Source organism: Ursus maritimus, unplaced genomic scaffold, assembly GCF_017311325.1.
Source record: "Ursus maritimus isolate PB19 unplaced genomic scaffold, ASM1731132v1 scaffold_23, whole genome shotgun sequence".
NCBI lineage: Eukaryota > Metazoa > Chordata > Mammalia > Carnivora > Ursidae > Ursus > Ursus maritimus.
Window position 1 is genome coordinate 33,618,630 of NW_024424786.1, and position 71,651 is coordinate 33,690,280.

At 38.9% G+C, this 71,651-nt stretch overlaps 7 protein-coding genes across 7 annotated transcripts; 2 read left to right on the forward strand and 5 right to left on the reverse strand.

The window, feature by feature from the left end:
• Window positions 1-4,907: 4,907 nt before the first annotated feature.
• LOC103666233 (olfactory receptor 5M11-like) lies at window positions 4,908-5,891 on the forward strand. The gene has a single exon (XM_008694251.2). It carries the CDS (start codon window positions 4,908-4,910, stop codon window positions 5,889-5,891), a length of 984 nt encoding a protein of 327 aa, XP_008692473.2.
• A 3,309-nt stretch (window positions 5,892-9,200) lies between these two features.
• LOC103666094 (olfactory receptor 5M10) lies at window positions 9,201-10,136 on the reverse strand. The gene has a single exon (XM_008694120.2). The coding sequence runs from the start codon at window positions 10,134-10,136 to the stop codon at window positions 9,201-9,203; it is 936 nt and encodes a 311-aa protein (XP_008692342.2).
• Window positions 10,137-16,261: 6,125 nt separating this feature from the next.
• Window positions 16,262-17,230, reverse strand: LOC103666234 (olfactory receptor 5M10-like). The gene has a single exon (XM_008694252.1). It carries the CDS (start codon window positions 17,228-17,230, stop codon window positions 16,262-16,264), a length of 969 nt encoding a protein of 322 aa, XP_008692474.1.
• Window positions 17,231-24,829: 7,599 nt separating this feature from the next.
• LOC103666235 (olfactory receptor 1020-like) lies at window positions 24,830-26,757 on the reverse strand. Its single transcript, XM_008694253.1, has one exon. The coding sequence runs from the start codon at window positions 25,766-25,768 to the stop codon at window positions 24,830-24,832; it is 939 nt and encodes a 312-aa protein (XP_008692475.1). The 5' UTR covers window positions 25,769-26,757.
• A 4,977-nt stretch (window positions 26,758-31,734) lies between these two features.
• On the reverse strand, window positions 31,735-32,688 carry LOC103666237 (olfactory receptor 5AP2). Its single transcript, XM_008694254.1, has one exon. The coding sequence runs from the start codon at window positions 32,686-32,688 to the stop codon at window positions 31,735-31,737; it is 954 nt and encodes a 317-aa protein (XP_008692476.1).
• An 11,613-nt stretch (window positions 32,689-44,301) lies between these two features.
• Window positions 44,302-45,237, forward strand: LOC103666238 (olfactory receptor 1019). The gene has a single exon (XM_008694255.1). It carries the CDS (start codon window positions 44,302-44,304, stop codon window positions 45,235-45,237), a length of 936 nt encoding a protein of 311 aa, XP_008692477.1.
• An 8,539-nt stretch (window positions 45,238-53,776) lies between these two features.
• On the reverse strand, window positions 53,777-54,709 carry LOC103666095 (olfactory receptor 2G3-like). The gene has a single exon (XM_008694121.1). It carries the CDS (start codon window positions 54,707-54,709, stop codon window positions 53,777-53,779), a length of 933 nt encoding a protein of 310 aa, XP_008692343.1.
• Between the last annotated feature and the right edge of the window lie 16,942 nt (window positions 54,710-71,651).

The window sequence follows — 71,651 nt, forward strand, 5'->3', positions numbered from 1 at the left end:
AAATCTTCTTTTCTATGTCAAGCATTAATGGTAGACTTCAGAGGAGGAAGACCAGTTCAATCATAGGAAAGATATAATACTTTTTTTTTTTTTTGCTATTCGTAATGGTATTATTATGAACCTGGTCCAGAAGTACTAAGACTTCACTCCGATTTCCAATTCTAATATAGATAAGATCCAAAGAGGAAATACTTTATGAGTTAATGTGTATCAGGAATCATAAACTAAACATATTGTAAAAGTGGTCCATGCTAACAAGTTTACTTGAACTAGTTTCATTCAAACTAACCTTTCAATGAGATCTGAGAGTCTAAAAACCTATTCCCTGCAACTTGCAATTTAATTCACAGGAAGAAACGATCATAGGTTATTAATGAAAATGAGAGAAGCTTCTGTTTACATGGAAGACCACTAAGTCACAACCCTCTGCCTAACATTACTGTTTGGGTATTCATCAGTAACTCTTCACGAAACATCAGCTGTGCACCCAAAATGTTGTACAGATCTCTTCAGGAGAAGTCAAGTGAAATTGACATTAATTCTGTCCTCAGAGCACTGACTGTCTTGTAAAAGAAATATAAGAAAGGAGGCAAGTACCACAGTAGAGACAGAGAAAACCACCAGTGCTATTCACAAGGGGAAAACTATTCCCGCTGAGGATTTGATGAGCAGTCATGGCAAAGACCTCTTCGTTATAAGGAATGCAGTACCTTTTTTGTACCCTAGACTGAATCTCAGTATCAAAATCGGTACTCCATGTTTTTGCATTTAATGAAAGATACTGCATGCATCTAAAGATTAACCCATAAATTAGGATCCCATCCATTAAGAACTGTCTTTTGTCTTTTGTAAACATCCCTGGAGGGAGTTCCAAGGATGTCCCTGTAGGTGATGTCCTGATGAATGTTTCAGGGATGAATCACCCAGAGTTAATCATTCAGGTATAAATCCTTCTACTTTGGGGACCTTCCAGAAGCCTAGGAAATCACTATCCCTCCACAGGTAAGTCTGGCGGTTCTGAAAATCAAGAACTTCTAATAAAAATTGATTTCTTACTATCTTCTCTTTTGAACATAAAATGGAATTAGTAGTGATTATAAGAATTGCCACATTAAGACAAAACCATAGGCAGACAGACAAAGACAGCGTACGTGTTTGTACCCTAGACTGAATCTCAGTATCAAAATCGGTACTCCATGTTTTTGCATTTAATGAAAGATACTGCATGCATCTAAAGATTAACCCATAAATTAGGATCCCATCCGTTAAGAACTGACTTTTGTCTTTTGTAAACATCCCTGGAGGGAGTTCTAAGGATGTCCCTGTAGATGATGTCCTGATGAATGTTTCAGGGATGAATCACCCAGAGTTAATCATTCAGGTATAAATCCTTCTACTTTGGGGCCCGTCCAGAATGCTAGGAAATCACTATCCCTCCACAGGTAAGTCTGGCAGTTCTGAAAATCAAGAACTTCTAATAAAAATTGATTTCTTACTATCTTCTCTTTTGAACATAAAATGGAATTAGTAGTGATTATAAGAATTGCCACATTAAGACAAAACCATAGGCAGACAGACAAAGACAGCAGGTGACTGGTAGTGTGTTAGAAGGTCAGACCTTGCAACCATCCCGAACTTAGTTACAGATCCATTTCACAACACCGCTAAGATTTAGAATAAGCTTATGTGTTGAGCTTTAGCCAGTCCTCGGATTTCAAAAAGTCCGTGCATCTAACTTCCCTTTTAACTTTTCCACCTCTAAGCCTAGAGCCTTAGAATTTGGCACAAGAAAATATACTCCCATTCCATATGCTTTTATTGATTTCAAACACTTTTTATTAAGAGAAACATTTAAAGGGATTTGGGTAAATGAGTGTAAGGTTAAAGGTGAGAAAGAAAAAAATAAACGTGAACACCTCCCCTTCCTCATTTGAAGGAGCTTCTCGTAGACTTTCCCAATTCAAGTTTGCCTTAATTTGATGACATTGCTAGAACCAGGACGATCAAAACAGGTTTACATTGTTTTATTCAAGGGGAATACACTTTTCTTTACTGATTCTTTTTTTTTAATATACATATATTTTTATTAAGTAAACTCTATTCCCAGTGTGGGACTAGAACTCACAACCCTGAGACCAAGAGTGACATGCTCTACCCACTGAGCCAGCCAAGTGCTCCTTCTTTACTGTGTCCCTTCCCAACATTGCAATAGATTTTATTGACTTTTCAACTGAAGCATCCCATTTAGATAAAGTTCTCAGAAAAGATTCCTTAAGGCTTGATTTCTTTTGTTTTTGGTTTTGTTTTTGGTTTTCTTCCCCCTGCATTGCTCATGGACCTTTGATTCTTACCTACACTAAGCATAGTTGTGATTCTTTTCAGTAATTCTGTCTTTTGAACTGTAATGATTTATACATTTAACCATTATCTTCTTTTGGATTATCCTCATTCCTCTCATTTTCTCACTAATCTTTCTCTTGGAATAAAAGAAACACTGAATGACTAGGAGGGAGGGTCTCTTAACAGCTTGGATGCACCCAGCTGGTGGAGGCCCATGGCATGGTGGGCTATGCTGTGCAATGTATGATTGAAACAAATTTTGATGCCATTCAACGTGACCTGTGCTGGCATTTCCAAAATACTGAACACTTTAGTGAAAGTAAGAACACATGAGTTCTTCTCTCCCACTCCTTCACTTCAGCTCATAATCTGAAATATAAAACTATAGCAAATTTACTTCTGCAAGAAGTGTTTCTCCATGTGTCACCCAGAAAGAAAACCCTGGCCTGTGTGTAGTAAGTAATAAAATGGTGTGATCATTAATAAGAAAGTTTCTTTCTTTTTCCTTCTATTTCTGAATGCAAGAAAACGTAAGTTAGGGTCACGGAGACTCTCAGAAAGATTCTCTTTTTTCAAACTTCCAAAACCCAACAGAATGCTATCAAGGTTAAAGTCAGAGGATGGGGTCTTTCCTTCTTCACACTGATGGGGAAATATTTTGTGTGTGAATTGATGAAGGCAAGTTCTATGCTTAAGCAAACTCTGTGGTAATACCTCAGGATCCTCTGTAAGGGGAAGGTGGAAGCTCAGAGGGTAAAACCCTGTGATAAACCTCTTTTATTTACTTTAGACAGATCGTATCAACTGTCTCTTTCAGGACTTCAACCCTGACTGTGCGTTAAAGTCATGTGGAAAACTTGTTCAAAAATACACCACCTGAGCTGAGCTGTGACCCAAGTATTGGTGTTCTCAAAACCTCCACATTGGAAGCCAGTGTCAAGCCAGAGTTGAGAACCACTGATCCAAGTGTTATATTTGTGACTATTATTTTAACAAGCAATAGTTATTCTTTAAAAGGTCTGAACTTTTAATATCCTCCTGGCCTTACAAAATTAAAGGTAACTCACTTTTTCGGTCCTGAGTCAACTTCCATCTGTTTCCAGTAGTCCAACCTGCAAATTTTCATTGCCAATTTTCAAGGTTTTAGGTCAGTACCATTATCACTAGCTCATGTTATCAAGACAAACCTGTACTTGTGCTTGGTCCTGTACATTGTTTCCATGGCAGCTCTAATTTTTGTAGTAACTCAGTCTCCACTGGTACATCAGGGAGGTAAGACATCTAGACATCATGAAAAATCACCTGATATGAGTTGGCAAAGTTACCTCTTTGATTCAGCCATTTGTTCAACTAATGGTTATACTGTCTCCACTGGTTCAGGCACTGGCCCAGGTTCTAGGGATAGGGCACACATAAAGTTCTTGCCCTCCTGGGGTTAACACTTTAATGGAGGATAGACAAGAATATATGTAAACAAAAACGATTTATCTAAATAAACAATAATTTCAAAAGTGATAAATGAGCAAAAATAGATCATGGGCCATGATTAAAGAGCTATTTGGAATGGAGCTTAACTTGAGACATCTAAATGAAGTGATGAATTGTGTCACTCAAAGGCCTGGTAGAAGAACTTTCAAGGCAGAGGGATCAATATATGCAAAGGCCCTGAGGTAGGATTGTGTTCAACATGTTCAAAAAAATGCTAGAAGGACAATGTGGAATGAGAAAAAGGACTGGAGGGAGACTTTTGTCTTAGACCTAAGTGGTAGCAGAGGAACTGCTGACAAGCTGTTCTAAGATTCAATGTGTAATCTTTTGAAGGTAGAGCAGACAAGACTTCCTGATTAGATATCCGGTGTGAAGTCAAGGCTATGAGATAAAACGAAATATGAATATGACATATATAATATGAAATAAATTGGATACTGTGAGAGAAAAAGAGACCATGAGATTGAAGGGGATATTACATGAAAAACAACCGAGACCATCAGCAACTGGTTTGGAACATAGGAGATAAGATGGACAGATCACCAAAGAGCGAGGAGAGGTACATTGCTATTGGAGGACTAGGAAGGAATTAGGAAGAAACTGAACACCAACAAAGACAACAGGCTCTCAAGAGTATATGTTACTCCAATTGTTGGCCCTTGCAGACAACAACACAACCAGTCTGTAGAGAGTCACTCCTTCTCCCCATTCCCTGATGAAGCATATAGGTCATGACCAGACTACGGCAGTAGTCATGTTTGCGTGCCAAAGGTTCTGATCCTAAAGCCTAATTAGGGACACCGATGAGCTAAGTCAAATTCCATATGTGCTAGGTGAGAGAAGGGAGAGCGGCAAACAGCCAGCATGGCAGGTGCATGGGCTTCAAATATATTGTCCCCTTCAGCAGCACCAACCACCTGTCGGCAAGTACTGACACTCTTCATCTGGGGGAAGTAACAACCTATTTAAACCTCTCTTTTCAAAGCCGGTTTGTGTTAGTGCCCATTTACTTTGTTCTTGAAATGCCTGCAATTTATTTCTGTTTTCATATCTGAAAAATTGTTCCCTTATTAGAGAATATGAAGATGGCCGTACTTCCCCCACACAATGACACTGAGGCAACTGAGTTCGTCCTGCTGGGACTGACCAGCCAACGAGAGCTGCAGCCCCTCCTTTTTGTGCTGTTTCTCCTGATTTACCTCCTCACCCTGACAGGGAACTTTGGATCGATTGCATTAATCAGACTCACTCCCCGGCTGCAAACACCCATGTACTTTTTCCTCACCCACTTAGCATGCGTGGATATTTTTTATTCTACTAACGTCTCTCCGCAGATGCTTGTTAATCTCCTCTCTGAGAAGAAAACCATTTCCTACACGGGGTGTCTGGCCCAGTGTTTTGTTTTCGTAACTCTGCTCCTTACTGAGTATTACATGCTCGGTGCCATGGCCTATGACAGGTACGTGGCTATCTGCCATCCCCTGCATTATAACAGCAGAATGTCCAGGCCACTTTGCACCTGCCTTGTCACTTTTCCCTACTTCTGGGGTTCTGTGGTGGGCACAATGCAGGTAATATTGACCTCTCGCTTGTCCTTTTGCGGACCCAACGTCATCAACCATTTCTACTGTGCTGACCCACCCCTCCTCATGCTGACATGTTCTGACACTTACATAAAGCAGACTGCCCTGTTTGTGTCTGCAGGGATTAACCTCACTGGTTCCCTACTCATCATCCTCATCTCCTATGTTTTCATTTTTATCACCATTATGAGGATCCGTTCCAGTGAAGGACAGTGCAAAGCCTTCTCCACCTGTGGCTCTCACCTGACCGCTGTCACCATGTTCTATGGGTCCCTATTCTGCATGTATCTGAGACCAGCAAATGAGCAGTCTGTTGAACAAGGGAAAATCGTTGCCGTGGTTTGTATCTTTGTGAATCCCATGTTGAATCCATTTATCTACAGTCTCAGGAACAAAGATGTGAAACAGGCTTTGAGAACAGTGTTTATGAGAAACCTTGGTACAATGGAGAAAAGGTCTATTTTGACAGTCTCTCAATGAAAAAAATCTCAAAAGCAATTTAAAAGAAACCCGTGTTGGTTGTATCTGAAGGCAATTTTCCGGAGTAACAGTAATATTTTTGTATGTATGCATAGCCTGGGACCAAGTGATAATCTGAATGGAAATAATAAATGGACCATTGTATGGAAGTAATGACTGTTGGGAAACACATCACCAGAAGTCAGCTGTTTACAATTAAGCAGGGCCTGTGTTCAGTCTCACTCAAGAACTCACTTCCACTTGGTTAGTAGGCAGAGAAGTTCTTCCTTTCAGTTCATCGGTCAACAATATTGACCATCACTGAGTTATTCTTACCAGCAAAGTGAGGTGCTTTGCATTGTGCCTCCTGAATATGAAAATGATTTACATCCAAATGACATATTGCATAATTTCCTGTAATGAAAGCTGATTATCTTCTCAAAAAACCTCGAAGTTCTAATTTCAGATGTTTGTTCTCAATACACTTTTGGTGCATTGTTATGTTGACTAAGTCTGAATTGAAAACTATCTGTGTTTTATTATTTTCACAAATAACCAATTTTTTTACATTTTAATTACCCAAATGATTTGTTTCCCCTAATCAGAACAGATACCTATATGAGTGGGAGATACCCATTCTTACATAAGAGGTTTTTATGATTTTGTTCCTACAATATTGACAGTTACTTGCTCTATAACTCTACTTTTTACCCTTCAGTTCTTGTCTACCCACAAACTATTTTAAAGAACAGCTGCTCTAGGGATACCTGGGTGACTCAGTCAGTTAAGTGTCTGACCCTTCATTTCAGCTTATGTCATGATCTCAGGGACGTGAGATCAAGTCCTGCATTGGGTTCTGTGTTCAGCATGGAGTCTGCTTAAAATTCTCTCTCTCCCTCTGCTCCCCCCCACCGCTCAGACTCTCTCTCTCGAATAAATAAATCAAAAAATAAAATAAAATATATTTCTTTCCTAAGAGTCTCAGCTGATACAACAAATAAGCAAACAATCTTAAATGATATGTCCTAATATTAATAAAGGTGCAGTGAAATGGAACGGTCACTCTCAAACACAACCAGCCCTAAGTGTAAATGGTTGATACTTCCTGCAGAAAATTTACCCGGAGAAAAATTTAACCAAAGCTTTAAAATTGTTCAGAGCATTTAATTCAACAATTCCCCATCCTAAAGAAATAATTAGGTATGTTCACAGAAGTATGAGTCAATCATAACAATAATAGGATACAGCAATATGATGGAAGAATGGTTTGTAATACAAAGTATGTAAAAATACAGTGCACCAAATGCATTTTTAATAAGAGATTACAAGTAACTTTTGCTTTTATTCCAAAACTGAAACATCTTTTAGCATATTGCAATTTGCTTTTCTATAATTGATATGCAATATTTTTGTAACTAAGTACAAGTATGATTTAATTTTGTGTATAATACTACTTTAAAAGTGATGTTCACTAAAAATAGTCTGCGTGAAAATACAAACACTATACTATCAAGAGAAAACCAATGTTTATTTTTTTTTAAGATTTTATTTATTTATTTGACAGAGAGAGAGACAGCCAGCGAGAGAGGGAACACAAGCAGGGGGAGTGGGAGAGGAAGAAGCAGGCTCCTAGCGGAGAAGCCTGATGTGGGGCTCGATCCCATAACGCCAGGATCACGCCCTGAGCCGAAGGCAGACGCTTAATGACTGTGCCACCCAGGCACCCCGAAAACCAATGTTTAAACTTGTAAATGGCAAATGATTCCAATTTTGTTTCATGAATTATAAGAATATGCATACATATCAATTCATTGAGAAACATATAACAAAATATAGACAGAAGTTTCCCATTGGTTTAGGACATATCACCAAAAATGTCACTCCCTCACATCTGTTTGTATTTTTATGTATGTATAGTAAACATGTTTGACAGAATCAGCCTTATTCAATCGAGTAAGACATAAGAATGGAGCCTAATTGCAGGTCCTTTAGGGGATGTTCTAGAAAATCATATGAATACATTACAGTACATATAGGAATTGATTTCATATAAGTGTTTAGTGCTGTGGTCTTAGTTAAAATACGAGCATACAGTATTAGGGGTGGCTGGGTGGCTCAGCTGGTTAAGCATCTGCCTTCCTCTCAGGTCATGATCCCAGGGTCCTGGGATTGACCCCCGCACTGGGCACCCTGCTCAGTGGGAAGCCTGCTTCTCCATCTCCTCCCTGCTCCTGTTCTCTCTTGCTCTCTCTCTCTCTCTCTCCAATAAATAAATTTAAAAAATTTAAAAAAAAAGAGCACACAGTATTAGAATACCAAACCTTTAAGTCAATTTAAACAAAGTTTAATATATATTTCAATATGCAGCTATCCCCTTGACTGATAATGCATAGCTTAATGTGTTAATGTGGATGAATTATGCATCTCTTCATATGATCTTGTTTACTATAATTTGCACAATAGAAATTTGAGAACTACCGTAAAAACCTTATCTACAAAATAATGAGTCATAGACACTTTCATGAACCAAAGTAAACATTGGATGTTCTCCTCCAGAAAGATATGGATGCACCTCTCATTTGCATACTGTTTCAGGGCATTCAGTCTACAGAGCCAACTGATAGACTCTATTGACTCTGAATAAATTAGATCTGAGTCAGAACTACTACCTGAAAAATATACCCAGATTGCTATTATACTAAACTGATAAGCAGGTGTTAACAGTTTATTTTCAAAATTGAGGAGCATAAATAGTATTTATAATAAGACAAAAACTTTCTGAGGATGTCTATAATATTGGTAGGGAAAAATTTATAGAATGCTTAAACCTAGGCAGGATTCATATATTTAAATTTCCCTAAGGTGATTCCAATGATTACTCAGGGCCCAGAACCATTATTATTTATCATTCATTGAAGAATAGATTACATAATTTTTTTAATTTTTAAATTTTTTAAAGTATAAAATTAATCACTCCATTTTGAAACTATAGACCACATAATTCAGAAAGATGGAATTCCAATGTTCTTATCAGACTGAATTAATTCTAATACTTACTCCAAAGTAAGTAAAGACACTGAATATTTTATGGAGTTATTGGATACCACCCAATTCATATTCTGAGATTTTTTGCTACGGCAAATATTGTTTAACTTCAATGATACAGTTTTTATTAAAACAATTTGTCTTGAAGCTATTAATTTTGAGAGGAATTTGCTAATGTCATTATGAGTCTATGAAGAGACTATAGACTGACTATAGACTGGTAGGTTTGTGAAGGGATTCACAAACACATAGTAATTGCAGCGAACAGATGCCTACAATGCAGTTTTATAAAAAGAGATTTCCCTGAATGATTTGCTTCATAGCATGGATCACATCCTTGTTCCTTAGACTATAAATCAATGGGTTCAACATGGGGCTCAAAAAAGTATAAAAGACTGCAAATACTTTGGACTCCTCTACAGACTTCTCAGATGGACTTCTTAAGTACATGCAGAAGAGGGTCCCGTAGAATAGGGTGACTGTTGTCAAGTGCGAACCACAAGTAGAAAAGGCTTTGCTCCTGCCTTCAGCGGAACGGATCCTCAAGATGGCTGCAATAATGAAAAGGTAGGATAGGACAATGATGAAGAGAGAGCTTGACAGAGTCAAACCAGCAACTACCAGCATCGCCATCTTCTTGACGGAGGTGTCGGAGCAGGCCAACAGTAGAAGAGGTGGGTCTGCACAGTAGAAATGGTTGATTTCAAGGGAGCCACAGAAGGACAAGTGGAAAGTCAGCAGTGTCTGGGAGAGTCCATTAAGGTAACCACAGGTATAAGACACCGTGACTAGAGAGAGGCAAATGTTCTTGGACATCCTGGTACTGTAATGTAAAGGGCTACAGATGGCTACGTAGCGATCCAATGCCATTGAAGCAAGGATATAAAACTCAGTGATCACCAGGGCAATGAAGACAAGACACTGTGTGAAGCATCCAGCATAGGAGATGGTCTTCTGGCCTGAGAGGAAATTGTGCAGCATATTGGGAGTGGTATTGGAGGAATAGCAGATGTCTACAAGGGAGAGGTGGCTCAGGAAGAAGTACATGGGCGTTTGGAGGTGGGAGTTGGTCCTGATCAGCACAATCATGCACACATTCCCTGCCAACGTGACCAGGTAGATCACCAGAAACACCCCACACAGGATCTTCTCTAGTACTGGGTCATCGGTGAGTCCCAAGAGAATGAATTCTGTCACTGTGGTGTGGTTTGGGGAAGTCATTTTCTTATACCTTGAAAACTGAGAGTGGCGGAGAAAGTGAGGAATCCTGTCTGATCCAGATTCTGCATTTCTTCCACCCATTTTATCATTTACTCATTGATATACTCAGCTAATGGGACATTTCCCTATTCAGAAAACATATCAGAATATCTACATAAATATTTGTATTCTGTGTCTCTGCATTGTTTCTTTCTTTATATCTCAAACACACGCATACACAAACATACTCTCTCACACTTGTGTGTGTGTATATATATTCATATATATGCATATGGTATATTAATTAAGTATAATAATGTAATAATATTACATATTTTATGTATATACATATTCATACATTTCTACCTTTCTTCTTGAGGAAATCCATATTTAATATTTTAGTCACACTTTAAGGGAAAAAAAAAGCCAAAGGAACAGAATCCAGATATAAAAGCCACTAGTAATTGGCATCATTCAAGTGGACAAAAAAGGAAATTGGTTATCTAGGGTCCCACCAACTATGATATGCTGCTGTTTCAGATGTTTTATAATAGATAAATCTTCACTATAGCCATTTCACTCGAAAGCCATAGCTATCTGGCTTAATTTCAGAAACATTTACTTAGTGAAATTTATCTCTTGATATTTAACTAAGAGGTTAGTTAGAATAAAGAATTCTTTCTGTTTTGTAGATTCACACATTCATTTATTCATTTACACTGTAAAGACTGATTTTTTTCTACTCTAGGTTCTGTGGTTACAGCAGTGAAAAAACTACCAATCTCGTGGAACATGTCTAGTAGGAGAAGGAACAGATTTAAACACGTAGACAAAGAAATATATCATTATGTAAGTTACCCTTGCAAGTGCTGTGAAGAGGGGATGCATGTACATGCATTTTTTTCCACATTGTTGGGATACTAATGTCCACACAAAAGTACAGAACATAAAGAGAGAGAGAGAGAGAGAGAGAGAGAACATAACATATTTTTGGTGAACAAATGTAGAAAGTGACCTACCTGTAAAAAGCTGATTTACCATGTTTTGTAAAGACAAAGTGGGCAGATTTATAATGTATTTCTTAAGCATATTCCATAGAGTATTTTAAAAATAATTGTAAAAAAAAAAACCAATTAAAATGTCTTTGTTCCTTGCAGGCATAACCTTAATTTGATGCTCTGGGAACTGGATTCTCCTGTGAGTCCAATACCCCTACCTATCCTATACTTACAGTACTTAATTCTGTCTGTGAAATCTTTAGCATGATTAAAAAATTGAGCCATCAGCTTTAGTACTATGGAAGGAGGAAAATAAGGGTACATAAGTTTTGCTTTTTTAATATAGTAAGGTGGGAATTCCGATTAGAAAGCCTGTTTTTTCCCTGTGAACACCGAGGCGGCATGATGTAATGAGAGCGCAGAAGAGAAAGGTACAGCAGGTGACAAACTTGAGGAGCACAAAGACCAGGCAAACCACAGACTAGGAAAAATATTCACATCAAGAAATTCTGACAAAGGAACTCCATTCAGAATACGTGCACATCCTCCACAACTCAGGGATGAAAATATAACAAGCCCAATTAAAGGAACAAATCCAAAGCGAACAGACACTTCATAAAAGACGTATGAGCAGTCAATAATGACAGGAAAAGAATGTCAACATCTGTAATTGTCAAGGAAATGCAAATTACAACTACAGCTGGATTCCACTTCACACCACCTCAGTGGTAGGAATTAAAAAGACCAGCAGTGAGGGGGCGCCTGGGTGGCACAGCGGTTAAGCGTCTGCCTTCGGCTCAGGACGTGATCCGGGTGTTATGGGATCGAGTCTCACATCAGGCTCTTCCATTGTGAGCCTGCTTCTTCCTCTCCCACTCCCCCTGCTTGTGTTCCCTCTCTCGCTGGCCGTCTCTCTGTCAAATAAATAAAATCTTTAAAAAAAAAAAAAAAACCAGCAGTGACTTCCTGGGAAAACGGTGCATAGGAGGACCCTAGGCTCTCCTCAACCCGGGGATACACCTAGACTACAGCCTCATCAGTGTCAGTAACTCAGAAAATGACCTGAAGACTGGCAGAATAGACTCTCCACACCTAAATTTAGAGAAGAGGCCACAATGAGGTGAAAAATGCAGTCGAGAGCCAAACGGGCCTGTTGAACTGGCCACAGGACAGGCATCATTTGCCCTGTCCTTCACTGGTAACGTCTTCATTTTAAAATATGCAGAACATGCTAATTTAAGAATCAGTCATATGATATTCAAACTTTCCTTTTTGACCTCAGCCAACACCCCCTTATAGGCTCTGTTAAGGTCAGCTCCTGCTCAGGGAGGAGCACCTGCTCATTCCTAACTGTTAACAAAACACAGGCAGCGGTGATAACTGAGATCCAAGCAAAGCCGGACACATTTGAATTCAGCGCAACTTTCGGTGAACACAGTACCGTGCAAAGTGAGGGCAGCCCATATTTCATAGACCACTCATTTCTTTTTTCTCAATTATAAAACAAACACTGCAATGAAAATCTTCACCCAAGTGTTTTATTATGCCTTTGGCACATTCTTAAAATTGGACTAGCTGACTAAAATTATACAAACATTTTTTAAGACTCCTGAAAACATAATGTTAAGTTGATTTCCAGAAAAACTATATATTATTGTCTTCTTGACGTCCATGATGTAGAATGTGCCAGTCTTTTTGAACTATTACTAATAGTCTTACTCATCAATTTTAACATTTTTGTACTTTCATCAATTTTCTACACATAGCCTTCAACATTTATGTGCATGATGGTGTTTAGTACTTTGAATCATATCTTCATGAGTTTACCACTTTATCTTATCTGGGGCAAATACTTCTCAAAATACAATATGCCTCTTAATTTTAGATAGTTTTATGGTCACATTCAAGTAACTCTACCGTTGTTAATTTCTCTACTCCAATCGACCACAGAAATATTTCTTCTGATTATTTAAAAGCTTAATATTTATTTTAATTCAAATAGACATAGGCTTGGGTTTTTTTTTTCTTTCAGTGTTTGAAAGGATGCACAATTGAGGAGTATCTGTGGGCACATCAGTCTTTTGGGGGACAGTTTCTGGCAAAGGACAACTCAGTTGGAAATAAGATTCTGTACTTTGATATCACTGCTGAAAAATAATGCTGCATTATGGACACTGGTATGGTGCAAAAATAAATGTTTGTGTAAAAATATTAACCAATATACAACATTAATATGAGTTCAGTGTTTCACTCTTGATTTATCAGCTGCAGCATCTCTGTGCTTTTCTGACAAAAAAACCTTGACTCACGCATAGCCTTTCATCCGGGAAACAGGCCTCTCTATGGCCAAGATTCCATACACCTCCCCATCAGATGTGGGGACCGAGCTATAACAATACTAAGACTAAAGTATTTTTCCATATTTTTCAAATAATTTCCAAGGAGTATGTATTATAAATACAGCCACATGACAGAATTTATCTACCAGAAATTAGCACTTTTGAAAGTCTATATTTATTATGTGACTTTGGTTTATATTGGTCAAAGGAATAGAATCGGCCAGAAATAGATTTACTTAGTGTACAATAAAGATGATGTCACAAACCAATAGATAAACAAAGAGTTGCTTATTAACTAGTAGGAAAAAATGGTTTAAAAATGTGAGGAAAAGAGTTACATACAATATTACAAAATATGACAGACTTCTATCTAAAATAATTCAAGATACTCCTATAAAATATGGTAATGAAAAACATAATATAGATACCTCCTTATTTAAATTTAAGGTGGAGAACAGCTACAAAACCAAAAAAATAAATAAATTTTTTCCAAATAAAAATATAAATATTCTTCATGAGAGGAATCATCAGAAATGAAAGACAATCAGCAAATTGTTATATTCTCTTTACTTGTTAAGTATATATTTCAAATATTCCTCTGTCAAAATAAAACAGACTCCTTTCCAAAGAATTTCCATTGAGAGACAAAGAAGCACATACCCTTAAAGGATATTTCCTACTCTTACTAACAATATAGTGACATATTTACTCTCAAACATGACTAGTCATAAATGTAAACAGCTGATGCTTTCTGGAGAAAAATTATCCATAGAAAAATTTAGCGAGAGCTTTAAAAGTGTTCAAAACATGTAATTCAACAATTACACTTCTAAGACTGATGCTAAAGAAACAGAGAAATATGTACATAGAGATATGAATCAATCTTAAAAATAATAGGATGAATAGATATGATGAAATAATGGTTTGCAAGATAAACCAAATGAAAGAAAATACACCAAAATGTTGAAAGCAGTTGTCTTTAGATAAAAGATCATAGGGAAATTTTGCTTTTTTTCCATAGGTATTTCAGTATTTCTCTTTTACTTATTAATTTATTTTAGAGAAAGGGGGGGAGAAAGAGGAGCACAAGCAGGAGGAGCAGAAGGAGAGGGAGAGAGGGAGAATCTCAAGCAGACTCCCCACTGAGCGCAGAGCCTAACACAGGGCTCAAGGTCAGGACCCTGAGATCGTGACCTGAGCCTAAACCATGAGTTGTACGCTTAAGTGACTGTGCCACCCAGGCGCCCCAGATATTTCAGTATTTTTCAATTTGCTTTTCTATACTCAACATGTTACTTTTATAATTAAGTTCAAGGATAATTTAATTATAAAGTATTAAACTACATTAAAAACAGTGTTCACTAAAAGTATTTAGTCTGTATTAAATATAAACATTACATTATCAAGTGAAAATCAACATTCAGATTTGTATTTGGATATGATCCCAATTTTGTTTAATGAATTATCATAATATACATGCATGTAAAATCACTGAGAAGAAATATGGAAAAACATAAACATAAATTGTCCATTGGTTAAGACATCCCTGATTCAAGCTATTTCTTCACATCTGTCTGCATTTTCTAGTTATTCATAATGAATATGTGTGCTTTTTACAATAAGGAGAATGGATTCATAAAACACGGTCTAAATAGATCTACCATATATCAAAATCGTCTGCTTTACATGAAACAGTGAGAAATTCTACTTTGATCGCATACAAACTATCATGTTTACCTGAAATGTCAGAGGAATTCCACAGTAGCTATTACACCTTCATCACAATCACCAAGATTTCATGTGGAGCAGTAACCTCATCCCTTCATTATCCCCCACACTACCTCCCAGCACAGCAGCATGCTGAGTTTCACCACCGTGAGATGGAAAAGGAGAATTTGGAATCAAGAGATTTGCCTTCTTGCTACTTAGTAGCTGAATGACTGTAAAGTCATTTGATCTCTCTGTGCCTAAGACTCCAAATGTGATAAATGAAGATAATAATTTTCACACAAATTCATTTATGAGGATTAAAGTAAATAGTGATAGGGTACCTGCGTGGCTCAGTCGGTTAAGTGCCCGACTCTTGATTTTGGTTCAAGTCATGATGATCTCAGGGTCGTGGGACAGAGCCCCACATCAGGCTCCATGGTGAGCGTGGAGCCTAATTCTCTCTCTCCTTCTCTGTCTGTTCCTCCCCCCACTAATGCTCTCTCTCTCTAAAAAAAAAAAAATTAAATAAATAAACAAATAATGATATAAAAGTGAGCATTCACTATAATTGAGTGACACTTATGGTTATTTTTGCACATGTCAATTTTTGTTGTATCCCATACCTAAAGAATTTCTGAGGTGGCCTTCACCTGAAGAGTTATACAATGGAAAAAATTAAATCACAAATAGAAGCAAATAAAAAGAATATAAAGAAAGACTACAAAGAGGTGAGCCCTTTGGTTTAAGAGACTTGCCAAATTAAGTTTAAAGACTGGTTCCTGAAAACCACAGTGGTTCTCAGAGCTAGAAAGTAAAAGGATGCATACAATTATTTAGACAAAATATACAGTACTTTTCTAATGATTCGCAAATACATTTTTCAATTAGGATTCTAAATCTTGATATGAGCACATTTTGATTGCTAGAAATGGGAACACAACTCCTCGCTTCACAAAAATGAAAGTTTATTATAAGTTAAGGGAATGACCCCCAGACTAGATGATGATGATCCTCAAAAAGAAATTGGAACAGGGACTCGACCACTGGTAGCACCTCTCTGTTATTTATTTCTAATCACCATGTTACCATTGACAATTGGTCACTTCAAATGAACAGAAATCCAAATTTCAATTTTATGAAAGAGATTTCCCTTAATCATTTGCTTCAAAGCATGGATCACATCCTTGTTCCTTAGACTATAAATCAATGGGTTCAACATGGGGCTCAAAAACGTATAAAAGACTGCAAATACTTTGGACTCCTCTACAGACTTCTCAGATGGACTCCTTAGGTACATACAGAAGAGGGTTCCATAAAATAGGGTGACTATTGTCAAGTGGGAACCACAAGTAGAAAAGGCTTTGCTCCTGCCTTCAGCGGAACGGATCCTCAAGATGGCTGCAATAATGAAAAGGTAGGATAGCACAATGATGAAGAGAGAGCTTGACAGAGTCAAACCAGCAACTACCAGCATCGCCATCTTCTTGACGGAGGTGTCGGAGCAGGCCAACAGTAGAAGAGGTGGGTCTGCACAGTAGAAATGGTTGATTTCAAGGGAGCCACAGAAGGACAAGTGGAAAGTCAGCAGTGTCTGGGAGAGTCCATTAAGGTAACCACAGGTATAAGACACCGTGACTAGAGAGAAGCAAATGTTCTTGGACATCCTGGTACTGTAATGTAAAGGGCTACAGATGGCTACATAGCGATCCAATGCCATTGAAGCAAGGATATAAAACTCAGTGATCACCAGGGCAATGAAGACAAGACACTGTGTGAAGCATCCAGCATAGGAGATGGTCTTCTGGCCTGAGAGGAAATTGTGCAGCATATTGGGAGTGGTATTGGAGGAATAGCAGATGTCTACAAGGGAGAGGTGGCTCAGGAAGAAGTACATGGGCGTTTGGAGGTGGGAGTTGGTCCTGATCAGCACAATCATGCACACATTCCCTGCCAACGTGACCAGGTAGATCACCAGAAACACCCCACACAGGATCTTCTCTAGTACTGGGTCATCGGTGAGTCCCAAGAGAATGAATTCTGTCACTGTGGTGTGGTTTGGGGAAGTCATTTTCTTATACCTTGAAAACTGAGAGTGGCGGAGAAAGTGAGGAATCCTGTCTGATCCAGATTCTGCATTTCTTCCACCCATTTTATCATTTACTCATTGATATATTATTAGGAAATTTCTCTTGTCTCTTAACAAATACTTCAGAACATCTACATATTTTTGTCCTGCATCTCTCCGTAACCTCTTTCTCTTTATCTCTCTCTCTTTCTTGCTCTTGCTTTCACGTGTGTGTGTGTGTGTGTGTGTGGTGTATAAAATCACATTGATACTTGACTTCTTGGAGAACTCCCTATTCAGTACTTTTTTTTCAAATTTTGTAAAAAGGAAAGTATAGGAATTAAAAGCAGGGGGTCATTGGTATCGTTCAAATGGAAAAATAAAGGACGTTGGATTTCTAGAGTCCCTCCAGATCTGATACCCTATACTGCAGATACAAAATAGAAGAAATAATTATTACAGAATTTTCACCTGAAACCCACAGTAGTATGTCTTAGTGTTAGTCAGAAGACATTGAATTAGTGAATTTATCTCTTGATATATGACTAAGAAGGTACTGAATGGAGTGTCAATCTCTCTGCTTTGTGAATTTATCACTCATTTACACACACATGTACATGGACACTGAAAATATTTTTTTTCTGTTGTAAGTTCTGGGTTTATAGCATCAAACAAATTCCCCATCCTCAGGAATCATATGTTGTAGGAGAAGTAACAGATATTACCACACAGACAAAGCTATAGAATGTGGTGTCAGAAGCAAGTAATATGAAGAAAAGTGAAGGTAGGATGCTTTTAGATAAACATTCAGAGAAGGCTCTTCTAAGAAAGAATAATTTAAACAGTAAATAAATAAAGAATCCAACTCTCTGGAGAAGAATGTGGAGATTTTTGTTTCCATTTTTTGAACAACTAACACATATATGAACATATTTGTTTTGAAAAGCACAGATGATGTTTAAATGTGGTCTTAGCTTTCAGCTGGAGCCACTCTCTCAATGCTTTATGAAAATAAAGCATGACTGGAAAACAATGTGCCTCAAAAGCTGTGCCTAAAGCTATTTTTACTTAGTTTTCACATATACATCAGAAGGGCTTGCATATAATAATTGGTTTTTCAGAGATGCTATAAAATATTAACATATGAATAGAAAAATCAAGTACAATTGATGAAATTAATTTTGTCCATATTGGAGGGATATTCACCTTCATACAGAAGAACAAACATAGTCTTAGTGAAGAAATGTAGAAAATGACCTACCTGTAAAAGTTGACTTACTGTATTTTATAAAAACATGGTGGAAACATTTATAATGTATTTCTCAGGTGCATTCTCTAGAGTATTTTAGAAATCATTCTGAAAAACTAATCAAAACAGTCTTTGTTCCTCAAGGGCACAACCTTAATTTGGTGCCTTGAGATCCTAGATTCTCCTTTGAGCCCCAAATTTCAACCTATTATCTATGTACCCTGCTTGGTACTGAGTGCATGAGATCTTTAGCACACGTAGTGAAACTAGCCAACACCTTTAATCACCATGGAAGAAGGAAAATATGAATATATAAGTTTTGTATTTTTTGTGTAGTAAAGATGAGAGAATTCTCATCAGGAGATGTCAGTGTTTCTCTTTAGGTACTGAGTTTAGGTCATCTAATGAGAGTGAGGGGAAGAGAGGTGGAGTCAGTGAGAGATTTGAGGAGCAGAAGGAATGTATGAAGGAGAAAAGTAACATCACCAAAACTCCAGTATTAATGTGTGTGGATCACAGGACTAAATGTAACACTAAATCTACAAGTCCTCTAGGGACAAAAATAAAAGAATGTCTTCATGATTTTAAGGTAACCAAAGTAGGAAGGACAGAAAAATCATTCATCGTGAAACAAATACATAAATTTTATGACACCAAATTTCAAAACACGCCCTCTTCAAAAATAATGTGATGAAAATAGAAAGGTGAGCCACAGACTTGAGAAAATAATCATATGGAGTAATTCTGACAAAGACTTTATCCAGAATACATAAAGATCCTCCATAACTCACTGATGAAAATGAAACAACAACAAAATGTAACAGACAATTCATAAAAGAAGACACGTGAATGGTCAAAAACTACATGAAAATAATTTCAATATCTATAATTGTCAAAGACATGTAAATTATAGCTACAACGAGATAACACTTCACACCCAACCTCCACGGCAAGAATTGAATCGACCGTAACAAAAGGAAGCAACTCGAACTCTCATAAAGTTGCAGGATTGCAGAATTCTTCTCTCACAGTTTTGAAGAATGAATCTCGGGGAAACAAAAGGGTGAAGTAAAGTGAAAGTTTATTAAGTGAAGATGAGAGCAGAAAGGAAAGAAAAAGCACTGTGTAGAATGAGAGGGGTCCCAATGGGTTACCATTGAGGGTTTCTAGGGCTGGTCTTGTATTGAGAGCTTGACCAGGGAGCTCATGGCCTTGAGATTCTTGTGCCATCTTGGTTTGAGCAAGGACTATTGACAGCACCCTTAAGGACTTACTTCTCCGAGGGCTGGTCATTTTCTGTGATTACACCGTAGTGTAACCCCTAACAGCTGGGGCCAGGTGGTCTGGTCTGTTTCCTTATCTCTTGTTCACTCTTAGGGCTTTTGTCTTCCAGGAATAGTTTCAGAACCTAGTCAGGGGGCCCCCTACCTCTCCCTGCCTTACCTTAATCTTTTCCTTACTCAGTAATATACCACTTGATGGAATGTAAAATAATTTTTAACTACTTTAGAAAACTGGTTATTTCTTATAAAATTTCTTAGAAAGTTACACCTTCTTACAAAACTATGACCCAGCAATTCTACTCTTAAGTATGTATCCAAGACAAAAGAAGATACATGCCCTCAAAGAAACTCAAATGTATACTGGCAGATGCATGGATAAACAGACTGTGGTATGTCCATATAACGGAACACTGCGCAGAAATAAAAATGAACATACTACTCATGCACCTGAACGAATCTCAGAAACATTAGTGAGAGGGGGTCAACTTCCTAAATGGTAAAGTAATAACCTCCCCAAACCTGCTCTGGCATAAAAGAAACAAGAACACTGGCAAAAAGTATCTGAAGCAACTTTTTCGGAACTCTGGGAATTAATCAAAGCCTTGCAGCGATCCTAGGAGTGTTTATTCCAGAAACATGGCAGGGAATCCTGCTAAGAAGGGTGAGCTTTGCGGCAGTTCCTCTTGCTCTATTCCCACACCCTCTCCCCAGTTACATAGGAGCCTTGAAAACAGGAATTAGGATTACCTGGCTGTACACACTGGTCAGACTGCATTGAGCTTTACATTTAAAACTTCTACATTTTATGGGGAGTAAATTTACCTTCATAAATATGACTTAATGATAAATTTTGCTTTCTTCAGAGTCCAGCAGATCTAATTATTTACTGTTAATTCTGGGGTACAATGTTATAAGGGCTCTTTTATACTATGGATTATATGCTATAGATTAACACACAGAGCAAAAAGTTTAAGCACTGAGAGAGGTTTTCCTCAAACCCATTCTTTACTAGAAAATTCTTAAACAGTTACATCAAGGGTGGAACCCAGAATGCTATCTGGCTTATCCGTTAGTTCTTCTCTTGTCTTTATTTCTATTGTCACTGAAGCCTGGAAGGAAAAGGGGTGTGGGGGATGAAAAGGAGAGAAGGGGGAGGAGTAGTTAAATGAAGAATTCTCAGTAGTGAATAGGGGTTGTCAAGGCAACTACTTCTGGGCTTTCTTTGTGTGATAGGGGCCCAAAGAGTTTTTGCCCAGCCTGCAGGACCATTTACATTTCGAAATCCTATCATCACAAATTGCATATTCTTAGAGAATCAAGTACACTGAATGATCGGTATAATAAAACATGATATTTACATGTTAAACAATCTGACAAACGGAGAAAAGGGAAAACACATGAAACCCTGAAATCTAGGAACTATAGAAAAACCAAAGGAGCAAGAGCTGCATATGACAAGTTTTAGCCTAAAGGTCATGCTTCTGTGCTGCCTTGTGGCCTGATTTTTTTCCCGATCCTGTCCCCATGAGGAGAGCCTGACTGCTAGTCTAATCCAAACATTTGTGTGTAACTATCACTAACATACTAAGAAGTTTCTGACTTCCGGGGTTTGTTTTTAAATATATTAGAATAAGTAGGCAGTCAGTAGGCTAAATAAGCCAAAATATAGTGACTTTAATACTGTTAGTTGAGGGGACCCTGATCACTTCCTCATGTGAAAAGTAAGCTCAAATCAATCACTTTCAATATAATAATATTGTTCATTATTGCAACCCAGCGCTTTTAAAAACACTGCACATACATGTATTTTTCTATAGGCAGAATTCCATGCGCTGTGATAGGCAGGGTTGAAAATATGTAAGAATCCACAAATTGCATCACGTGGGAAAACATCTAAACCCTCTCCTAATAAAGTTAACACTGGTTTTAACATTCCTGTTGAGGTGAAAACAGCATAAAGTGAAATCCTAAACTAGGAGTCTGTAAATGAGCAGTGAATAGGCAAAGAATTTAATTTTGCGGAGTAAACGTACAGTGGACTGCAGTAGCTATTATAAAGCAAGATTTCTTCTGATATTTCATGACTCCACCCTTACCGCCAACATACACACACGTATGCAAATACATACATACCCTGCCTGCATACACATGATGAATATCTGAGCCATTTCAGGCAACGCTGTCCTTTCTGCAGAGATGCAGTCTTGCTTGTAATGCAATTGTCCTAAAAGTATGGAAAATTGAGGCCACGATGTGAGAAGTCTATGAAAGACAATAAGTGAAGTCAGAGTATGAGAGAGGAAACAAGAGACAGACAGAGGGAGAGAAAGAAAAAGAGACAGAGACCTCATGGCACTAAGAACTCCGGGCTGTGTTAGTTCAAATTAGCTTTGTGTTCCTTCATTGAAAAAAGTCCTGAATACTCAATTGCTGTATTGAAATCGCATCTACTTTATGTAATAGGAAATATGTAGGATACTGAAATATCATGTTTATTAAAATGTTTAATTTCAAAGAAGACAAGACAAGTTGTTTCAAAAAGAAATAAGACATTATCCAGCAGACCATCCAACCAGCTACCAGAGGACTTTTCTTTTCTTTTTTTAAAGATTTTATTTATTTGTTTGACAGAGATAGAGACAGCCAGCGAGAGAGGGAACACAAGCAGGGGAGTGGGAGAGGAAGAAGCAGGCTCATAGCGGAGGAGCCTGATGTGGGGCTCGATCCCATAACACCGGGACCATGCCCTGAGCCGAAGGCAGACGTTTAACCACTGTGCCACCCAGGCACCCCAGAACTTTTCTTTTCTAACACTGACTTTCTGAAATAGTGCTTCTTGATGACTTTTAGTTCCAGATGCCAGAAGCAACATTTTGTCTTCCATCGCCCAGTGTCTTCAGTCGGACTGATTTCTTTCTTAATTTTAAAGCTTTTACTGATAGCCTGTTTATAAAGGCAGGGAGATGTTGATATAAGGAGGTTTCGCTTCTTAAGGACCTCTTAGTCTATGTTTTTTTTTTTTTTTTAAGATTTATTTGTTTATTGGAGAGTGAGAGCAAGCGGAAGGAGGGGCAAAGGGAGAGAGAGAGAGAGAGAATCCTAAGGCAGATTCCCCACTGAGCACGCAGCCTGATGCGGGGCTCCACCCCAGACCCCGAGATCATGACCTGAGCCCAAACCAAGAGTCAGCCACTTAACCTACTGAGCCACCCAGGTGCCCCTAGTCTATATGTATATTACACTGTATTTTTACAATTTGTTTCTCTAACCAAGAGCTTGATTAGAGCTGCAAAATCTACAAAATCACAGGAATGGGCTTGTGTAAGTGTCTACCTTAGGAAGGATGATGGAGGGTCAAGGCAATTATAAAGGAGGTAATATTTGAGCTGTGTCTTGAAAGAAGAAGAGCTCTCCAGGAAAAGAATGATGAGATAGGAAGAGACCATTGAATAAGCAAGAAAAATGTGTTTTTGATATGCAATGCCTGAAATGAAGAATAAAGGAAGATAAAATGATAATATTTGGATTCAATGTCTTATCAAAAACTCTAAGCTATAATGAAAGCAAAATTATTTCTTAGTCTCCCTTAAGTGGCTACTTTTTTATTACGATGATAGTCTTTCCATGGCAAAATAATATACTAGAGTCACACTTAGTATATTTTACCCAGTTCCAACCAGTTTAAAACACTTTTTGCTTACATGTCAGTGGTCATTATAAAGAAAATCCAGTTCTACTGGGGAGATGTCCCAATTAAGAAAATACCAGTCAAACCAACTCAAAGTTTTAAACTTGTCCCAATGAGGGGCGCCTGGGCGGCTCAGTCGTTAGGCGTCTGCCTTCGACTCAAGCCGTGATCCCAGAGTTCTGGGATCGAGCCCCACCTCGGGCTCCTCCGCTGGGAGCCTGCTTCTTCCTCTCCCACTCCCCCTGCTTGTGTTCCCTCTCTCACTGGCTGTCTCTCTCTCTGTTAATAAATAAATAAAATCTTTAATAAATAAATAAATAAATAAATAAATAAATAAATAAATAAATAAATAAACTTGTCCCAATGAAATTGCAGTCAGTGGTAAAACAGATATCTACAGTTATTTGCTAAGGCATTAGGCAAAGCCTATGTATCCTGCCCTAGCTCTTTAAGCTTGAACTGCTTACCCATTCAGAGATCAAACGACATGACACTTTCCCTACAGGAATTATAAAGAATACTTCTTTCCTAAGTTCAGAAACCTCTGCTCTACAGATCCTTGGTGTTCTTGTTCTGTGATTCCCGCTTATATTTACCTTATGATTTGTTCCCATCATTCCCTCAGTGATCCAGTTTACTTTTCCAGGTCAGAAATGCTTGACTTTTGGGGGCTCCTGGGTGGCTCAGTCGGTTAAGTGTCCAACTCTTGGTTTCAACTCAGGTCATGATCTCTGTGTCATGAGATCCACCCCCATGTCGGCTCCATGCTCAATGTGGAGTCTGCCTGAGGTTCTCTCTCCCTCTCCCCCTGGCCCTCTAGCTCATGCTGTCTCTCTCTCTCACTTTCTAAAAATAAATAAATAAATCTTTAAAAAGAAGAAATGCTTAACTTCAGCACCTCTGTCAGGATTAAGTTCTAATATTTTTTTCTGGTTCACTGGGGATAAGAAGCAGTCTCTACGCCCTATTTGGGTCCTCTAGACAAGTCTGGATCAGCCTAGTCCTTATCACCTGTCCTTTGCATTTTACATACACCACCTTTCAGTCATGGAGCCATCAACTGGGGAAAAAGATGGCGTTATCCCTCCTGCTATTTCAGTCTTTCTCTATCTCACCAATTTTTCTACTGTGTTTTATGCCTCTGAACAGGGAGACGTAATGTGATATTTGATTATTTTCAAGCACATAGGTTTCTGTGGAATTAGTGGGATTTATACAGAGTCGCCATATTCCCCAGGATGCCAGGACATTTGGTCCATCTCCACTATCAAAAATGACAACAGTAAAACTCATGACACAATAAAATGGAGCGAGGGTGAATAGAAGTGGATTTTGTCATTTCTATGCTCCTCAGAGTCCTAAAATCCCATACTTTGCTGATTCTAAATACAGAAGTAAAAAGAGGTTGTTTTAAAAATTTTACCTAAGGAAGCTTTGACCTCCTTGTTTCTCAGACTGTAGATGAGAGGATTTAACATGGGGATAACCACTGTATAAAACACAGATACCACTTTGTCTTGGTCCATTGAGTAGCTGGAGCTGGGGCGCAGATACATGAACAGAATTGTGCCAAAGAAGATAGTGACCACCATCCAGTGGGAAGCGCAGGTGGAGAAGGCTTTGTGCCTCCCTTGGGCAGAATGGATCCTCAAGATGGCAACAAGGATGTACAGATATGAAATGAGAATAATCAGGAGGCAGCTCAGTTCATTGAAACTGGCAAAAGCAAAAATGACAACTTCATTGACACGTGTATCAGAACAAGAGAGTTTCAGGAGGGGCGGAGTGTCACAGAAAAAGTGGTTGATGACATTTGAGTGGCAGAAAGACAGCTGAAAGGTGAAGCCAGTGTGAATAGCAGCATTCAGAAAACCTGCAAGATACGTGGCCAACACCAGAAGGACATTAAGATGCGGGGACATAGTAACTGTGTAAAGAAGAGGCTTGCAGATGGCCACATAACGGTCATAGGCCATCACGGCCAACAAGAAACCCTCAATGCCAGCAAAGCAACCAAAAAAGAAAAATTGAGTGGCACATCCATGAAATGAAATGACTGGGTTCTGCACCCAGAAATTCACTAGCATATTAGGGGCAATGACAGAAGAATAACAGAAGTCAACAAGGGACAAGTTACTGAGGAAAAAGTACATTGGAGTGTGGAGACGTGGGTCAGTCTTGATTAACAGGATCATGCCGAGATTTCCAAACACAGTGATCGTATAGATGACTAGAAACACCATAAAAAGAAGGCACTGTAGTCCTGGATGATTCCTGAATCCCACGAGAATAAATTCAGTCACTGTTGTATGGTTGCTCATATGTTTGTCTCAGAATGATGTTTCATTTGCTGTACAACAAGAAAGAAGCCAAGGGAATAAATTGTACAAAGAAAAAAAAAATAACCAAAAAAATAAAATAGTTCATTCTCTGTTGTATGTATGATTAACTCTAAGAATGCCCTGAGAACATGTGTATTAAAGCTCTTTATTTTCTTATGGCGGTGAAAAGAAATTCCTTAAGTAAATTCAGTAACCCATCTTATTTAAAATTAATATGTGTGTGTGTATATATATGTATATGGGTGTGAAGTCTTTGACAATCGACCCTGTTTGTCCATATCCTACCTTACCTCCCAACTTTTCTCTCCTCCTCCCTTGGTCCTACTGCCTTCACTTCCTATGATCCAATTCCTTGCATTTATCTTGGCAATTAAACATACAATATAGTTGAATATCCTTGCTGTATGCAATTCTGCTCTTCCTCTTTCCTCTCAAGCCTACTCTTACCAGGCTTGTGCCCTATTATTCCATGAAATATCTCTTGTCTAAGGCATCAGGAGTCTTTATGTTGCCAAATCCCGTGGTCAATTCTCATTCCTCATCTTTTTTATCTATCAATAACATTTGACAGAGCTGATTTCTTAATACTCCTTGAAAGACTTTCTTCTCTTATGTTCCAGAATACCAGACCCTGAATTTTCCTCCTACCATGTGGGTTGCTCCTTTTCAGTCTCTGCTTACTCCTCCTCTTCTCTCTGACCACTAAGGTTGAGGTAGCTCAGTCCTTAACCTTTCTCCCTTTCCTATTTAGACTCGACCTTGGTGATGATTTGATTTTGTAAATTTAATTACCACCTATATACCTTAAACTCCTGTATTTATATCTCCAGCCCTGACTTTTTTCCAAATTTCAGACTTATAATTCAACTGCTTACTCACATCTCCACATTAATATCAAATAACAACTCAGCTTGACCCAAAGCTGAAGTCCTCATGCCCAACCCTAATTTGCACCAAACATAGCATTCTTTATCTCAAGTCAATAACAACTTTGTACTTTCATTTGCCCAGATGAAATTAAATAAATAGATAAGTATTGAAGAAATTGATCTCTTCTCTTTCTCACACACTATAATACCAGTCTATCAGATAATTATGTTGGCTCTACCTTCAAAACATCTGTATCAACTACCTCCTACCACCTCCATTCCTACCAAGTCCGGAGCCAACATTATCTTTCACCTAGATTACTGCAACAGTCTTTTAACTGATCTATCTTCAAAGTCAGCAAAAACCTTACCCTGTAAAATAACCAATTTAAAATTCTGTAGAGCTCTACTTTATGCATATACAAACATACTTGCATTATATATGGCATTCTTGCTACAAAAAGTTAACTAAATTTCTGTTTTGTACACAGACACATATGTATATATACACATGGATATACATATATATATATATATATATTCATGTATGTATGTGTCTGTATATGCTGAATATTCTATAAAATTCTCATTTGTTATTAGTGATCTTAAATCTCTGTCGTCTAAAGACAAAATCCGAATTCTTTTAGTTGGGAACACTAAATTTAGTGTTTCAGACATATCTTAATTGAGATCTTTAATTACTTGATGCTTTTTGAGTTCTCTTGGAAACTTTCTATATCTGAACACTTTGAGAGCAATCATATTATCTTACCTTTGTCCTTAATATTCACCAGTAGTGGTTATTAGTTTAGCTGTGTTTTATTGCTTTTGGGAGGAATACACGTTTTCTGTCTTACAATGCGAAATTTATAGCTTTGATGAAAATGGAAGTGGTATAAGAGATCCAGCTATGACAGAATTAAGACATGGTTAATTAATTCAACAAAGAGTAGAAAATGCTGCTTCTGGATCAAAGCAGACAGTCAGCCTTATTAAGTCTGTGATGATCCTCTTGAGATTTAGTCTCTGAAAAACACTAAAAATCGAACTGTGCTAATCCAAAATTAAAACATGCATTTGTTTTCCACTGAGATAATGGGACTACTTTCTCCCCAGTGAACCACTTTATACCGCAGAGAGTAAGTTAGGCATTGAGAGAGGTACAAAAATTATTTCATCTTGAGACTCCATTGAGCATAACATTGAATTAAATGGTATGAGATTGATGAGATCCTGCCTCCAAACTTCAGAATTTCACTTAAAATATGGTTGCTATTCATTTCTACTAGAATATGGCTCTTGGTGCATTAATTAATTGATTAGTTCAACAAATATTTAGTAGACTTGTGTTATGGAGCATACAAGATTCCTTGGTACTGGTAGAGAAGCCAAAAAATCCATCTTGTTCATTCCTTCATGGAGCTTGCATTCTGGAATTGGGGTTGGATGGCTACTGCAGGATAATGGGAAAAAGTGAAGTCCAAAGCCTATTCATGAACTACCAGACTTATTTGATCAGTCACTCCTTCCCAAACACCTTCCTGATTGAAATTATTTTCCTTCTTTCATTTGTTCACATCGGTCAACGTATATGTTGTCTCCTTACTATTCCTTTAACAAACCAGGGAGGATCTTGCCTCAGGGCCTTTATATTTACTGTAAGTATACCTGGAATGTTCTTCCACAGACATTCAGATGACATTATTTTTATTCAATCCTTCTCAAATGTTATTTCCACAGAAAGCTCCTCTCTGATGCCACCATTCCCTATTTTATTGCCTGCTTCACTATTCTTCAAAACACCACTCATACCCATGTCAAACACACACACACACACACACACACACACACACACACACATCCCTAACACCTCTATGCACACACACATGCAAATTTGGTATAGACAATAAAGTCTTCCTCACTCAAATATAAGGAGATCAGAAGAAGTATCAGGAGATCAGAAATTTAATTTTTTTACCTATTAAAGCTCCAGTACAGGTTACATGCTAGTTTTTCCATTAATAGTTTACCAGTTTTATTGAAGTGTGTGTATGCCCAAATACAACAAATTATATACATTAAATGTATGCAGAGTTTTGTATATCTATGAATAATCTTTGGATGGATTATGGGTAAAGATATAAAGGGTGTCTATTTTCTTATTCTAAGCACAAACTGAGGTATATAGCAGAAGATACAACTTATAGGGGCGCCTGGGTAGCGCAGTCGTTAAAGCGTCTGCCTTCGGCTCAGGGCGTGATCCTGGCGTACGGGGATCGAGTCCCACATCAGGCTCCTCCGCTGTGAGCCTGCTTCTTCCTCTCCCACTCCCTCTGCTGTGTTCCCTCTCTCGCTGGCTGTCTCTCTGTCACATAAATAAATAAAATCTTTAAAAAAAAAAAAAAAAAAAAAAAAGAAGATACAACTTATAAGATACCATGGAGAAGGATATTTTAAACTCAATGACACATAGGTGTGATGTTAAGGTACAGACCCTCCTCATAGTACAAAAGATGTGATCAGTCTACAGGTGTTTGAGTATGATAACTAAGTGCAGAAAGCTTATTTTGTAATCCTTTCATGTGTCCAGAGTCCCCAGATGCCAGGTTGTCAATTCAATATATGAATCTGGAACTCAAGTGAGAAATCATGGCTAGACATGTGGATTCTGGAATCACTGCAGACTTCTGAGATCACCTAAAAAGTGGGAACGGGATGGAGAACTAATGTACCATGTACTAATGTAAAGGATTAAGTCTTTGGCTCCAATTTGGAGGTTAACATGAGGAAGAGGAGGAAAAGCTATCACAGTTACCTAGGAAAAAGTGGCAGTGGAAGGAGAAGGAAAATCAGAAGACTGAAGTGGCATAGAAATCTAAAAATGTGTGTTTTTTTGGGTAGTTGAAAAAATTAATGATGGGAAATTCTCTTGAGATACCAAGTACAAGTATGATAGAAGAGCAATATTTAGAGGCAATAATGTTAAGCTCTCATGTGTCCATGACAAGGTTGGATTTAATGGAGAAGTGGTACAGAAATACAATTGGAACATGTAATGGAATTTGAGGAAATAAGGACAAGGACCAGAGGTAGTTCTTTTGAAAGATTCATTGTAAAGAGAGAGAGAGAAATAAGTTGATGACTGGACAGGACTTTCAGCCAAATAAATTATTTAGAAGGGTGATACTAGATGATGTTTATAAAGAAATGAGAACACTCCAGTAGAGTTTGAGAAACCAGTGGTTGGGGAGAGTAGAAATACAATTTCTGAAGTTAAGTTCATGGAAAGCTCCAAAAATGTGAAAGAAGCAAGGGACACATTATCCATATGATAAGTGGGAATAAAAGTATGTGTAGAAAGATTAGTGATGGTAAGATGGGTATGACCTTATCTAATTGTTTTTATTTTGGAGGAAGAAGCATGACACAAGATCAGCAACAGACAATGGGGTACTGAAAGTTTATCTCTAATTGCAATAAGCAGCTTCAGTGGAGGACAGAACAAAGAAACAAGTTTCACTAAGTTCAAATTTAATCAGATGAGCAGAATGGAGAGACAGTAGAATCATGGAAATGAGGGTGATTGAGAATGAGTCATTACCTAATGGACCACGGAATTTCAGTTGGGCAATGAGGAGTGATGAATATTGATCAAGTGCCACTTTTCTTACGTTGGTGAATAAGAAGCAGCTGAAGGATAGATATTATACTTTATGAGTTAGAGCAAAAGGGGACATGAAGGAGGATATCAAGCATGATACGGTTTTGAATGTCGTTGAGAGAAATTTTGATTAACACTTGAAAATGGAAGTTATAGGAGGATGGAACTACTCAGAGTGGACAGGATGAGTTAATACATCCTTTGTGGTCTCTAACCAATTTGCGGGGTGGGGGGTGGTTGTGGTAAAGTGGTCTTACTTGGATCATGAGGAGCGCTGGTGTTCTCCCTCAAGGTCTGCAGAGGATAGCGGGATGGAAAGAAATAGCGAGCAGACATTTACCCTATTCCAAATCATCAGGCCTCCTTTGACACGTCATCTCATTGGAGAAGGCAGTTTCCCCATTGCTCCTACATTGACAGCCCCCTCCCCCACTACAGTGAACAATAGATAAATAATTTACTTTCAGTAAATGTTTATTGAAAATTATGCAAAACTCTGGGAGGGTTGACGATTAAGAGTGAAATTACATCGTTCACTACCCTCATGATATTCCAGTTACTTTACAAAATCAGTAAAACGCTACCCCATTATTGCTGTGGTACCCATATTATAACCTCTGATAAGACTCCTCCTCATATCTTGTTTGGTATTCTTGACATCCCTGTGAGTAGAGTAGTGTTATTATTTATGACGGATGCTGTGGCATACCACCCAGATTTGCCTTTCAGGATTGAAGCACTTATTTTCTCAGCTTCCAAGTGCAATGGCAACTGACACTTCACAGCCGAGTTCCACTCTGGGAATCGCCCCTGCTGAAAGGAATGCCCATGCCCAAGTGGATGAGCCATTTCCAAAACTGGTCATTTTGAAGGTACAAACACCTGGTCTTTTTTTTTCCCCCACAATTTGGGCTATCTCTGAAGAATCATCTTGGCCACAGAGCTGCAAGTGGAATTGGATGACTACTCTCTGCAGCTCCATCACTGTTCAACTCCTATGGACTCAGCCCTGCTTCCCTCATTCCCTTCTAGCCTTCTAGGTATTGCTCCTGGGAATGTTCTCCACTGCACCTCCTGCATGCATACAAATATCTGTCTCAGAATCTGTTTGCCCAGATCCCAAAGACATACATAGATCAGGAAAAGCTAAATATTGGAATTGGAACTTAAACCCAGGTCAGTGAAAACCGAGTATTTTGGTACTTTACCAAGCACCAACCTCCCCCACTATGTTTATTCATCATATAGGCCCATGAATACACATTCAAGACACCGGAAGATTTAGAAGTATACCTCATTTTAAGCAATCTACTTTAACACACACACACACACACAAAGAGCTTAAGCAACCAGACAATAAAATTAATATGAAAACATATTTTCTTCTGCATAACAGGATGATATGTAACATGGCTTTACAGTCTGTGTTTCTGTAAGATCTTCTTTAAGGCCCCTTTCACATCCTTATTTTTCAAACTGTAAATGAGGGGGTTTAGCATAGGGATTACTACTGTATAAAATACAGAGACAATCTTGTCCTGTTCCATCGAATAGCTAGATGTAGGGCGCAAATACATGAAGAGAATTGTCCCAAAGAATATGGTGACAGCCATGAGGTGGGAGGCACAGGTGGAGAAGGCTTTGTGCCTGCCTTCTAAAGAGGGCATCCTCAAGATGGCAATGAGGATACAGAGGTAGGAAATGAGAACAATCATAACACAACTGATGACATTAAAACTGGAGAAAGCCATGATCACAATGCCATTGATGCGAGTGTCAGAGCAAGAGAGTTTGAGCAGGGGTGGGGTGTCACAGTAGAAATGGTTGATCCTATTAGAGCCGCAAAAGGACAATCTGAAAGTCATTCCTGTGTGTATGGCTGCATTCCCAAAACCTGCAAGGAAAGACGTAGCTACTAGCAAGAAGCAGATTTTCCCAGACATGAGAACTGAGTATAGCAGAGGGTTCCAAATGGCTGCATAGCGGTCATATGCCATCATGGCCAACAGAAAGCATTCAGTCCCCAAGAAGGAGCCAAAGAAGTAGAACTGGGCAGCACATCCATTAAAAGAAATGGCTTTATTCTCAGCCACAAGGTTCACCAGCATCTTAGGAGTGACAGAAGAAGAGTAAGAGGCATCAACAAAAGAGAGGCTGCTGAGAAAGAAGTACATGGGGGTGTGGAGACAGGGATCAATCTTAATTAACACAATCATCCCCAAATTACCCACCATGGTTGCCATATAGATTAATAGAAACAATCCAAAGAGGACAATTTGTAGATCTGAATTGTCCGAGAGGCCTAAGAGGATAAATTCTGTCACTTCTGTTTGATTTCTGCCTTGGACCTTGTTCATGTATCTGGTCATTTCAGCTGCAATAAGAGAGAAGATGGAACATGGCATTTGGTCAGATGAAAACATGGCAGAGACATAAGCATCTTTTTATTAACATATATACATAGAAATTCTAGAAGTGTTTTGTCAAAGTGTCAAGTCAAAAGACATCAAAAGACTGTGTTAAGTTCTAGGTGTATGGCCTATTAACTAATGACCATGCGATGAGTAACTTAATAGATCCATTAACTAAAAGCACTTTTAGCATTAACTATTTATTAGATAATTACAGGAACTTATCCTTAAGATGCATCTCTCTTCATTATTTATGGTAAATAAATTAATTGATATATTAATATATTCCCTCTAGGCACAACTTCTAGAGAAAGACGGCAAATGAGTTCAGGCCACTGCCTATTCCTCTACAGTTTTAATGGAATGAGTAAAAAATAATGAAAGTTATTAAATTCATCAGAAGTACCAAACAAGAAGGAAAGAGTTGAATATTCTGGGGATGGGGGAACTTTAAAAATTGATATTCCAAGGAAAGAAACAGAGGAACTTCGCATGTGACTAGCATGGTTGCTACCCTGCTGGAATTTCCCAGTATTACCATCTACAGGGCGAGTGGGGGAAACTGTCTATTAAGTATTGAGAACTTTGAATAATTCCCTCCAATATTTAGAGAATTTGATTGCAAGAATGAGGTGAAAGGAATAGAATAAGCCACAGCAGCGAGAACCTCTACTTAACACTCAGATCCCCAGGATCATACCAGAACCAGAAAACAGCAGCAGGAGCATGTGGAATGTTCCAGTCCCAATGCTGACTTGGGGGAATAATACACTCCAGGTCATCTAAATGCAAATAAGATTCACCCCCTGTAAAGAACAAAAAAGCCAAATACAGGAAGGAAGGAAGGAAGGAAGGAAGGAAGGAAGGAAGGAAGGAAGGAAGGAAGGAAGGAAGGAAGGAAAGGGGGAGAAAGCAGGATGAAAGGAAAAAAGAAAATCCAGCCTAGAGCTTCCAAGTAAAAGTTCGGGCAAGAACTCCAGGGGAATTCTTCCCCACTTCAAATCCAATCCCCTACCCCTTCCGTGACCTCAGATTATTGAACAGTAGATAAGACTGTCCTGGGCTAACTGTCCAGTCATAGCTCCAAGTGTTAAATCCTTTATCATTCACAGCAGGAAGTTATTTGATACTGTCTAAAATTAAAATATGGGACCAAAGTAACCCAATATCTGTGCTAACACTGGAGATAATGGATCTCTTGAGCCCGGTTGGGGGGAAGAGTGGGCAGGAACTTGTCCCATTCTCACAGACCCTGCCATATGCAGAAGTGCCCATCGGTGTTCTGTTCCAGCCGGTTTCCATCAGATAGGGGCTCAATACCTTCACCCATGATAAACCCGGCATTGTTATACAGTGTTGTAAGGCTGTCAAACTGTCAGTGCACCCATTATTGTATCCTAGCTGCCCCACAAATCAGTGAGGGAGATAAGCGGGTATTATCCTAAAAGTGTTAATAAGATTATCTTTTGTTAGATGAGATCAGTGAAGTGTAGGGCTTTCTTGGCTAATTGGTGGTGAATGTGGGGCCAGAACAATCCTGGGTTTGATGCCAAATTATTTGTTGTTCCTCAACACTGCATTGCCCATCTCTCTGTTTCACAGGACAGATATACAGCCTGGTCCTCTCCCTTGGAATAATCTTGCTGTTTGAATTTCAAAGAACAGCATCTCCAGAAGGAAATAAAAAGAAGGAATGGATCTTTTTCTCTCATCTTCAATCAGAAACTTTCCCTGAGAGGATTATTCTATCAGCAATAGTGAAAAATAAATAAATAAAATGCAATACGTGTATGTGTGTATGTGTGTGTGTGTGCGCGCGCTAGAGACACAAAGGTAACAACAAATAAAGTACTAAGATACTTTAATATGTTGAGCATTCCCTATGCTCTACAGGCACTGTGTTAAGTATTTTTCCTGCAATATTTTATTTAAGTCCTATGAGATAGGCAGTATTATAATCCTCATTTTGCACATGAGAAATGGGAGGCACAAAAGATCTGTGACTCTCCCAGAGTTACAGAATTAACCTAATGGAATCTAATTTATACCCAGCTAATGCAACTCTCATTCTCTTAGCATTTGAGATCATTGAGAATGACCCCCTCAATAACAAATGTGAGCGCTAATATACAGAATAAATTGCTATTGTAATTATCAGGGCTTCATTAATATGCCAGAATAATTTAGCAACAGAAAGAAAAAAATCTATATATCTCCTAGAGAGAAAATATAGTTGCAGTTGCTAAAAATGTCTATCTTAGAATTTGCATGCATTAATTTGCATTATTAGCAAAATCCCGCTTGTTTTACATCTGCTGCTATGAATTGCATGCTACCATCTCCCCTCAACCCTGGAAAATATACCCCTCAACCCTGAAAAATATACCCATAACCCCCTTGCTGAGATTTTGCAGTCATCAGTCCAGAGATTCTTAACAAACGTTTTCAATTCCTAGGAGTTTCTGAAAACAATAGTGAGATTCCCTGAGAATTTCTGGCAATTAAAAAGGCCTTCAAATCCTATTATTTACTGCTGCTTATATGCCTCTTAATGACTTAAAAATCTCATAACAAGAAAAATAGACAGAGAATTTATTTAACATACCTTCTTAGCCTCTCAGTGCTCTTGGAGCTTTGGGTGTATGGGTAGTTGGAGAAAGGTACAGTGTTGTGGATTTTTCTTCAGGTCAGTAAGTTACTTGGGCAGAATCCTTTATATCTCTTCCTGACCTTTCTGGACTGCTTGACTTCTTTTTGGTCCTTTTGCTTCTTTCTGTCCAATGCAAAAAAGACAAAACACAACACACACATCAAACCTTCTCAGAGAAGGCATTCATCAATTCTCCCAGGTGAAGGCTAGACACAGAACAGATTGAAGGCCTCACCCATTATAGAGATAAGACAACTGAAATCCTTTACACCTTCCCTGTCAAAAGAGAGTTACTTTGCCTTCTTTCTTACTTTTTCTTGAAAATAAGAATCCCAGTTTGTTATATCAGGATAAAATATATTTTAAAATATGGAATAGGGGCGCCTGGGTGGTACAGCAGTTAAGCATCTGCCTTCGGCTCAGGGCGTGATCCCGGCGTTATGGGATCAAGCCCCACATCGGGCTCCTCTGCTATGAGCCTGCTTCTTCCTCTCCCACTCCCCCTGCTTGTGTTCCCTCTCTTGCTAGCTGTCTCTCTGTCAAATAAATAAATAAAATCTTTAAAAATAATAATAATAATAATAAAATAAAATATGGAATAGATCACTGCAGTGCAGCTATCATATTGTTTGCAGTTATTCCCAATTGTGGAGTCTCTGGACCAGACTCTGCAGTAAGCATTCTGAATTATTTTAAATAGGATGTATTTCTTGTTCTTTAGTGTCTGGGGACCACATCCCTCATGTCATCTCATTTTAATCTACTTGTTTTCCCCCCCGAAGCTAAGGAAATCGTATGTCCTCTTCACATTTCTCTCCTTTGCCCTAGGGACACCTGGGCCCAGTGGAAAATGAATTTCCAGTTCCATATTTCTAGTCCTCACTAAACATCCCTCTTCTGTCTCCCCCCCCCCCTCCGATAGCTGGTGGTCTGAGTCCCTTAAGAGCACTGAAAGAATCCACAAAACAGCGGGTTAGCTCTACCTCCACCTTCTGGAAGTACTTTGTGTACATACGGGAAATTATGCTGCCTGGATCATGGTGAGGGGCTGATTGCAGGAAATGCACAGAGGTAGCTATGGAGCAGGAAATCTCAAAGAGCTTCAGAATAAGAAGAGAACTCATTTTTAATCCTAGCTTGAGTGTCATTCAAGGAGGTACCAGATGATGTTCTATCTCCCTGCCACCAAGATGGGGACCATCAGAAATTAGTCTGCAATGTGATCTCCATGGAGCACTGAGAATTCACACCGGATACAGGAATGTGACCTTGGAGCCATAAAAGATAACCTTCTGACAGCTTGCAGTGAACTTTCAGTGAAGAACCATGGGACTCTAAAGCCCAGGAAGCAGGCAACAAGCATTAATGATCCACCAATAGAGACCATACTAACTTGTAAAGATGTGACTTCCCCTTTAGAGGAGCTTATATATTAGTATGAATTATGACCCAGCTGGTCATCTCCCAGGTCATAATTAGAAGAGAATAGGGTCAAGCAATAATAGCAACTAATATTAACTGAGCCTGTACTATTTGCTGAGTGTTCTCGGCTAACCACGTGCATTTTTGGATTGCTATTAAGCACCTCCATCACAGATAAGTAAACTGGGGCCTTGAGAAGTTACTCGTCCAAATAGTTAATGCACAGCAGACCTGGGACTCGAACATGGTTTTGTCATACTCCAACTGAGCATTGCTGACCAATTTGTGTTAACAAAGCCCAAAAGTAGCAGAGTTTGTGAAAAATATCCTTCTGTGTTAAATACAAATAACACGTAAACTGCGATAATGACTAATGACTTCTCTGATGTCCTCTGATTAGACTGACTAATTGGGAATAAGGTCTATGGTACTTGCGAGGGCTAATTTTACACGCCAACTTTACTGAGCTAAGGGATGCCCAAATAGCTAATAAAACATTATTTTTGGATGTGTCTGTGAGAGTGTCGCAGGAAGACATTAGCATGTGAGGCAATAGAGTAAGGAAGACAGCCCTCATCCGTGCGGGTGGGCATCAAGCACTCCTTTGAGCGCCAGGACAGAACAAAAAGGCAGAGGAAGAGCAAATTTGCTCTCTTTGCTTGAACTGAGACATCCATCTTCTCCCCCCTGGAAGGGCAGTGAGATCAATGCTCCTGGAGCTCAGGCTTTCAGGCTCAGACCAGAACCTTCACCCTACCCCATCTTCAGGCTCCTGCACTCAGACTGAATTACACCACTGGTTCTCCAGTTGGCAGACGGCAGTTCGTGGGACTTCTCAACCTCCTTACCCACGTAAGCCTATTCCTACACTAAATCTGCTTTTACCTAGATCCACGTATCCATCTCCTATTGGGTCTGCTTCTCTGGGGAATCCTGACTAATACAGAAAAATTGGCAGTGTTGGTTGCTAAGAAAAGAGTGCATCTAAGTATCAGTAGAGATATTAGGGGTGGAAAGGTGGAACAGATAGATGTCTAATGTAGTAAACTGTATCACTCCTTAATTCAGAATTATTATTTAATATCAGATGCCTAGAATTTCAAAAAGGTCTCAATGGAGGTGGTGTTTTTCCTCTGGGGACATTATAGAAATTGCTGGTTGTTGCAGTGAAGGGGCCACACTATAGAATCTGGTGGGTAAGGGGCAAGGGTGCTAAAAGCCAGTAGAGTGCAGTACAATCCCTAACAAACGAAGAACTCTTCATGTCCCACAGTATGCAAGTGTATTTCAAGTGTAAAATTAAAAAAAAAATGAATGAATGAATGAATGAATGAATGAATACTAAATATTGTACTGTAAATTATTTTCTTTTTATTTCTCCTCTTTAAATTATGTGTGTAGGCAAATTAAATTATCTATGAATACCATTTCAGGAACATAGAGGGGGTAATACAAGCCACTTGCTATAAAAATATGTCATTTCATTTCTGAAAGAATTCATATTCACTGTCCCAGGGAATAGTTACATATCACTCACTCACCACCAAAAGTTTCCTCTAAACAGATTTTACATCATCTGGCAAAACCAAGAAGAGAATTCTCTTGTTAAGCTTTGGGGCTCATTTCATTCTAACTTCAGATTTATTTGGGCAGCATAAGATACAGCTGCATTATAACACACTATACATAAAATTGCTACTTTTACTACTACTACACTATCAATTTAAAAAAACAGAAAATTCAGGGGCACCTGGGTGGCACAGCGGTTAAGCGTCTGCCTTCGGCTCAGGGCGTGATCACGGTGTTATGGGATCGAGCCCCGCATCAGGCTCCTCTGCTATGAGCCTGCTTCTTCCTCTCCCACTCCCTCTGCTTGTGTTCCCTCTCTCGCTGGCTGTCTCTATCTCTATTGAATAAATAAATAAAATCTTTAAAAAAAAAAAAACAGAAAATTCAGTAAATTGGTAAAATGTAAAATTAACCTAGAAACCTCATAAAAACAATCAAATCTCCAGTTAGAAAATGTATGTGGAAGAGACGATCCCCATTTTTGATTGCCAAACATAAAAGACCTAAGTGTAAACCATGTAAGAAATGTTCGAAAGTTCTGTGAAGAAAAAGAGTAACAGAGAGATACAGAAGTAGACTTGAACAAGCATGAAGACATACACACTATATGGTAGCAAGACTTGATGGCATAAATGTGGCAATTCTCCCTAATTTATAAATTTAATGTAGTAATAATAATATCCTCAGATTTGTTTCCCAAATAAGTTCACTATAAATTTTACGTAAAAGATTAAAAATAATATTCCATTGTAGCCATGGAAACCCTGAAAAAAAAAAACAAGAGAACAAATGGAGATGGGGACTAGATTATACTGGTGTATAAGGGAATTTATAATTGAAAAAATTACCGATGAATGAATTGTATAGAATGGTGAAAGAACAAGGGACTAGAACAGAAAAATACACACATAGACAATATGAAATGAAATGAAAATTCAATTCAAAACAGTAGGGAAAAGATAATTGACAGCTGGATATACCCAATGTTATTTATTGCTCAATTTTTAAAAGATTTTATTCATTTATTTGAGACAGAGAGATAGAGAGAGAGCACAAGCAGGGGGAGGGGCAGAGGGAAAGGAAGAAGCACATTCCCCGCTGAGCAGGGAGCCCGACATGGGGCTGGATCCCAGGACCCTGGGATCATGACCTGAGCTGAAGGCAGACACTCAACCAGCTGGGCCACCTAGGTGTCCCTGGATTAGCCATCTTTAAACCAGACCTTAATCCGAGAGAGTCTGGCATAAGGGTGGTATACGAGCACATAAGATGCATATGAGAGATGACATATGAATCGCTTAGCTTCCCGTTGCAGGAAGAAAAAGGCAAATGAGCGGCTGTGTTTCGCTTTTGTTTCCCTCTTTAATCATTAAGGTTCAAGGACAGGAGAGTGAATTCCTTAGGGATGATAGTTCATCAGCTCTTCCAGTCTCCTGTGAGTGCAGAAATCACGTCACCTCTTTTCCTCTGGGGGTAACGTGTGACTCTGAAACTTGGTAAGACCTCCAGCACACAGGAGCAGAGCTGGGTGAACCAGGAGCTCAGGCACAGCACCTGAGTGAGTCACCGTCTTCGGATTCCTCTCAGAAGATGTGCTCTTTATAACCCATCAAGCGAAAAGGAGACAATCAACCTCTCACCAACAGGTAGAAAACAAGTCAAGACATAGGTCAGCATTGGGACAGATCGAGAAAGAGACGACCTATTAGGGGTGGAGCCTGCCCCTGCCCCCTGCTCCTTTGAGCATGGCTTTGCTTGGCTTCAGGTCCATGTCATTTCAAAATTTCAAAAGGAGACATGCACCATGGGTTTGGCTTTTAGGTGCCCTATAATAAGTACAGACTCAGAAAATGCTAGAATTGGAAAGTTGCATAGAGTTTGAATTCTTCCCCCTATTCATTTCACAGATAAGGAAGCTGCATCTAGTGTGGGAATTCATTGAGCTTGAACAACTACTTAATGGAAAAAAATAAGACAACAACCAGGATTGCAGGTTCTCACTCCAGAATTCTTCTCATATAAACACGCAAAAGCAGCTGATACATAGAAATCTAAAATACGTTTGTCCTGTATTGCTTCCATAAGACAATACTCTTGCTGGTCTTTTTTTTTTTTTTGTATTAGAGGACTATGGAATATAAATTTATTTATTCACTATTCAACTATTTCTTTAAGAGTCAGGTCAGGTGAAGTTTAGCTACATGAGACTAAAAATCTATATATAAAGGTTTTCTTTTATCGTAACTTTGATTTTAAATTTGATAGCTTCATCTCTACTTGTTTTATCATTTAATAGGAGTGCTGTGGAATTAAAATCACACCTTCACTAAAGGTTAAAGCTGTCCATGATACAGCACATGTATGGAACAAACATGGGGACTCTTTTTTTACTGGGAGTTGTGAGCACACAATCATCTACTGAATTAAATCTTACACAATTACACTTGTACTGACTGACACAATTGCCAAATGCATTAAGCATTTGGCACATGACAATCACTGAATTTAACACCAAATGATTGATTGATGATAGATATAGATGATAGATAGATGATAGATGATAGATAGATAGATAGATAGATAGATAGATAGATAGATGATAGATGATAGATAGATACATAGATAGACAGATAGATAGATAGATAGATGATAGATAGATAGATAGATGATAGATAGATAGAGATGATAGATAGGTAATAGAATATGCATATGTACTCTAACTAACTTTTTTGCAGAAAATTATTAAGACGGGCGTCAATCTCATCCATAAGTGAAAAGCTGAGCCTCTACAAAGATAAGTAGTGTGCTAGAAATCAAAACTAGTAAGTGGCAAAGCCCGGATTTGTCTGTCCACTACAAGCGGGAACAGGCAGGGTGATTTAGGGTTGGTGAAACCCCTTCTCAGATCCTTCCTCTTTTAACTGGAACCTTGAATTTATAAGGGAGGAAAGAACGACTATCTGATCCCATTTCCAATTCACTGAAATGAATTGGCGGGCACGTGCCCAGCCGCGGATCAGCCCTGAGCCCTGTGCTGTGTTCTGACCAGGAGTCTCTAACCCCTGAAACTACGGCAGCCTGGCATCCAAACATCAAGCTGGATATTTGGGTCTGCCTCCTCCTCTATAAAATTGAGCTTAGACAGAATGAGTCCTCCCAGTTGCAGTAATAGGAATATTTGCCCTTTTTGCTAAAGTGAAAGAATAAGCGGAGAAGTGGGAGGATGGAGGTAGACCTCTTATATCCTTTTCATGAGATGGGTTATTTCCGTATTTCTAAGTGAAGCAGTGAGAGAAAAAATGAACACAGCACCGTAAATGAAACTGGCAGTCCCAGACTCAATTGCTAGTTCTGTTCCCAATTCACTGTGTGACTTTGCAGACCTCCTCATGAGTATAACCTGTGAAGTGACATACCCATCTACGTAGAGGGACAATGAGAGGAACTGAAGCAGGGACAATACTTTGTTGCTCTTTCTTTTAAAACAGCTTTATTGAGCTATAGCTGACATACAATAAATTGAATATTTTTAAGGAAAAAATTTAATTGTTTTAATATATGTGTATATCCATGAACCATCATCACAATCAACATAGGCAACGAACCTGTCACTGCAAAATGTTTCCTGTGCCCCTTGGTAAATCCTTCCCTCCTGTGCCTCCCACGCATACCTCCATCCAGGCGATCATTGATTGGCTGTCACTATCAATTAGCGTGCTGCTTCTAGATTCTTCGAAATGGAATCACATAAGGTACATTCTTTTATCTAGTTCTCTTCTCTCCAACTAGTTATTTTGAGATTTATCCATCATGTCGCTTGTATCAATCATTTGTGTCTTTTAATTGTTGAGTAGTATTCTATTTTATGGACGTACTAAAATTTGTTTATTTTATTACTTATGGATGGGCCTTTGGGTTGTTCCCAGGTTTGGTTTTTTGTGGGGGAAATGGCTGGATCAAACAAGAGAGATGTGTAGGTTTAATTTTGTACTGCAGCAGTGTTTTCCAAAGTGGTCGTACTATTTTACATTCCAAGCAACAGTGATGACATTTCCGGTTCTTCCTGGTCAACACTTGGTATGGTTCCTCTTTTTTAAATTTTAACCATTCCAACAGATGTATAGTAATATCCCACTGTGGTTTTAATTCGTGTGTCCTGATACAAAGGATTTGAGCATTTTTCATGCATTTACTTGCAATCCATATGTCTTCTTTGGTGAAGGGTCTGTTCGAGTCTGGCCCATTCCTTTTGGGTTGTTTGTATCCTCATTAACGCGTTTCAAAGTTCCTTCCATATTATGAGTACAAATTCTTTATGAGAAATGTATTTTTCAAATAATTTCTCCAAGATTTCTCTTTTTATTCTGTTTCCTAATTGACCTAAGGTATGAAATGATGCACACATTCACCACCTATTACGAGTGAGTCGAAACGTATTTTTTAAACTATACACTCTCAGGCAAATAGACAGTATTGTTTATCCATTATTAGACCCCTTCTTCATCGCAGCCGATTATATTCTATGCAGAAACTGAAAGATGGTAGCACTACTTTCAACCTCCCTAGGATTTCAGATAGGCTGCTATAAATGTCCACGTCCCTGTGAAAGACATTATACTACTCTGCTTTCTTGTCTTTCTTAAGCAGTAAACCAATTAGAGGAGATATAGTCTGACTTCTCCCTCAAATTTAATAGAGAATTCTACTTATCTCTAGAGTACTGCATGTTCTGGCTTCATTTGGTGTGGTTTGGTTTGATTTGGTGTGGTTTGGTTTGATTTGGTGTGGTTTGGTTCGATTTGGTGTGGTTTTGCCCACTTCCTTGTTACAACCCTTCAATGGACCGGATATTCATCCAACCACAAAGGGAAAAAAAAAAAAAAAAAGCTAATTCATGCTACTGTCTGACCGCAGAGTTGGATAATGCTTTCTCTATCCCCTCTGAGCGAAGGACGCTGAATCTTAACTCCAAACTGAGCTATGCAACAACCTGTTGGCTAAGCAATAGAATTGTCCAAAGACACCGAGGTGTTTTCATCCTGATTCTGCCCCCTGCCAAATCCCTAATTCTAAATATTAGGGAAATGAAAGGACTCATTCTGTGTCCAGGCATGATAGGCAAGACAGGAAAACAAAATGCAGGTGCAAAAATAAGCTTCATTAAACCACATATGCACAGAAGACAATAAAGTGAAGTGAACCCTAGAGTCAGACAGACCCAGCTCCGCTACTTACAGGCTCCTGACTTTGTTGAAATTACTTAATGTCTAGCCTTATGGTTTTCAGGTATAAGATAGAGATAACGGTGGTACCGATTTCACAGAGTTGTGAGGATGAAATTATATAATGTGCAGAAGCACCCAAAGTTCTGGCAAATAGTTAACACGCAGTAACTCCTGGCTTTTTAAAAATTATTATTGCCCCCTGCCTTTTCTAGTATTGCTCAGCTTCTGCTCCAAGTATTTTACTTTCTCTGTGTGTGTATGTTTGTGTGCATGTGTGTGTGTGAGATGTGTTATAATTTGAGATTTGAGGCTTTTTCAGTTTTCTTTTTGTGCCTACCTGCAAAGAGAGTCACTGTTTATTCATTATCTGTGTGCATAATTGCTTTGTTTTAGAAAGAAGGAAGGGATGCTCAAAACGGTCCTTTACTAGTTAATGAGGCAGATAATTGCCCAGATCACATCAAACACTTGGTAGCATGTGATAAACTGCCTCCGAGCACCAAGGTCTATGGAGAAGCAGAATTTGCCATCCCCAAGATGCTAACATCTTCTAGTTTGACTGGGCACCTGGAGAGGACACTTACCCATCACTTCCATTAAAGTCATTTGAGTTATCCTATGGGTCATAGAATCTGAGTTCTGGGAAGATTTTAAAAAATCATTTCAAACAAAAAACCAAATCCAGGCAGACACAAAATTGAAGAGATGGATAAAGAAAACCACTCGGTGGTGACAGAGTTTGTCTTTACGGGCATCACTCAAGACCCTCGGCTGCAGATCATCTTCTTCGTGGTCTTCCTGTGGGTCTACGTGGTCAATGTGGTAGGGAACGTTGGTATGATTATCCTGATCGTAACAGACACTCAGCTTCACACACCCATGTACTTTTTCCTCTGCAACCTCTCCTTTGTTGACCTGGGCTACTCCTCAGCCATTGCCCCCAGGATGCTGGCTGACTTCTTAACAGAGCACAAAGTCATCTCCTTCTCTAGCTGTGCCACCCAGTTTGCTTTCTTCGTAGGTTTTGTGGACGCCGAGTGCTATGTCCTGGCTGCCATGGCCTACGACCGTTTCGTGGCCATCTGCCGCCCCCTCCACTATAGCACTCTCATGTCCAAGCGAGTCTGCTTGGCTCTCGTGCTGGGCTCTTACCTGGCCGGCCTGGTGAGTTTAGTGGCCCACACTTCCCTCACCTTCAGCTTGAGTTACTGTGGTTCCAATATTATCAACCACTTCTTCTGTGAAATCCCACCCCTCTTAGCCCTCTCTTGCTCAGACACCTACATCAGCGAGATCTTGCTCTTTAGTCTGTGCGGCTTCATTGAATTCAGCACCATCCTCATCATCTTCATCTCCTATGCTTTCATCCTCATCGCCATCATCAGAATGCGCTCCGCCAAAGGCCGCCTTAAGGCTTTCTCCACCTGCGGGTCTCACCTTACTGGCGTCACCCTTTTTTATGGCACAGTCATGTTTATGTACCTGAGGCCAACATCCAGCTACTCCCTGGACCAAGACAAGTGGGCCTCTGTGTTCTACACTATTATCATTCCCATGCTGAATCCCTTGATCTACAGTTTACGGAACAAGGATGTGAAAGCTGCTTTCAGAAAACTAATTGGAAAAAAATGTCAAGAGTAACAAAACATGAAAATTTCTTACTACCGCAGGTCAATGAGAGTGGTCAAAGGGCAGTGGCAGAAGATAGAAAATGCAGATGACTTTCTAATAAACACTACTCAGCTACCATGTACTTGCTGCATCGATCTTTAATTCAGTAGGGTTTTCTATAACCCTTCACACTCTGATATGAAGGAAATATAAATTAATATTTTTGGAAAGCATGCTGAGCTAGATGCATTTGTGTTTTACTTGACTTTGGCTCACCTGTTGCTTAGAAACGGAGACAAAACTTGAAAGGGGAAATAAAAAACCAATCACTCTATAGTATATTTTTTCAGGGTCATGAGGAATGACAGATCTAAATGTCGAAAATTTCTCTACTCTAAAAGCAACTCAGAGAAAATGTAGTTAAATATGCGGGGAATGGAGCTGGTATGAGAGAAGGCCTAACTCAGCCCAGGAGCTCTCCATTCATATATTCAGTCAAATCTTCTATATGCTAAATATGTGCCAGGTTCTGCAGGATACAAACGTAAGACCTGCATTGGCCAATGAGGAGTTTGTTGTGTTTCCAGTTACTGTACTGTCTCTCTGAAACTGCTGCCACCAATGACCAAATCATGAGCTGTGCAAAGCCCAAGAGTGAGAGCTGCAGACTTAGGCTCTGCTGTTAACTGGGTGTCCTCAGGTTTCCCTTCTGTCTAGTGGTTGGTTTCACCTAATAATGACTGGATCTCTTTGGTCTCCTCTGCCTAATATTCAAAAGAGGTGGGCGTCTGGGTTTTGTTAACTTCACATATTGACGTCGTTTTAACCTTCAGGGAAGCCTAGGGACTCTGGGATACTAAAAAAGATACAGTTTGGAACAATCCCTGAGGCCAATTTTAGCCGGAGTGTAATGTCTATAGGATTAGTGTCTTACTCCTCCGATCCCAAATCCCCTATGCCTTTCTCTCCCTCCCTTCTATACTACCTTTTTTTAAAGATTTTATTTATTTATTAGAGAGAGAGCATAAGCAAGAGGAGTGGCAGAGGGAGAGGGAGAAGCACACTCCCCACTGAGCAGGGAGCCCAATGTGAGGCTCGATCCCAGGACCCTGAGATCATGACCTGAGCCTAAGCCAAAGGCAGACGCTTAACCCACTGAGCCACCCAGGCACTCCCATCTCCCTCTCTTCTAATATTAGTTAAACCCTAGTCTTTTCCTAAGGTGCCAGGAGTCTTCATGCTTTCCACCATTATCCCCAGGCCCTTATCTGAGAGTAATTTCATTAACCCTGAGGTATCAATGACTATCAACAGCAGAGACAAACTGCCTCTGCATGTTCTCAAGGCTACAAATCTTGACTTTTTAAGTCACAAGAGTGTCAGGTGTCAGCAGCAGGTAAAGGGGGCAGACTGAGATGGGGGAAAGCCAAATTTTTCTGACACGCTAAAATTCCGTCACACCATCAGTTACAAATACTTCCAAGCAATAATGTTCCTATCTCCCCCCTTCCCGCAGTGCAATATAGTCAAAGGTCAGGGAAACACGTCCTAAAGTGTAGAGTGTCCCCATTCCTCGTGAAAGGCACCAAAAAGTTTTAGGGGTAAAAGACCCAGGATTTACCAGGCTTTCTAATGGGTATCATGGCACATGAGATGAAATTCACCTGGTGCAAAATTGCACAGCTATATCATGAATTTCTAAAACCATATTTCTGGTGTCACATTATGAAGAAAGTGAACAACTAATAGTCAGATGTAGAGCTGGCAGTCCAGAAACCATCCAGACACTCAGCTTTTGGTGTCTTTTTTTTTTTTTTTTAATAATCTGATGTGCAAATCTACATGATGTGTGAAAAATGAGAAAAGAGAGCTTTCCTATCTCATTAACTACAAACCAAGTATACATTACAATTGAAAGTGTAGTTGCCTTGGAATCAGGAAGAACTTTAGTCCCATTTCTGCATCTCTATGCAGTGACACTCTTGCTGGAGGACGAATTTTTTCTTAATTGATTGTTGTATCCAAAGTTAATGATAGAGTCAAAACTGACCCAAGGGCTACACTTTCCATTCTGACTAATAATGGCAAATATACAGGCTTTGGACTATTTAGAAAGAAGCCCTCATGTAGGTTCTGGTATTTTCTTGCTCTGCGACCATGGGCAAGTTACTTGACCTCTATCAAACTAAGTTTCTTCATCTATTAAATGAGAATAATAATGCTTGCTTTTTAGCATTTTTCAAAGGTTGTGCAAAGATCTCTGTAAAGAATCTGTCACATGAAAGATAATAAACATTACTTGCTTCTATTTTTCCTTCAGTTATATGTTAAATATCTATGATTCTGCTATCAATGTGATGCAATATAGTGAGGAAACTCATTTTTTTCATGTAATTGGTGGTGGAAGTATGCATATCAAATTTATAATGGTGAGAAAAAGAGAGAAGTTGGGTCACCTTAGTCTCCATCCCACTCCCAGCAATAATTATGTCAGATAAATACCCTAATGTCTCTGCACCTTGGTCTCTTCATCAATAAAATAAGCACTAGTATTTACACCTTATCAATCCTATTAGTTTGCTCAAATAAGTGATAAATAAGTGCCTTATGTTTTAAAAGGCCTGAATGCTCTTCCATACATTACTTTGCCCAGTGATAAAATCATAACAAAGGTAAATATGTCAATCATATCCTCCAGAATAGACTGCAAAAATCACATTTTCTGGGTTTATTTATTTTATTTATTTATTTGAGAGAGAGAGAGAGAACAAGCAGTGGGGAGGGGCAGAGGGAGAGAGAGGGAAAAGCAAACTCCCTGCTGAGCAAGAATTCCCGATGTGGGGCTCAAGCCAAGAACCCAGAGATCATGACCTGAGCTGAAGGCAGATGTTTAACTGACTGAGCCACCCAGGTGCCCCCAAAATTACATTTTCTTTAACCAAAAAGACTTTGTACTTGTTCTACTGGGAGCTTTGAAAAGCAAAAATTGATGCAGAAGTGGTTAAGAGGGAAGATGTCAGAATGAGATAGAGCTGAGGTTAAATTCTTCTCCTTCTAGTTTCAAGCTATGTGACCTCAGCTGAGATTTTTTTTTTAAAACAATCTGCTTAAGACTTGGTGGAATATATATATGTGTGTGTGTGTATATATATATATATATATTAAATGCAAATGTCTTGTACTACAGGGGGAAAAACTGCCCAAAGAGAATTGCAGACAATGTGCTGTAAAGACTCACACCTGAAAGGCAGCATTTCTTCTTGGGAGATCAGGGAATTTTTATGGAGAAGGGAGCATGTGAGTTATTTTGGGAAGCAGAGCCCAGAAATTAAAGAGGGAAGCAAATGTAGTGGGGAATGGCAGAAGAAACAAAGTGAACAAAGGCAAAGAGATTGGAAAGCAGGGGACAGTTCCATGGGCCATTTTGCCTGGGTGTCTGTGGAAGGATTTGGTGGTGAAGCTGGAATGTTGGTCAAGATCAGACACTAATTTAGAAAATTTATTGCTTGGGGAGTAGGGAGTTTATCACTTGTGGATTCAAGAGAAGATTCCCCTTCATTCCTTGAAATTCTGTCCCTTATCCATTGCCAGAGCAACCTATGGGGAAACCAGTATAACAACATGGCCTTCAGGTTGGTAAATTCAAGTAGATTCTGGCAACTTCAGACAGGTTCAGTGACCTAAGATGGTGTGCTCTTCTTAATGGAGCTTGGATCAAACTCTCATATTTAGCTTTATATCTGGTCTTCTCTTAGGGTAAGAATCCAAGCTGAAGCGCCTGCCTTCCGTCTCTGCCTTAGAGAGAATACCTGGAGTAACTAGGGTCTGAGACTCCTTATCTCTCCCATAGTTACCCCTCTTCCTTAACTCAGGAGCTATAACATTGCCAAAGCCCTTTGTTTGGCATTCCAGGCCTTCACCCTTAAACCACCTCTCTGGTATTATTCCTTCCTGCTCTCTTTGTGCAACCGATTCTCCTGCAAAACTATTTCTTGAGTGGCATTCCAATTCCCCCCCCCACCCCTGTATCCTTCTAATGCCTTCTATTCTCCACTCTGTGCTTCCTTAATAGTCTCAGCTCCGTATCTCAGAACAGCCAAATTCCTCTCTTCTTTCAAGGACCAGCTCAAATACCACTCCTTGAAATGCCCTCTCTCTGAGCTACTAGACTGCTAAAAAAACCCCACTCTTCTGAACAGCAGCCTCTAATTTATAACTTTCTTATGGTTGTGAGCGTGATATTGTAGTTATGCACATACATGTGTAAATGCCTCAAAGGCAGACACGATAAAAGATGCACCTGAGTTGCCCCATAGCAATAATGAGGTCATAATGGACACTGAAGGAGAAGCAAGCTTATGGCAAGAAAGGGGTGAGATGAACTATTTATTGGCTTGACTGCTTCTCACAGCTACACGCGCTGCAAAAGCATGCCACCACTTGAGGGCTCTGGAAGACACTCTGCTGGAATCTGTGTGTTTAACTCTGTTTGATCAAGTGTCAGTGAGAAGAACTAGCCTCTTCATCAGACCTGGTGCTAGGAGGCTGGAGTGGGAGTCCGTGAGAAAATCAACACTATGAATGGCACCCACACATGACATCTGAAATTCTACATTTTCAGCTTCATCCCAGCCATTTCCTTCCACATCCCACCTCCCAGAAGGTCAAGTCACATTGAACTCAAGGATACCATGAAATCTCTCCCTTTGTATACTTTTGCAAATGCCAGTCCTATGCCTCCAAGACCACTAACCCACCAGAAAACACCGTTTTATGTCACACATCAGTCATCACTTCTGTAAATCATTCGTGGACCCACCTCTTCTCATCTGCAAAATGGCACCAGTAACACCTACTCTGTGGGGTTGCCGTGGGGATGAAGAAGGGTACTCGCACTCAGGTGTCCCTCTCGTGCAGGACAGCTTTGTTTTTGTCTATTATCCTGGAGTAAGTATCAGTACTGCTACTTCTTACTCTTAAAAAAAAATGCCCTAGTTCAGATATTAAAATATAAGAAAAGCCTAAGTAGTGCCTTTAAGCACTTTAGGGCTTAATAAATGGCAGCTTTCTTCTGTGCTAGAGAAGTACTGGGTACATACTTTTTCGATATAAAGGCTTCCTTGGTACACTGTGAAACTTTAAGGTAGTCTTATCTCTTGTTCTCAAGTCCTTGGATATAATAAGTGAGTCATAAATGCTCACTGAACAAATGAATGACCATGCCTTCCTGGGCTAGAGAACGACCAGAACCTAGTCCCAATTCTGGGCCTCGGGAAACCTACCCAAAATACGTATAAGATCTTGAAAGTCATAGGACTACATTATTGGCCCTATATTTTAGGATGATAAAGCTGGAGTTATGAAAGTTTAAATGGCATGCCAATGTTCTCTTGGCTTATAGTAGTAGAGCTGGGATTGGAACAAAATTTCTGAGTCTTAGTCCAGTGTTCTATAAAATAGGGAAATGTGCAGCCTTAAAGAAAGGGACTGGCATAATCAGAACTGGGGAACCTGTATAAAGGTCTGGTTTGTTGCTCTATTCAGTCTGATGGTTTGATTAGATTGATTAGTCAGAATTGTATTCCGAAGCATTTATTGAAAGTTTCTCATTTGTCTATGACCACAGTGAGCTGAATCTTTGCAAGATCAGTTGGGCTGGACGAGTCACTCTATCTTGGAGAAGTGAAGGAAAGAGGCAAAACAGGAGATGCTATAAAAGAAATAGGTCAGCTTTCAGATCATGCTGAAAGAATGGTATCGAGGAAGAATGATCAGTTTCACCACGACTTTCTTCCCGTTCAGTATTTTACAATCCTCATACTTACTGACTGGAATACTAAATTAATGTTTTTCACTTTAATGGGAAAGATACTCATTAAGAAAGTTGGTAACATGACCTATGACGACAGTGTGTATTATATCCTCTGTACCTATGGGAATGACATTAAAACCATTCAACGGCGCATTATTATCCTTAAAATAAATCAACCAAATCCAAAAAGTGAAACTATGAAGCCATTTCAGAAGAAATTCTGACAGGTTTATGATATTATAAATTTCAAATTTATAATAAATCTATTCCAGAGAGGACAAAGATAGCTAGATATAGACAGAGACAGGATCGATTGATACTTAAAGATGATCTACTCCAACAACAGTCTTATTTTGTAAATGAAGGAACTGAGGTTCATGGAAATGGAATGACTTCTTCATCGGAGCACAGCTAAATTAAAACCGTGAAATTATAACTTCATTATTCTCGTTCCAAATGTAGTCTCTTATAATACATAATAATACGATTAGTCAAGCCCTGAGAGAATGTAGCTCATGGCAATAGTCCATTCTCTAATTATTTTGTTTACTCTAGGCTTTAATTTTATTTCAATATGAACAAAGTGCTTGTTAGTACTTACCCTACCTATACTGTCATCTTGTTATCATAATCCCAAACACATGTAGGAAGGAAATAATTCAATAGGACATCTGATGTTGTGAAGGATCAATAATTGCTGAGTTCACCATTATTTGTGTTAATCTTAAAATTAATTGTTGTCTGTTCTAGCAATGACCGTAGAATTATCAGTTAAATGTCTTTAAGTGTTACATTTTCCTTTTCTGTCAAAAGAAGCAAGCCTAGGAAAGGAAAAAAGCTTGCTTGAAAAGGTCTAACTGGGTGGGAAACAAACTTTGGGTTGCTGGAGGGTTGCTGGGTGGGGGGATGGGGTAACTGAGTGATGGGCATTAAGGAGGACACTTGATGTGATGAGCACTGGGTATTGTGTGCAACTGATGAATCACTAAATTCTACCCCTGAAACTAACAATACAATATATATTAACTAAACTGAATTTAAATAAAACAATTTTTTTAAAAAAAGGAAAAGAAAAGTTCTAGCTAGGCACTAGGATAGGGCGTGGGCTGTTTGGATTGCATTATTATTCTTCATTCACCTGACTCCAAGTTACTGATCAAAACACACTAGTCAGAATGAATTGATTAGGCCACGCAATTGGTCTAAATAAATATTATTAGAAAAAATACACAAAATATTCTCTTCCATTTGTTTATGTGTTCTGGCTCTGTGTCTCCCCATAAGAATGGTTCTGCAATTTTTTTTCTGTCTTTTTAACTAATTCGCTCATTTATAGAGCTGAGAGGTAAAATGGATTAGTAATTTTTGCAAAAGAAAAAAATAAACTTTCCATTTGTTGTAACTTCAGGCATTTCATGTCCCTTCTTCAAAATTAATTTAGTGTTGTTTCTAATTCATAAATAGCCAACTATGTATTTCTTATTTGATAGTAACTGAGGGAATTTTAAATGTTACTTCTCACTTTAAATTGTTCAGAAGAAAATTGATTAGAAGTACATGTTTCTAATCCTCATTTGCGTATTAAGCAAATACATGATATATAAAGTCATTTGTATATTAAGGCAAATGTACAAGAAAAGCTCCCTGCTATGTAATGAATCTGACTAGTTGGTTAGTGATTTTGCTTTTTACTTGTTAAGTCAATTTTAAACCAGTGAGGTCCACTTTACCTGTATTCCATCAGACACACTTCATTTATTGATTGCATATGACATTCATATTTAGGTGGAAGAAATGGTGGCATTTTAGTTGTTGAATATCTGTGAAAGTGAATTACACTCTTTTTATTTTATTCTAAATTGTAAAACAACAACTGAGAAAATTTTAGAAATAGGGTATCTAACTTAATAACATGTTAATCAAAGGCCATATTTAATCTTATTAAGTATAATAATGCTAAAATATTTTTTTCTATTCTCTTAATTCAAAAAATAGTTCTTTTTAAAGATACCACTGGTTGAAAAGCTTGAAAGCACAGGAAATATTCATTTCTATATATATGTGATATATATATATTCCACACAGCAACCAGAAAACCTTTCAAAAATGTAAGTTGTGTCATATCATCCTCCTTCATAATACTTACATTTTACTAAGAATAAATCTTTATTCCTAATGCAGTCATCTCAGCCCTGCACAGTCTGGCTGCTGCATGAAATTTAAATGAAGCAATGTTTCGATAGATTTGTTGCAAAACAGGTCTATATGTAAAGGGGTCAGAATTGGTCTCAACCACAAAGTAGATGCAGTCTTGTTTCCTTGTAAACTACAAAATTAAGACGGATGTGAAGTGTTACATCCAAAAACCCTTATCTGAAGTTTTCTATCTGAGTTAAAAATTCAGAATGTTTCTCTATATGAAGATGTTTTAGATCCTCCAGACAGGATTAAGATGTTTCATCCTACAGTTATAATTTCAAGCAATTAATTTCAGATAGTCTGTGATTTAGAGAACCAAGATGTCTCAGGGAGTAAGCAGACAGTCACTCAATAAAGGGAGTTGTTTTCACCCATTAAAGCCATCATTTGTCCTTGGGGCCAATGTGTTTCCTGTTGAGTTTGCAGCTGGATTTTTGTGTCCTTTATGAATGGCAAGAGAAACACTGACTGTCCAAGGTCTTATTTATTGTCTCACTTCATATTCAGAAGTCGGTTATCTTAGATTAACAATGAACTTTAGCGTCCCATTAAGGCCCTTCATGTCCTCTGCTTTGCAATAGCTCTCCTTAGAGCGCCTTTCACATCCTGGTTCCTTAGGCTGTAGATCAAGGGGTTGAGCATGGGTGTGATCACAGTGTAGAACACCGCGACGATCTTGCCCCCAGCCCTGGAGGACTTCGACTGGGGTCTCATGTACATGAAAATGGCAGTTCCATAGAATAGGGCCACCACTGTCAGATGGGAGGCACAGGTGGACAATGCCTTATGCCTCCCAGAGGCTGACCGTATCCTGAGAACTGATAGAAGGATTCGGGCGTAGGAAACAACAATGAGGAGAAAAGGGATGAAGACAATGATGATACTGAAGATAAAAACAACCAGCTCAGTAAATGAGGTGTCAGTGCAAGCCAACCTCAGGATGGAAGGGACCTCACAAAAAAAGTGATTCAGGACATTGGGCCCACAGTAGGGCAAACTCAAGGTAAGGATATTGATAACCATGGAACTCAGGAAGCTACTGGACCAAGAAATGGCTGCCAGTTGGACACAGATGCTTTGGTTCATAATGATGGTATAATGGAGAGGATGACAAATGGCTACATATCTGTCGTAAGCCATGACCCCAAGGAGAACACATTCAATCATTCCAAAGGAGAGGGAGAAGTACATCTGAGTAGCACAGCTAGAGAACGGGATGGTCTTTTTTCCCATCACGTTGGACAGCATTTGTGGGACATTCGTGGATGTGTAGCAGATATCCAGAAAGGATAAATTAGTGAGGAAGAAGTACATGGGCGTTTGGAGGCGAGGTTCTATCTGGATAATAGTGATAATTATAATATTACCCACCACTGTTAATAAATAAAAGAACAAGAACATAATAAAAAGAATGAGCTGCATCTTTGGCTGAGACGAGAGCCCCAGGAACACAAATTCAGTCACAGTGAAGTTTGCTTTTATCATATTCATGTTTTCAGGCCCCCTCCCTCTCACAGAACCGTCCACCTGAAGAGGAACATCAAATGTCCTATATCGATAGCACAATGTTGGAAACTCAAGACATAAATAAGAAAGCAAAGGGAAGCCTTGATCTGAATTACATCCTGAGTATCTGAGTTGTATTACCAATGGAAACCTTTTCTACTTTTGGAAGGCATATTCTCTTGATGAGATTAAGAATTTCACACTCAATTGCTGATTGAGTTGAGCAGATATTCTTGACTTTTCTCCAAGGGTATGCTCTTTGGCTGTTCATAATCTGTCCAAAACCTATTCATTCTTCATTCTTCAAAGCTTTACTCATGGCTCACCCCTTTAAAAAGATCCAATTATGTCTTAATTCCACACCTAATAACAGAGCAGCATATGACATAGAAATTAAGTAAAAAACAGTGAAGGGCATTACTTCGTGTTCTAACCTAAAAGGAAAGGCAGAAACAACAGCCTGTGCTTTTTCTGTATCACTCTGATGCGACCTTCTCATGCCTGGACACCCTGATATCCTAAAGAACAAAGACCGCACACACCACCAACCAAACCAGTCATGGGTCACACTAATGACCAGTTCTACCAGCCTCACCATTTCCATACTGTGGGGTCTTGGGTAGTTTCATCATACATAAAATGGGATTAATTGATAGAATAATGGGAATAAATTTTTTGCAGATTATATTAAATAATGTGAATAAAGAATTTAAAACAATGTCTACATTTAGGAAATAATCCACAAACAACACTTATTATTAATAGTCTGACTAATGTATAGTGATGCAACATTTATCTAGAACTCATTTCTCTAATAACAACTGTTTCAGAGAAATATTAATAAAAAGGATCTAGACAAGTTAAAGTTACCAGGTCTATCCATTGAGAACTCCTTAGCCCTGACCCTGTGCCTACGTACCCTAAATTTATTTATGCACCAAGTAAGCATGTTCAGTTAACTGACTTGCAGCCATGAGCAGATTAAAAGCAATGACTTAAGACAGATATGGGGTAAGGAAAATTCCTAGAGGTAGGCATCATTGCAGTAACCAGAGGAAGCTGCCAATCACTCATTCGCCCATTTCTGCATCCTTTTTGTGTCTTCTCTCTTTTTCATTCTTTCTTTCAAGAATATCTGTATGATAATCTAGTATGGGCCAGATGCTGGGTATATACTGGTAAACACAAGGGACATTTCAACAGTCTCAGAGCTTATGGTCCAGTGTAAAGTTATGATGAAGGAAACAGCCCCATCCCTGAGAGCATGGGGAATCTTATCAGGAAGACATTTAAGAACCAAGTAGTTATGGGTCATGAAAAAGACTACTTTAGGCAACACATCCTTTCTCAAATAATACTGATTTGCATGTAATATCTTTTAAAGGGATTTCTTATGGGGCATCCAGGTGGCTCAGTCAGTTAAGTGTCTGTCTTCAGCTCAGGTCATGATCCCAGAGTCCTGGGATGGAGCCCCCTGTCGAGCCCCCTATTCAGCCCCCCTGTCAAGCCCCCTGTTGGGCTCCCTGCTCAGTGGGGAGTCTGCTTCTCCTTCTCTCTCTGCCCATGCCCCCCCACTCATGCTCTCTCTCTTCCAAATAAATAAATAAAATCTTTAAAAAATAAATAAAAAATAACTAAAGGGCTTTCTTATATTTTGATTTAAATCAGGGCTTTTCAATTCAGTGAACTGATGAAACTGAATTATCTAAAATCTGAAGTCCAGGGATAAAGGAGGGATGCGCCTGGAAAGAGGAGGGAGATTTTAGGTCACAGTCCCGTTTTCACCAGGCGCAGCAGGAAAGGGAGTGAGCAAGGAGACTATAGAGCTCCCTTCCAGGCCCTTCAATCAGCACTAACCAAGTTCTGCAAATAAGAAATGTTTTGGTGATATTAGGAGTGATTACAATGACAACAAATGACATCCACAACGAGTTTCTCAGTAGACAAGATGTCATTCAATCAGGAGATCACACCACTGGTAGTGCAGTACACGAATCCACCATGGGAGAGCAAGGCGACATGTCTGGGGGACTTTGCACAATTCATGACACCAACCTGTGACCAACTGTCCTCCTCTGTACGGTGGGGACAGAGTAGCCTCAGAATCGATACATGAGATAAATGAGATAATGCATGTAAAGCACCTAAAACAGAGGTAGACATATATTGTAAGGGCTCAACATATGTTAAGTATTATCATTATAATTCATGCGATCCTCATTAGACGATCTTTAAGTACACAAATCATGAGTTATTGGCACTCCTCACCCACTCCCCTATAGGGCAGAGAGACTAAGTCTTTAAGATAGCAAACAACTTGTTCTTTTTTTTTTTTAAGATTTTTTTAATTTATTTATTCGACAGAGAGAGAGACAGCCAGTGAGAGAGGGAACACAAGCAGGGGGAGTGGGAGAGGAAGAAGCAGGCTCACAGCGGAAGAGCCTGATGTGGGGCTCGATCCCATCACGCCGGGATCACGCCCTGAGCCGAAGGCAGACGCTTAACGACTGAGCCACCCAGGCGCCCCAACAACTTGCTCTAAATCACTGAATTACTGAATCTATATGCAAGCTCCTACAGCACACATGTGTGTAATATAGCTATATCTACAGTAATAAAACCACACCAAATGTAATAGCTCTGGTCCCCCAGGCATGCATGTATACGTAGAACTGTGTTCACATAGAGGAATGCAGATATATTGGTTCAACCTTTAAATACTCTCTATAGTTCGAAGACTCAATAAAGAAGGACATTCCCTTAGTTCCTCTAAATGCACAAGTTGCCTTTAGAACATTTTTAGTCACTTGATGGCTGCAGCTGCTGAAAGTGAGTTAGAACCCATTCAGTTGTCAGTTTCTGGGTTACAGATCTGTTTCTATTCCTATCAGACCACAGAGTTGCAGATTCGTTAAAAGAATAAAAGGAATAAAAACACTTTTGTAGATAAATGTATCTCCCATAATATGAAGCAAACCACCAAATTAAATACAGGTTGAAAAAGCCCTGGATGGTTTGTAATCACCTGTCGATTCTATACCGGCGTCTCAATCAAGCCAGCAACACCCAGGGAACAGCACACCCTCCATCTAATCTCATAAGGCAAAAGCTGCTGTTGCTAATTGCTGCTTCCAGCTCCTCTGCCTGGAAAACCCGTACTCAAGCACGTATGACATCCTCTTGGAAACTCTCCCTGATCTAATTCATCCAGACAGAGTTAATCAGAGTCCCCTCTGCTGAACCATTTCCATCCTTTGAACATACTCAATTACTGTACTTACGTGTGTGTATTAGTTATGAGTCTATCTCTGTAATTGACTTTGGGTTTCTAGGGATCCTGCCATGTTTGTTTTTCCATTCCCTAGCACATAATAAGCACTATTAAAAGTTGCTAGAAACTCAAATAAACCCTTCCTATTTCCTATTTTTCTTAGGGCTTAACCTCAGATTAAGAATAAATTCACCCTTGGGGCACCTGGGTGGCACAGCGGTTAAGCATCTGCCTTTGGCTCGGGGCGTGATCCCGGGGTTCTGGGATCGAGCCCCACATCAGGCTCTTCCACTATGAGCCTGCTTCTTCCTCTCCCACTCCCCCTGCTTGTGTTCCCTCTCTCGCTGGCTGTCTCTATCTCTGTCGAATAAATAAATAAAATCTTTAAAAAAAAAAAAGAATAAATTCACCTTCATGCTAGCTATAATTTTAGTCGAAGAATATAGTCTGGCAAAATCATATACTCTCTAATCACTTCTTTTTCTAAACAACACTGTCTATGGATCAAAAAGCCATCCAATTCAGTTTGGGGAAAAGGGGGGAAGGAATAGTTAATGTGGCTTTGTGACCAAGACGGTACAATGTGTGCTAACAAACTACTCAAGTTCAGGTTATTTTGGCATCACATTGATACAGCATATCGGGCATTTTATGTATTCACAGAAAAATGACTCCTCTTTCTGTTCTGCAAGTCACAGGAAGAAATCCAAGATACATTTTACACCAAATTACAGAAGTCTAGTGTTCCTTCATAAATTCAGGATTTTCAAAAGAAAAACCTTTAATCGTAATCTAAATCATTTGTACTGCTGAATACATTCTTTCCTCCCACTTGTAGTTAAATTGTTTATTAAGTTTGGTGGATAGATTAGATATATATCAATGATATTGCTGCTCTTTGGTAATACCTCCTTTTCCAAGGATAAGTTTGCAAGGCACCCTAGTGTAGGGGCAAAAATCAACTCTGGACAAAGACAACTTGAATATGAATTCTGACTCCACCAGTTCTCTGCTGGGTCACTTGGGTGAGTTTCTATACTTTTCTAAGCCTCTTTTATCTCCGAGGTTAAGTGGGAACTGTATTAGTACCTAATTCATAAGATTATTTTAACAACTACATTAGAAAGTCCATCTAACAGTTTTAGCTTAGTATCTGACACATAGTGAGAACTTAAAAAATTGTAGTTCACAATATTATACAAACTTCTGATTTATCCAGTTTACTATAAATAAACTTGTGTTCGAGCAGAAGGACTACAAGTCATAATTATATTGGAGGTTACTTTAGACATCACTGTAGAAAGGTTTCGAGCCTGCACAAACTCATACAATCCTTACATGTCGTAATGCCAAAATTTGTTATGTCTGTTCATTGATTATCAGTTCATCAATCAATGAAATTTATTACTGAAAATTAATTTAAGGACTAAGAGTTTTAAAAATTAAGAAGACTAAAGATAGCATCATAATCCTGTTTCTTACCTAGTTAAGGGAAAACATTAGGAAAAGCTACCAGGAAGACTTTTCCTGTGACTCCATTTCTTAGTTTTTAAAATTATCCTAGAAAAATAACGAACTTTTTTTTTTTTTTTTTGGTAAAAGCACTACTTGCAGTGTTTACAAATTGCACTGTAGATGATAATTTACCACTTAGTGTGATTTAGTCTCACAAAGCCTTTTAAACAAAAAGGCAGGTTTGATTCTGACGCAGCATGAAGGAGAAGGAGGAAAATATGAAAGCAGGGCTTCCTAGGAGGCCATGCTCTGAGACGGGGCCAACTCTGCACACTGGCAGGGGTGCCATGGTGGTAAACATCATAGCACAGGTTACCAAACTGTGATGTTCCGCGCAGGCAATTAGATCAGCCCTTCACGCCACCTGCAAAATAAGCTTTCTCTATGGAAAGAAAAAAATCACAAAAAAGAAAATGATATTAATTGCTGCATATTCTAATTCTCTATTACACCACATTTTTAGGCACTTTGCTAATATTAAATTGCATCTTTGCAACTCCAAAATATATTTACGTCCCTTTTAAAGATGAGAAAATTGAAGATCAGAGAAGCTATATAGCTTTCTCAGAGTATTTAGCAGGGCCCTAATTTGTACTTCAATATGCCTAATTCTAAAGTATTTTATTTAAATAACTAGTAGTTTTATTTTACTATTTTTTTACATGTCAGTAGACAATTGCAATCATAAACACAGCAGATGAAACATACCCTAAGGCCGTAAGCAATGTATAGAAATAATACCTGTACACCTCACCACGTACTCAGGTACACAGAATCCCATAAAAGACAGCAGGTGTGATATCCATGTGCAAAAAATATAATTCCATGGAGATAAAAATAAATCTCTTTTTATGGTAACCACAAATGAGATAGTGCTGTAATCCCTTTTATAGACAAAAAATAAAGATAAGGACTACATACATAGTGCAATCCCTAAGTCATCTGAGCTTTCTCGCTTTAGGACCTTACACTGAATTTTAGATTCTTGAGGGATAATGTCCCAAATCAGTAATTAAAACTTAATTATTTGTTCTGAGAGATTTCTGGTTGAGGTATTTGTTAGTTGCTCTCCTTTTCCCTCCCCCGCTTATGAACCACTACCATGATTAAAGTGACCCTTCCAGTGACTGGGGTGTCAACATCCTTCAGAATTGCCCAATACTGGTAATCATGAACACGAGTGCATTCATCACAGGAAGAGCAAAACCTAAAATGCAGGCTTCAGAGACCAAACACAGTGTAATTTCCTAGAATCTACTGGAACTTAGAGATGATAATGATGCTATTATACTCTCGACTATCCACATGGCAAATTTGAGCCGTACATTCCCCTCTCCTTGATCATAGCAAACTCTGGAACCATCTACTATTCCATAGCAACAAAACACAAACTTTATAACGACACAGTAGGGCCAGCATGGGGACTTCCTAGATGTGACCTCAAACGTATCACGTCACTTTCATGAGCCTCAGCTTATTCATCTTTAAAACGGACATAAAAATATCTAGACCACTACATCGCTCCCTTGTGATGGAATTAAAGGGAGGAAATAAAGAAAAAGAGGATGAAAACAAGGAAGAAAGAGAGAAAGGGAAGGAAGTAAAAAGTTAACCTTAAGTAAGTCTTTCCAGTGTACAAACAGCCAGCTAAGTCAAATCATGCCTCCACAGAATGATTGCTTAATCTGGTAATTCTCAAATCCTGAATAGTTGTAGTCTGTTTGGTTTTAATATCAATGCCCAGACTTATCCTGAATCAATTACATCATAATCCTTGATGACAGGACTCTGGTATAGGTATTTTTAAAAGCTCTCCAGGTGAGCCCTTAAAGCCTGATTTTCCAATATTTTTACTGGAAAAACAAAAAGAAAAACAAAGATACACTTGTGGATCCTCACAAAACTAAACCCAAAATATTCAACCTCTTGGGGCACCTGGGTGTCTCAGATGGTTAAGCATCTGCCTTTGGCTCAGGTCATGATATCAGGGTCCTGGAATCGAGCCCCGCATTGGGTTCCCTGCTTGGCGGGGAACCTGCTTCTCCCTCTGCCTCTACTGTTCCCCCTGCTCCCCCTGCTTGTGCTCTCTCGCTCTCTCTGTCAAATAAATAGATAAAATCTTAAAAAAATACATTCAACCTCTTAGGGAGTTCCAAGTTTTTACTTCCACTTTTTTCCCTACTGTATTCCAACTTTTAAGACCTGTTGGGTGAAAACAACCTAAAAAGTACTACACCTAAAACTCTTTCAAATGTCTAATTCACTTTGCTTTGCTAAAGCTGGAGACTCCCAGATTATACCCCTACCAGGTGTCATCCCCTCAGAGTGCATTAACTCTGGAATTGCAACTGAAGCTACTCAGTACACAAAGAAAAAACAACACATGGAACATACCTGTTACCCTATATTTTCTCATTTGAACCTCAATACTCCAGGAAATGGAGAGGATGCCACTTGACTAAAATCCAGAAGGACCAATCATTTTCCTAGGTTTCTGTAATTCATAAGTGATACAAAAAGCACTCAGTTTTCTCACATTAATGCATACATGTGTAAGGCCATGGCCAGCAGAAAGACCTATTAAAAATTCTGGAGGCCCTACTGCCCAGCAATTGCACTGCTAGGGATTTACCCCAAAGATACAAATGTAATGATCCAAAGGGGCACATGCACCCCAGGATTTGTAGCAGCAATGTCCATAATAGCCAAAGTATGGAAAGAGCCCAGATGTCCAGCGACAGATGAATGGATAAGGAAGATGTGGGATATTACTCAGCCATCAGAAAGGATGAATACTTATCATTTACATTGATGCAGATGGAATTGGAGGGTATTATGCTGAGCAAAATAAGTCAATTAGAGAAAGACAATTATGTGTTTTCCACTCATATGTGGAATATAAGAAACAGTACAGAGAATCATAGGGAAAGGAGGGAAAACTGAATAGGAAGTAATCAGAGGGAGACAAACCATGAGAGATTCTTGACTATAGGAAATAAACAGGGTTGCTGGAGGGGAGGTGGATGGGGGTATGGGGTATTTGGGTGATGAGCATTAAGGAGGGCACATGATGTGATGAGCTCTGGGAGATATATGCAACTGGTGAATTATTGAACTCTACATCTGAAACTAATGATGTACTCTAAGTTGACTAATTGAATTTAAATTAAAAAAATAAAAATAAAAAATTCTGGAGGTTTTTTGAAGCAATATGGGATCCTATTGATGACATGACATAATCATCATATAGAAATCATATGGAAAATTATATAGAATCACATAGAAATCATATAGAAAACAATCATATAGAAATCATCATATAGGGGCGCCTGGGTGGCACAGCGGTTAAGCGTCTGCCTTCGGCTCAGGGCATGATCCCGGCGTTACGGGATCGAGCCCCACATCAGGCTCCTCCACTGTGAGCCTGCTTCTTCCTCTCCCACTCCCCCTGCTTGGCTGTCTCTATCTCGCTGGCTGTCTCTATCTCTGTCAAATAAATAAATAAAATCTTTAAAAAAAAAAAAAGAAATCATCAAATAGAAAACCCAAAAGACTCCTTTAAAAACTTGTTAGAATTAATAAAAAAAAATTCAGTAAAGCTCCAGGATAAAAAATCAATATGCAAAAATCAATTGCATCTCTATACACTAACAATGAGCTATCTGAAAGGGAAATTAAGAAAACAATCCCATTTATCATCGCATCAAAAAGAGTAAGATACTTAGGAATAAATTTAACCAAGGAGGTGAAAGATCTGTACACTAAAAACTAAAAGACATTGATGAAAGAAATTGAAGAAAACACAAGTAAATAAAATGATAGCCAATGGTTATGAATCAGAAAGAATAAGACTGTTAAAATGTCCATACTACTTTAAAAAGCCCATATTACCCAAGGCAATCTATAGATTCAATGTAATCCCTATCAAAAATCTCAGTGGCATTTTTCCCAGAAATATTTTTTTCATGTTTTTTAATGCATATGGAGCCACAGAAGACCACAAACAGCCAAAAAATGTCTTGAGCAAGAAGAACAAAGTTGGGGCATCACACTTTCTGATTTTACAATATATTACAGAATATGGTAATTAAAGAGTATGGTACTGGAATAAAAACAGGCATATATACTTACGGAGTAGAATACAGAGCCCAGAAATAAACCCACATATATATGGTCAACATGAAAAAACACACAAGCAATTGAAGACAGTCTCTTCAACAAATGTTGAGAAAACCAGATATCCATGTGCAGAAGAGTGAAATTGGACTTTTATCACACACCGTATACAAACATCAACTCAGAATGGATTAAAACCTTAAATGTAAGACCTGAAATTGTAAAGCTACTAGAAGGAGACATAGGGCAAGAAGCTTACCAACATTTTCAGTGTAGATTGTCTTTTCTGCACTCAGTGCCCTCTGGTAGGCATTTGTGATGGAGTGCAAGTATCTTCACTGTCCTTTCCAAGAGTTCCATCCATATTCCTCTCTCAGACTTCCTTGTCACTAACTTTCCAATCTTATTCTAAGTATCTGCTCAGTCAATCCACTAGTTATTCTTCATAAAACAGTGTAGAGACACACTTCATTCCACCACTCTCTATGCTCAGAGAAGACAACCCGTTGTACCACCTGATATTTTGCATGATTTTTGCACACTTTAGGCCTACATTTGTAACCTTAATATTACTGCCCACCTAAGAATCAGTATTTCCTTTTTTTTTTTTTTGAGATTTTATTTCTTTATTTGAGAAAGAAGAGAGCACAAGCCGGGGAGAGAGGATACATGGGCATTGGGAGAGGGAGAAGCAGATTCCCCACTGAGCAAGGGGCCCAACACTAGGCTCTGTTCCAGAATCCTAGGATCACGACCTGAGCCAAAGGAGACACCTAACTGACTGAGCCACCCAGGCACCCCAGGAATCAGTATTTCTTACAGGATAACTCAGTCTATGTTTTAGAGTGAGAAAATAAATAGCATGTGCCTCAAATATTCTATTGTGTCTAGAAAACATGGATGTTTCTACAAATAAGGACAGAACAAAAGATATGAACTTAAAGGGTTCTGTGCAGTTGAAATTGTAGCATTCTGGGTATAAAAGAAAAATCATGGTAATAACCAAAACAGTATGTTTTTTTTTTAATTCAGTATGGTGAACCAATGAAAGCTAAGGAGTCCAGGATACTCAAAAAAAGAGAAGTGTAAGTAGAGAATATAAGAAGATAGTGATAAAACAAAGGAAGGGGAATAATAGGTTATTTCATAATCTATATAATAGGTTATTTCAATAGGTAGCAATATGAGTAAAGAAGTACATCACACAGAAAAATACATAGAAATTCAAATAAATAATGTTATGTCCATGTTTTACTGGAGTAGGCAGCAAATAATAAATATAAAGAACTGTGTTTTCCAAGTAGTGACAGTTAAATTAGGAGCTGTACAAAGATCAGAAAGGAATAATCAGCACTGATGAATACTAATAATAATAATCAATAACAGATATCACATATAATAACCAGGTTGAGACAAGGTAGTTCTAATATTCTGAATTAGATAAAGAGATCTTAAATGAATAGCTAACTATGCAGACTCAATCTCTGATTTAACAAATGAAGATTAAGCACACTTATTAGTTAAAATAATGTTATTACAGGTTTAAATTCTTCCTGAATAATTCTCATGTCTTAAATTAATGTCATAATAATAACATAAAATGGGTTATTTAATGTTGGCTGAAAATTGAAAAAAATAATTTTAGAAGGAGATACGATTTTGGAAAAAAAAATTTCTGTTTGAAAAGTCATATTGACATTAAAAGTTTAACAATAAAAAAGGACACTTGATGATGTGACATGTTGCTTCTGTTTTATCTACCTTTGGAAAATTTCTATTTTTCCAAATAAGAAAACACTGCCAGCCTGAGAAGATATTTTTCTTCATTTTTATCTTGTAAAGTTACCTCGATTTGAGGAAAGGTCCAAATAAACATCACTAAAACATGAAAGATTATAAATAAGCATATATGCAATGTGAGGTGGTTAAAACGCTAAATACAGACATGAAGAAATTAACTAAGCCTATGGTTTTGATGTTAAACCACATATTTTGTCATCACTGCATTGGGAATGCTTTGTCCTCAATAAGTAAATACTTCAAAAAAATCAATCCTAGTGAGTCTTTAATTATAGTATAAATTCCTAGGGCTCTTGAGGAAACATAGTGACTTCCTGAATCTTTCATGGGTGCACCTCCACAATCAAGCTTTCCCAGCTTGGACCTCAACCATATCTTTCCTAAAGGACTAACAGAGATGGGAAACACCTTCAAAACCTACAGTCAAGGCTTTGCAAATGCCCGTCATGTTCACGGTCAGACAACCTGGTTTTCAGTTCAGAAGACCCCCTGATTTTTCCAATCAATATTATTGTGGTCTTGACCAATGCTATAACCAATTGAGTTTTCAGAGCTTTGCTCTTCAACTGCACTTCAAGCTGTGACATTACTGGTGATGATTTAAATTTTCGTGATGTCACTACATCCCATGGCTCACCGGTGTCCCATTTCCCTAGTACGTGATATGGCTGCACATTCGTTAAGTATGTGAGCAAACTAATCCCAGGGTTCCATTCTAGGCTACTCTTAACATTAATTATTCCATCACTCAGAGTCCTGTCCGGAAGCAGATGGCCCACTCCGACTGAAGAGAACTTAATAAAGGGAGTTTTAGAAAGATGTGAACAGAATATGGAAAAGCCACAAAGGACAGGCCAGTCCTTTGACAGAGGATCTTACTTTACATGTGAGCCTGAAGGGAGAAGGAGAAACAGCAGTTATCAAAAGCCAGAAAGAGAGGAGGAGAGAGATTTTGTGATGAAAGAGATGGGATAAACGATGTGACGTTGGTCTAGGGATTAATGTGGACTTGGTTGGCTGTGCAGAAACAGATCTAAGAATAAATATTCCATATCATCATTTTTCTCCTTGTAAATCCTCCCCCAATGGCCAAATTAACTGAAAAGTTCATACAGGATGCTCTCCTGGAACAGAAAGCATGGTGGCAAAGGATGGCACTGTATGTAGAAGGGCAAATGGTAGATATCTTCATACCCAACAGAGATATTGTTGCCTGAAACTGGATCAGCCTCTTAGTGGGTGTGAAGTCAAAAGACACATCCAAACCAAAGAGTAGCAAAAGGAAAGGTTCTACTCTCCCCAAGTAAAGGAGAACACCAGGTATCTTTCCCAAAGCAGTGTCTTCCTGAACAAGATGGAGATTTAAGCCAAGGGTGCATGCATCTTCAGGAAGGGGGTTGCCCAATGGGGAATGCAACATGAAATTGGGGCAGGTGACAGTCTTAAGGTGACTGAGTTCAGGTCAAAGTCACAAGCGCCAGCAAGGATCAGCATCATCAATTCTCTGGTCCCAGTTGCTCCAGTAACTGAGTGCTCAGAGGGGTTTAGATCCTGCAAAGATAACTCAAGAATATACATCAAGGCAATCTTCCTTTGAATCAGCACTGGGAGTTTTACCACTGATTAATGGTCCCACGTAGGATTAGATTATTTCCTGGCCTGACAATGACTATTTATTTGCTCTTATATTCTTTCACAAGATGGCCAGGGCCTAAAATGACTTTTCTTATGTCAAGAAAGCTATGCCTGTCTTTTGTTTTCTGGGGAACCTAACTCTTGCTGCTTATAAAATCAGTACCTGTGTGTTTACAGGAGTCAATTGTATTATACGTGGATAGATAGAAATAGAGAGAGATGAGATAGAGATAGAGATAGAGATAGAGATAGAGATAGAGATAGAGATAGAGATAGAGATGATAGAGATATGAAAGTTCTGCATAACTCAATATAGAACATGAAAGAAAATTATGGTGAAATACATCTATCATTGGGGAATCACAGTCTCTAAACAAAACTTTCTGAGTCTTTCCTAAATAAGGCTGACCTGACTTTGTCAATGCGTAGCTTTGTTTAATTGTCTTCTTTGCCATTCCCCCGAGCTACAAAACCATGAGGAATTCCATGGGTATAAAACGCTTGGGATTGTTAAACAACAAAAATTCAACTGAGTAATTTAAAAGATCAAATTGGCTTTATTAAGTGATTCATGAAGTGGGCAGCATCCCATCTAGCAAATAGAAAGGAGCTCTGTCAAGCTGTAGAAAAGGAAAATTGTTTAAAGGAAGAAAAGGGGTGGAAAAGGAAGTTATTAGCAAAGAATACATTGTTCTAAGCAAGGTAACCTTCCTAAGCGGAATGGAAGGAATCTCTCTGGAGGAGTATCTCATTAGGTAACTCCATGTTGACTAGTTAAAGGTGACCTACCGATGGTGGGGGAGTGGGGTTGAAAGTACAGTTAGCTTAAATATCAAGTCTTGGTTTGCTGACATGGGGCCTTAATTACCGTAAGTGACTCACACTGGGCCTGTGGTTTTCTTTTTAACAGGCTATATTAACTATTATAGACGATTCTTGAATGAGCTGACTTGAATATTAGAATGTTGGAATGAAGTCTTGCCATGAATGTTGAAAGCATGGTGCCCTGGGTGTTATACGCAAGTAGTGAATCATGGAACTTTACATCAAAAACTAAGGATGTACTGTATGGTGACTAACATAATATAATAAAAAATTATTATTAAAAAAAAGTTGTGGGATTTGGGTATTACTGGTGCATAGAAATTTGGCTTTATCCCACGACAGCTCAGCAGCCCTTTACATTCTACTATATGTCAGAAGGTCCAAAGCCTCCTTTCAGGTCCTATCAACATCTTATAGCAGGTTCTGCAACAGCTGAGAGGAAGAAAACACAACGTAGCTTGTTCTGCTATTTGTGATGAGAAAGGGCAATTTGCAATAAGGGAAGGGGCAGAAAATAAAACCACACAATTTACACACAAAAGAGTAAGTTTTCATGACGACCTCAAGAGCCCTGAGGCCGACTATGAGAGCCATCTAGACTCAGGCTCAAAATAAATCATGAGAAGTGTAATTTCTTTTAAATGTGTGTTTGTCCCAGGGGGTGGGAACACGGAAGACGCTTTCTTTTCTTTTCTTTTTTTTTTTGCCTTTATTCAGTTGCTTAGTTTTTTACTTACACTCAACCAATAAGCACATAGTGTATTATTAGTTTCAGAGATAGAGTTCAGTGATTCATCTGTTGCATATAATACCCAGTGCTCATTACCTCACTTGCCCTCCTTAGCACCCATCACCGAGTTGCCCCATCCACCTACCTACCTCCCCTTCAGCAACTCTCAGATATTTTCCTATGATAAAGAGTCTCATGATTTTTCTCAGAAGACACATTTAAGAAGAATGTTAAGACAACAGCTTATTGATACTGGCAGGTTGCCATAGCCTCTGGATAAGATTGGCTACCAGAGAATTCCTTTTCTTAAAGTAACGCTTGAAACTGTGACCTGCCATCCATGTTTCAGTCCCAAGGAAACACAGTAGAAATACGTGCACAATTTTGTTCTGCATGTCTGTGTTGTGGATTTGAGTCTTTTCAAGATCCACAGAGTTCAGGTTCCCAAAGACACCAATGACCCAAAAACATCCATCATTACTCTTAAAGCCATAGTACATAACACAGAGAAATAAAGAAGTCAACAGAAGACAGACAATCAGAGTCATCAAGAGAAGCCAGTGCCAAAGGAGAGTATGCTTGATTAGCACAGGAAAACAGCAAAGGTAAAAAGGGACTATGTTGCCATCAATTTTCTTATCTCCACTCTTTTGCATAATATTAACAATTGTAGATTCACAATCATATGACATTAATAACCAACAAAATAGTTAATGCTCAACACACAATAACCATTATTAGATGTCAAACACTCTCTTAATCTCCTTAAAGATACATTGTGTCTAGTAAATAGCCCCACAATCTTATAGAAATGTGTTCTTACAGATGAGAAGTGCATGATACTACCCATGAGGAATTTGATTCTCAGGGGAATAACTAAATGTTCCAAGTTGGCCAGTTTATAAAGAGTTGGGATTGGAATTCATTTCAGGTCTGTCTGACCCCATATCTCATGCTAAGGAGTCCACGTTGATTCCCAAAATAGACTCTCCTGCAAAACACCTGTATGCAAACATACATTAGTTCCTTTAATCGCCACACCTCTGTAAAGTAGGACTGCTTTCATTCTATAACAGTCCTAATAAGGTCTAATAATGGCATTCTAACATTCCTTGAAACTGACTTACTCAATTTAGAATCTAGAAGGGACAAGGAGCAAGAAGATACAGCCTGAGCTCCATGGCCAGCGATACTTGCACTCTCTGAAATAAAGGGCTGCTGATGGCATGAGCATCTTTCATGTGTCCAGGCCTCCAATACTAGTTTATAAATATATCCTTCAATATTTCCAACAGCCCTCTCTAGTAGTTACAATTATTATTCTTCTTTTACAAGATTTAACATAATTGAGTAACTTGTGTAAGGTCTTCTGACAGTTGTTAAGTAGTGAGATTGAACTTGAATCCCCATCATCAGCTCTAAGGCCCACTGCTTTCTCTGCTACCCTCCAATCTTGGCCCCATTTCCTTTCAAGGATATGGCTTCTCATAGCTCTTCAACATGAAAGAATTTTCTGTTCAAATGGAAACAACCTCCCTCACAAATATACTCTATTTTGATAATTCAATTAGAGTGTCTTTTTCAGGGGTCAGAATGTGTTTTCTTTGAGGATTTGTCCATAATTTTTCTTGTGCATGCCTTGGACTAGCACAGAACCTCAGAAATTTCTGTTACTGCCAGTTAGGTAGGATAACAAAGAAGTCCTTGCAAATGCCATCACTGGGGCAGACCAGAATGTGGATTTCATTGACATGCCTCTGTAGAATGAGGGCTGTCCATCTATTCATCTTTTCAGCAAATATTATTCATGCCTCCTCTGTGGCAGATACTGTTTCAAGGACTGGCATCCAACAGTGAACAAAACAAGCCACAGAACATGCCCTTCTTGTATTCATATCCCATTGGGAGGACACAGGAAGTAAAGTAGTGGATTATATGATAACCCAGATGGTAAGTACATTGGAGAGTAAAGTTAGGCTGGGGATAGAGAGTGCTGGGGGGTGGACGGGGCATAATTCAGAAGGGGGTGATCAGGGAAGACATTTCTGAGATGGTGTTATATTTTGAACAGCTAAAGGATATAAAAGAATAATTTAAAGAGAATGAATAGCAAGTGTAAATACCTCACAATTGAACATTATTTCGCTATAAATGAGGCATGTGTGCATATGGTAGTGGGCAGAGTTCCTGTGGAGCAATGCGGGTGTCCCTAGGGAAAAGGTCCCCTGGGGGGTAAATATCCCACTGCACTATGAAGCTCTCCCTTTTCCACCCATGCACCTCTCCCTAGGGTCCCGGCCATCTTTCTGGCAAGACTGGGTGGGTTAGGGCATGAGGTTTGGCCAGTCAACAGTCATTTGCCCCATCTCCTCAAGACATGACTAAAGGCAAAATGCCTAAAAGGATGGAGGAATTTTGTCATGAAGGCAGAATGTGTAGGAGAAGTTTGCTGTAGTAGAAAGAACACAGAATGTAAAGTCAGAGGCACTGAGTTTAGACTCAGCCATGCCCACTGATTTGCTCTATAATTCCTAGACATGATGTACATCTGAAGGAAGGCTGACATCTCCTCATTTTTCTGATCTTGAATTAGGGGTGGGGTGTAGTGTCTATGCATTCATGATTCAGACTTGGGGCACATACTGCTTTGGGCAGGGCTAATCACCTCCCTCACACCACCAAAATTTTGCCATACCACTGACATTTCAAGCATTTCTTAAAGATTTATTGATGTATTTGAGAGAGAGAAAGAGAAGGAGAAGAACGGGAGGAGGGGCAGAGGGAGAGGGAGAGGAAGTCTTCAGTAGACTCCAAGCTCAGCCCAGAGCCCATGCACAGCTAGATCTCATGACCCTGAGATAAGGACCTGAGCTAAAACCAAGAGTCAGGCACTTAACCGACTGTGCCACCCAGGTGCCCCTCAAGCATTTTAATGTTGGTGCGGACTAAGCCAATGCTCTGACTGTTGCATTACAAGTCCTGTGTGATCTCATCTAACAACAGTCCAACAAAGACACACTACATTCCAGACAGAT

What these genes read in the sequence shown, in the direction of transcription:
- LOC103666234 (XM_008694252.1), bottom strand. Translation starts at nt 17,230, where the DNA reads ATGACTTCCCCAAACCACACCACAGTGACAGAATTCATTCTCTTGGGA.
- LOC103666095 (XM_008694121.1), bottom strand. Translation starts at nt 54,709, where the DNA reads ATGAATATGATAAAAGCAAACTTCACTGTGACTGAATTTGTGTTCCTG.
- LOC103666235 (XM_008694253.1), bottom strand. Translation starts at nt 25,768, where the DNA reads ATGAGCAACCATACAACAGTGACTGAATTTATTCTCGTGGGATTCAGG.
- LOC103666237 (XM_008694254.1), bottom strand. Translation starts at nt 32,688, where the DNA reads ATGACCAGATACATGAACAAGGTCCAAGGCAGAAATCAAACAGAAGTG.
- LOC103666233 (XM_008694251.2), top strand. Translation starts at nt 4,908, where the DNA reads ATGAAGATGGCCGTACTTCCCCCACACAATGACACTGAGGCAACTGAG.
- LOC103666094 (XM_008694120.2), bottom strand. Translation starts at nt 10,136, where the DNA reads ATGACTTCCCCAAACCACACCACAGTGACAGAATTCATTCTCTTGGGA.
- LOC103666238 (XM_008694255.1), top strand. Translation starts at nt 44,302, where the DNA reads ATGGATAAAGAAAACCACTCGGTGGTGACAGAGTTTGTCTTTACGGGC.